The sequence below is a fragment of the Coregonus lavaretus genome, assembly GCF_964263955.1.
Source record: "Coregonus lavaretus genome assembly, chromosome: 16".
Lineage (NCBI taxonomy): Eukaryota > Metazoa > Chordata > Actinopteri > Salmoniformes > Salmonidae > Coregonus > Coregonus lavaretus.
Genome location: NC_140003.1, coordinates 34,677,946 through 34,750,034, shown reverse-complemented (window position 1 = coordinate 34,750,034; position 72,089 = coordinate 34,677,946). Strand labels below are relative to the sequence as shown.

The following is a 72,089-nucleotide window of genomic DNA, read 5'->3' as shown; positions in this document are numbered from 1 at the left end:
AGTCTCCTCTTCCAATGGACTGTTGATGATGGAATCAGCCACACCCTCCTTGTTTCATCTCCTCCAGTCATATTGTCCCTTCATATTGTCTTTGTTTGAGTATTTCAATCTCCACATGTTCTCCCAAATGCTTCTGGAATGAAAAGAAAAGAAACGACCAAACAGTATCTTTTGCAAAACAACCCTTTCAAATTAAACATCAATATCCACTAGGAATATAACAATGATATATAAATGATGCATGAATCACATAAACCTATTCCCCCCTTTGATTCATAAATCATACCAACATCACCCCAATATTGAGATTTTTTTTTTTGAAAAATCATCAAATAATCAAAATGATATTTATCCATCAGTTCCACTTGTCCATCTTTATCCAGATCAGGAACAGTCAACACCGGCATCTGAGTGTTGTCTCCAGGCATCACTCTCCAACCTATCTCAATATCATAACTTTCTCAAAGGTCAGTATCAAATTACAAACATCACACAGTGTTATCAAAGCTGAAACTAAAATCTGACCCATCACTGCCCCTACTGGCCTAATTGATCTTGCAACCAAATCCTCTCAGATCTCCCAAACACATCCCTTATAATGCATCTATAACCCCAGTGATATTATCTGAACTATCTGGACTCAAAGTATAACTAATATTTATCAATATGATCTTCCCAAATGTTACACCATACCATGAATAAAGTCCCCCCTTCTCCCTTAGACTTATCCTTCAATGATAGGCTTGAAGCCTATGACATGTCGCTTTTCATCCTATTTTGAACTCTAGTTTCAAATTGATCTGTGTTCGGTGCTACTCCTCTTTTAATAGTAAAAGCCTCATATGAAAGCTTCAACGTTGACATGTAACCAAATCCCTTCATCCATAATGTAAGAATATATATGCTTTATCACCCCAAACCCTCTAAATATCTCTAAAATTCCCAATAGTTACATTGTCAGTCAAAAGCTAATCGTTCAACCATCAAAGTCCTGCTGTTCCTACTTACTGGTACATAAAAATTACATTATATTTGTCATCTCTAACCTTATGTTCATGCTTATTCAAAGTCATCATATAATCATCACAATCTGATATTCCCATAAACATACCCTTTACCTCATATGTTTTATTAGAACAAAAACAACTTTTAGCCCTCAATGTTTCACCTGAATACTTCAGAGTTCCATTGTTACCTGATTTTCCTTTCCCATTTAACAATTCCCATAGGGTAATTCATTTAACCAAGAACACTTAAACCTAGGCTTAAACCACTGTTCTGACAACGACATTATTTTATCTGTCAATGACTGTTGCCAATACCACAGTCATGACAAAGCATAAGACTGACCCATACCTGATAGAGGCTGCGCGACCGTCTAACATGTTTGGTGCTGGAATTCTCAACAGACATGGACCCTCAAGATTCCTCACTGATCTTACAGAATGAGTTAATCTATCTCTAATTTCCACAACAGAAGAACGAGCGGCACTGATCAGATACCTCTCCCTGTCTGTCATTAAAATCAAAGACCTCATCCTGTATCTCCATGATGAATCTATATTCTCTCTACCACTATCTGTTCTCCTATTTTAACCCTATTCGTACTATCCTTGACAGCACTCTCCATCCGTAACATAACCCATGAGTCCAAAATTCCCCATTTAATTTCAGAAAAGTTGTTGTCGATGTCTCCCTACATTTGCTATTGCCATCGTATCACTAATCCCTTCCAAAGTTACCATTAAAGTAGTTGATTTAGCTGCTGTATCAACCCTAATTACTTCTAGTGCAACAGTTCCCATTATCCTCTGTGTATTATCTACTGTTGGAGTGACTACTGTAATCTACTCTTCCTGAACTCCTTCGGTGACTGCGGAAGCTTCAACCGATTTCAAATCTTCCATTATAGGCATCACTTTACGAATTACATAGCCCTTTAACCCATAATTCTTAACCGGAACAACTTCTAATGCTTGCACTAGATAAGTATACATATATTCTCCCTGACCTTTCTCCGTAACATCACGCAACATAAGTGAACAGTCACTCCTAACCTCTTCCACTTCATATCGTTGTACAAACTATCCCTCCTTTGACTAGGTGCAACAGCTTCTACTCCTGGTCCTGATAACAATACTTATTCTCCATAATTATCTCTCCATATGGGAGGAACGTCCCCATCCTAACCCTAATAAGTATTTTTCCCTAACACTGGTGCTGTATTGGTTCCCTTATAACCAAATGCGATATATTTATGGCTTTAATACCTATCAATGTTGAAAGAGTTAACTTGCTTCTCACTGTTGTTATAATAGACTCACGTGTTGATGTCCTTAGTTACTCCTAATTTTCCCCAGTTTTCCCCTAAGACTTTGAACTCTTTACTTGTACTTCCATCTATCACCACTAGTGTCACTTTTTCCCCAAATCTCAGTCCTTTCTCTAAATCCCTGACTTTCAAACTACAAAATACCCCTATAATTACCTTGATCTCCCTGCTGGGAACTGTAACTATAGATACTCAATCACCCTCAATCTTTTCTTATCATTCAGCAACACATACTTTCTCAATGCATCTGCCCCTAACAGATCTAAACTCCTACCATATCTTCCCACTAAACTTCTAAAAATGTCATTCACCACTTCTCTCTCTGTCTTACTACTAACTTTGAAACTTAGCTTACTGTCTCAGAGTTCCTTCAACCCTAATCCTCCTAACTTATTTTAATCTAATCTTTTCTCCCATAACTTTTAAACCTTTTTCCACTGATATATTTACAAAATCCCTTTACCACCAAATGTTAGAATATGTGATTGGGAAAGTTCCCAACTGCCTTTGACTTTTTACACACAGACTTGGCAAAACGACTAAACACCTTTTAGCCTAGCCTGAAATCCCTTAGTGTAAGAATGTAACCCAGAATAATAGTCACCCCTTTTAACTTTATTTTTCCAGACAGATTGTCTAATAGACAGAACAATAGATTATCATCCTTCCTATGATATTATCTTTTTTAAGCAAATGATTCCCAAAAACCCAGTCGTCTAGTGTACATCTTATTGTACAATTCAATTTAAACAATGCATCTCTTCCCAACACTGCCATAACCGTATCTTCTAATATTAGTACCTTAAGAGTAATTAACTGTTTTACTACCTCAAATCCCTATCCTAATTCGTTATCAATTAGTGAGATATTTAACCTCTTTAGGCTGAACCCAGATAAGTTTTCCCCTATTCACTATCACTTCTAATGGTCGGTTGTTTCAACTGTTAGCTATTTTGTCTTCTTCTCTAATCGATGCTCTCAGCAATGCACCCCCCTTCCGGATCTCCTAGGCACTAACAGGTGATCTTCACTTGCTCCTTTATCTTCCTCTGTTGTTTTCTCCCGACTCATTTTCATCACAGGTAAAGTACCCAATCTGTCCACAATTATAACAGTCTTCTGAAAGTTGCTGAAAGTGTAGCTGAAATCTTCCTCCTCCTTCTATTTTTCTCGTCAATTCTGTGTCTGTCCAGAAACTGGCTTTGGATATGAATCAACTGGTACCCCCTTGGCTGGTACAATTGCATTTGATATTGTTCAGTTGAAGCTGTAACAGTAATTGTTGATTTGGTTCACTCTGATTCTTCATAACCAAAACTTATCTTCTCCACCCGTTGTATGATTGAGTTTTCTCCAAACAATGCATCTCTTCGTCCTGTTCTTTCTTGGTCTCCAATTCTTGGGATCCTTTTCTCAGCAGTTTCTCCTCTTCTGTATCTTCAGCTGTGTTACTTCTAAACTATTTGCTTTATCCAGGCATGATAAGCATCGGTCTATATCTCCTTTCTTCTTTGCTAGTCATTGTAGGATAAAATCCTCTTGAACATAAAACACCTTTAATCTCCAAATCTTCCTCGCTTTCTTCTTCAACTCCATCAGAGATCAAATCTCGTGTATCCTTCCTTTTCCTCTTGCCAACTTCCTTCTGATCACAGAGTCATATCCACCCATGCATAACCTCTTCATCATCACTCATCTTCATCATCACTCATCTTCTTTAACCTCACTCTTCTCTTCCAGACATCTAATTTTCTTCCTTCTGGAGTCTTGGATTCATCTTCATCGTCGTTTCTGCTTGTCCTCTATCTATTATTCGTCTTCATCTCTGATGTAACAATCACCCTCCTGGATGATCACCGAAAGCTTCCTTCTCATAAGGTGGGTGTCTTTTTGCTGAATCCGTATGTGAGAAAGGTGTACTAACATCTGCCATTAGTTTTTCTAACCCTACTTTCTAACCCTACTTTAATTAAAGGATTACTATTTTACCCCTATATCAATCGGTGTAATCACCTTCCTCTAGCCTTGCTGTCCTTTCTCCCCCTTGTAACAACTCTTTTATATTCCTTTATTATGAATTAGCTTATTTTAGACTGTATAGCCTAAGGCTTCCCCCCTTAAATTATTAATATAAAACTAACAAATCCATTAACAATCCTGAATAATTAAACCCAATTTTTATTCCTATGTCACCAATATCAATTAGTGTTGGCTATCTTACCACAACCCATCAAATGCAAGTAAATGAAGTTAGTCAACTTCAAAGCAATCCCCCAAAAACAAAGCCTCTAACCCTATCATTACTCCAATTCCCATAAACCCCTTGCTCTATCAGCTCTAATTATCTTAAATTTACAGAACAATCCTGAATCCATCCTTGATTCCCAACACATCTGTAATCAAACCCCAGTGATACAGAGCTTCCAAAATGCAATTTTTAATGAAATAGTATTTGCCAAGCCTATGTAAAATTGTCATAACATCACATATCTTGTAACAGTCTCAAAACCTTATTTTTTTACTTGATCCTCTGCCGCATCACGTGATCACTTCCTGTATCTCCTCGCTCCCCCTCTCTCCTGTCTCTCATGACAAGGGACAAAGACACAGAAACAGCTTTTAGTAGTTAATGCCATCACTGAGTATTTCCAACCATTCAATATTCATTCGTTCTACATTATTCACTCTAAGACTAAACTCAGAACTAAATAGATCGCTCAAAAACATTTTTATTTAATTTTAATCGTCTTTTAATTATTTAATTCAATTCATTATACTTCACCAACATATATTTAATGTATAAATTCAATAGGTCACAAACCAAGTTTCATCTTTAACCATCGCCGTTTAAACTAGAATACTCGTTAAAATCTCTCTTCTTTGTGTCCATTTCCCTTGCAGGGTAACGCCAAATGGGACCTATGACCTTAACCCACCATTTTGGTTTGTAGGCTCAGCGCGACCTCATGTCGTAGTTTTAGCCCCGTAAAATCAAGCACATGCGCACATCCATTCAAAAATACCTTTCCACCGTGGAAGGGAGATTCTCTACTCTCTCTCCCCAAACAGACAGAATAACACTCCAGCTGTAACTCCCGTTTCCCCCTTATAGTCAAACAACATTTAACAGCGCTCACAAAACATATAACCTGACTTAAACACAGAGACAAATTTAAGAGACTTTAATCCATCGCAATGGAGTCTCTAAGGATACGTTAGCATGTAGCACACAACACAATTAGCATTAGCCACGATGTACCATGTAGCATGAAACACACTCCCATTTAGCCTTAACCTTAGCTTTAGCCTCTAGCTAACTGCGGCCTACCCAGCCCTAAGTAACCTGCACCGTGGCCAAATCATTGTCCATTATTATCAATATCTCCGCCTAACTTTATGCTGCCGTAAGTTCTGGATAATCATAGAGAGGTTACCCCATGCATTATAGTTCGTCAACCATACGATGAGTATATAACATGCATATAACCCGTCCAGCTTATAATTCCCAGAATTAACCTCACCACACCAAACGCGTTGCAAGGATTTTATGGCCCATTCCTAATGAATCGCCTCGCTTCGAGGTCTTTACCAGATTCACGGTGCCCTAAAGAATGCGCATATCGGCCTTCTCTAAATCCTCATTGTCACCCGTTACCAATGAAATCTATCTTAATGCTCTAAATCCTCATTGTCACCCGTTACCAATGAAATCTATCTTAATGCTCTAAATCCTCATTGTCACCCGTTACCAATGAAATAACATTTTAGCAGACTCCAGTCGACCGCAATAACGCCACCGAGGCAAGGTCATATGGAACATCTCTCCAGTGTACACAAGTCATATCCAATCTAACAAACTCCGAAGCGGTAAGAAAACACTCACCATTTTTTTTTTTTTTTTTTGCCCTGCTTCAAAGTGAGTTAGCCTGGCGGTTGACTGAAACAAGGAAGAGACGCAAACCCAGCCCCACGTTGGGCGCCATTTTGTCGTATCGGATGAATGGTGGCCATTATTGCTGTCAACAAAGAGTCCATTTTATGCTGCATCGTGTTAGAGGCTTTTATTAAAATCACGAGGTTACAGCATAAATGACAGGTGACATGACACCCGGAGAACGGCTCCCCCGATTGCCATGGCCGTTCTGACGTCTTCCTCGCCTAACCCCCTTATTTATAAACAATGAAACTCCCTCCTCTGGCCAATCACCAGTCTCCCCTGTCTACAACACACCTCCGGTCTGCTGTACTTGGCGTCACACCCAAAACATTCCCTCTTGATACCAACACAAACAACATTCCATTTCTTCATGAAAAACATTTAACAAAGGCATAATCTTCAGATACTATAACCCCTTACAGGTAAGAATGCAATAATGACATGTTAATAGATACTGTAGTATGTAGCTGCTAAATAGTGATAAAGTTCAATGTATTTCCCTGGTTATGTAGAAAAAAATAGGGGTCAATAAGCACAAGTAAGTATGAGGCCATTTTACCTTTTCTTAGCAGCATCGTGTATACTTATTAAGAATGTACTTGGAACTTTTGGAGAAAGACCTTAACAAAAGTTTGAGAAACAACATACTTGTTCTTTGTGGGCTGACCTTTTGGGTCTTTGCTTGTAGCTAGGTAGTTACCTTGTCGTTTCGGTCTCGTTTACCGGTTTCCTGTTACTTTCCGATCGTCAGTTATTTTAACGCTGTACTTAAGTTATCATATAATTTGCTGGTAATTTCTATATAGTTTCAGTGTACCTACTGGGCCTTGACACTATTCTAAAGCAATGATCTGTTCCTCTGTTACCAAGTAAATTACTATTACTTAATAGTTTCTGTGTACCTTACCGTTACTTTACTTTTTATGTACATCCAATTTAATTTCATGCGCTTTCTCCCCAGACAGGTTTTGGTTCTGCTTGTGTTGTGGCGCATGTAGATTGAATGGACACGGGACACACTGCTGCTGGTTCTGGGCTTTTATTACTGGATGTGAATAAATCCAGTGCAAAGCAATAACATGAAATGACTAGCCTCTATGCTGCACTTTTGCTATTATTCAAAAGTAATCAACAGTAATATTTTCCTATTACATTGAATAAAATAATTCAGAATTAGAAAAAATACATTTATACATTTTATTATGTGGCACACATTCTACATTCCAAAAGACCACTTGCTAATATAAATGCATAAAACAATAGCAAGTAGCCAAAAATACCAATAGTGTCTGGCTCCAGCAGATACCTTTTCATGGCACAGATGCTGTGAGACATACGAGCTGAGACAGGATCTTGAATGTTGCCAGAGAGGATGATGCGTTACTGCCCCCAACAGCACAGGTGGTAAATTACATGATTAGCTAGTTAGTGCGTAGTAGCTAGTTAGCTTGTAGTAGCTAGTTAGCCACTAGCTACATTAGCTAGCTAACTGCTAGCTAGCCCTGGACCAGAGCTAGTGCGGACCAGAGTTAGCTAGTTACTAGCTATGCCCTGGACCAGAGCTGGAACAGAGCTAGTTAGCTACTAGCTATGGCCTGGACCAGAGCTAGTGCAGACCAGAGCTAGCTAGCTACAAGATACGCCCTGGACCAGAGCTAATTAGTGTGGACTAGAGCTAGCTAGCTGCCAGCTATGTCCTAGACCAGAGCTAGTGGCAGATTATAGCTCTGGTAAGGGCGTTAGAGTGCTCCATGCGCAAACACCAACTGAGACATGCAAATAGTCTGGGTAGCCATGATTAGATGTTCAGGAGTCTTATGGCTTGGGGGTAGAAGCTGTTAAGAAGCCTTTTGGACCTAGACTTGGCGGTCCGGTACCGCTTGCCAAGCGGTAGCAGAGAGAACAGTCTATGACTAGGTTGCCTGGTATAGAGGTCCTGGATGGCAGGAAGCTTGGCCCCAGTGATGTACTGGGCCATACGCACTACCCTCTGTAGTGCGTTGCGGTCGGAGGCCGAGCAGTTGCCATACCAGGCGGTAATGCAACCAGTCAGGATGCTCTCGATGGTGCAGCTGTATAACTTTTTGAGGATCTGAGGACCCATGCCAAATCTTTTCAGTCTCCTGAGTGGGAAGAGGCTTTGTCGTGCCCTCTTCACGACTGTCTTGGTGTGTTTGGACCATGATACTTTGTTGGTGATGTGGACACCAAGGAACTTGAAGCTCTCCACCTGTTCCACTACAGCCCTGTCGATGAGAATGGGAGCGTGCTCAGTCCTATTTTTTTCCTGTAGTCCACAATCATCTCCTTTGTCTTGATCACGTTGAGGGAGAGGTTGTTATCCTGACCCCATGAACATTCTATTGAAATGGTTACTTGCATAGTGGAGTATTTTGTTGTTTAGCTAGCTAGCTAGCTAGCTAAACAATGAACCATAATCCCAACTCTTAACGTTACTACCCTGCATGAATCTGCAGGTAGCTAACCAACCAGGTTCAATGTTAGCTAGCTAACATTAGGCTATAACTAGCAATGTGAATTGCTCTGAGATACGAATAATATTACTACACAGATCATACACATAACGTTAGCTAGCGAGCCTGCCAGCTAACGTTAGCTAGCTAGCTAACAGTACACTTTAACTTGAAATCAAAACGACTTCCTGACAAAATTAGAAACTTGTAATATCTGAAAATGCTAGACTAGCTAGCTAGACTATCTTACCCGTATACATGGATGGACGCTTCTCCCTCTATGTCACGGATGCCATGGTTGCCCTTAGTTTGAAGATGTAATCCGGAGACAGGTGTTTTATACAACAGCCTTCTGTGTGTTCTTTTTTCGACTCCGTCTGCATATTTGCAATCAAACGGCAGAATTTTCTTCATCTCCTTAGCTATCATACTGATTTCAAAACTCGGTCCTCCAGAAAGTGGAGAGCAACACTTATGCAGTTCTACTGCGTTATATATTTCAAAAAAGCTGTGTTAGAAAGGATTACCTACACATACTGACCAGCTCATGTTATAGACAGAAGTGCGCTACATGGCAGGCCAATCCGAACTCATCTCTCGGCATTTCCAGCCCATTCATTATCTCAGCCAATCATGGCTAGGTTGCTGTCTTTTTCCGTGGCTAAACCATCTAGGCTCGTAATTTAACAATTGTATTCGTATTTACAGATGGCATACAAGTTTGCAATTAAGCCACATGAAAGTTGACACATTCCAGAAGGCATTTCTGTAAAAAAAAAAAGTTTACGTTCAAATGGCTCTCCTGTGAAGTAGTGACGCGCGACATACGCCTAGTTTCCTGAAACGAGTCACAAATTACTGTCAACCATTGTTGCCATTAATGCTCGTTCGAACCACCAGAGGGTATCTGAGGGCTTCTTTATGAAACATGTTGGTGCTTGCTTACTTTTCCAAATAATCCTACAGAGGACCATGCAGGCCAGATGTTTTGATTGCTATACCCTATCTGAAAGGTTTTTAATTAATCTAGTTTTGCCAAACACAAAACAATTACAAACCATATGCTCATTATCTTTTTTTCTATAAAATGTCTAAATGTATTTTTTACCACTTTGAACATATATTTTGGGATTCCACGAGGAGTCGAGCAAAACCAACATATTCTCCCAGAGGGCAGGATAAATGACAGACTGATTGATTGACTGACAGATTACTAGCTTGATTGCTGATTGACAGGCAGCTGTGTGAGAGGGTGTGTTTGGTCCAGAGAGCATTACAAAAGCAGCAGTCTCAGCCCTAAGTCAGTCTCAGCTAGTTTCCCTCCAAGTCACCTTGACCCTTAGCTGAGCACAAGCAGCAGACCATACCACACAAAATGGGTGAGTGATTTGTAAGAGTCCTAAACACTTTTGTGTCTTCCAGATTAGTTGCTGTTTTCATTTTGCCTTTATGCTAGAAGTTTGTTTCATTGAGTAAGAAAAGCATTATCTTCAATACTTGATGTGGCTTATCTGATCTGGTTGCAGCTGAGAAGGTTCTGATCGTGTACGCCCACCAGAGTACTGGGTCATTTAACGCTGCAGCTAAAGATGCAGCTGTGACAGCTCTGACTGCTCAGGGCTGTAAGGTGGAGGTGTCTGACCTCTACGCCATGAAGTTTAAAGCCTCTGCTACTGTTGATGACATCACTGGTAACAGTCTGAACCATGCGTTACTTCATTACAGTAGTGAATGATAAGTGTATAAGCTTGAGTGCCTATTAAATGCTTAAGGTCACAACAATTTTCTGTTGGCAAGAGCTTTTTCTTTTCTACCTCAACTTGCTTAGTCTCAGTCTGTTATGATTTATCAGGGGAGGTGAAGGATGCTGAGCACTTCCAGTATGGAGAGGAGACCATGCTGGCATGGAAGGAGGGCCGACTCTCTGCTGATATCACTGAGGAACACTGCAAACTCTCTGAAGCGGAGCTTGTCATATTCCAGGTGATCTCCTGCAGTACTGTGAAGTGTCTTAGGCTTACGTTGATGAAGCCAATTTTCCTATCCTCATTTTAAGTGTAGAGCCTTTAGTGCTTTTTGGATGGTGGCTGAAATGCACCCATTCCAGGTGCTTGTTTTTGACTAGTGTCTCATCTCTCAGTTTCCTATGTACTGGTTCACTGTTCCTGCCATCATGAAGGGCTGGATGGACCGGGTGCTCACACTGGGATTTGCCTACACCTCAGAAAAGAGGTACAGCCAGGGCATCTTCAAGGTAGGGGATGCATGTAGGGCCTATGTAGATTACATTTTCAACCAGCAATGATCAAGAAATGACTCAGATTTTGTTCTTACTGTTACATCAGCTGTTGTACAATGACACAGGAGACATTTACTGCAATGGGCCTTTTAATAACACCACAAATAGTTGGTTTACATGCTTCTTCAAGGTTCCTCCCATTCTGTGGTCCATTCATATCAATGTCTCCTCACCTTGTTTCCCTCCAGGACAAGAAAGCCATGCTGTCCTTCACCACTGGATCCCAGGAGTCTATGTTCAGTGCCAATGGTATCAATGGAGACATGAATGTCACCCTGTGGCCACTGCAGGTATGTTAGGTTTGGCTGACACTACCAGCATGTAGACTGCTGTACTGCAACGTGCTTTAGCTTTCTATATGTTATCTCCACTGGATGTCTGCTTTTATTATAAGCATTTGACTTCCAGGTTGGAAAGTGCTAATTTTAATGATTGGAGGACTGCTTCAGTTGGACAAATCAATTCATGTTTTATATACTTTGGCATGGTTATTGAATAAGTTCATTCCCTCTCTTTAGAACGGCATCCTGCACTACTGTGGTTTCCAGGTTCTGGCTCCTCAGATCTTCTGGGCTCCACCCCACATCCCCGCTGAGGCTCGGGACAGCATGCTGGAGGCATGGCGCACACGGCTGCAAGGGCTTCTGGGAGAAGTACCGCTTACTTTCACACCCTCTGACAGCTTTGATGGTGGGAGGGGCTTCCAGCTCAAAGAGGATGTCCAGGAGAAGCACTCAGCCAATGCGTTTGGCCTGTCTGTCGGAATCCACCTGGGCAAGCCCCTCCCACCCAACAGCCAGCTCAAAGCTGGGGTGTGAAGGATACTGGAGGACTGTCATCCCTACACATGCTGCTTATGCTCTAAATAACAAATAAAGATTGGCTTCCTTAAACTGAATGGTGTTCACTTTAATACCACACTTGTTATTCAATGCTTTAACCTAGGTTTCATAGTTGGTCAACTGACTAATTAACTCGTCTGCAGTCTTCCACATTTTCTGATGGCATTCAAGTATTTTGTTTAGTTCGCTAATCTTGTATGGTAGCCACTGGGTTGAGGCTCACTACTTTACAAAAGCAGCTTCGTAACACTCAGTTCCATACTCTCCCCACGCAGACATGCTGTGACCTGTATGCGCTCTCACTTATGGGGTGGCTTGATCCCTCTCCCACATGTCGCTTTGGTTTGGGTCAACCGGCGGGGCCTGTTCCCTGCCACTCAAAGCCCTCAGCTTCCATACAGCGGGAAGAAATTGATCCGTTTAGGAGAAGGCTTACCATAGGCAAGGTCGCAGAGGGCTTTCTTTACATTCAGCGCTAAGTTATTGCATTGTGCTATGAATACACTGCTTGTTTCTCCAGATTAGGATTTCTGCAACTGTTTAGTGAAAATGTACCTCTGGGATCGGTTTGGAGTCAGGGGAGCTCCCTTGTTTTGGTGGGAGGCACTTAATTCCACAGCGGAAGCACACTGGGAACATGGTCCGAGCCCTTGGGTTCATCTGGGACTGCTGTTCCTAGACACAGGAAGCAAAACTAGGGGCGAGCTCAAGCTTTTTGCAGTGTTTGTGCGAGTGTTTGCCATAGGGCCAGGAGTTTTCCCTGAACGGGTAATTGAGGTTTGTGGCATGTAACCTGTGTCAAGGGTGGGTATATTTGAGCATGTATAGGCTCTGAAGCAACCATGCTTGTCAGAAATAGTTGCAGGGTTTGGGCCAGGGTATGTTTGTCTGGAGGGACATCACCAGTCCTGTCCCATCCTGCTCTGCTATGGTTCTCATCTCCCATACGCTGACAGGAAGGCTATTCTCCACAATCAATGGGAGGAAGTGGGTACTCGTGCCAGGATCGGCTGCTCTGGATATCTCAGGGAGGTAAAACAAGCACATCCATTCAGAAAAACCTTTCTGGCACAGTGTTTGAAGCCTAAATGACTGGTGTTAATCACGCAAACCAACAGTTTTTAAAGGCACTGGTTGAAAATATCCAATAGAAGGCAATAGCAACTCAAAGTCGTTATAAGGGGAAAAGTAAGAACACAAACTTAACAGACATTACATTAGACCCCTTACAATGAGACAAAACACTGAATTAAATGGATATGACACTTAAGAGCAGTAACTATATATTTCCAGTTTGAAGGACTTGGAATAATATTACATATAATTTTTACAATCAAATGACTGCCTATTTGTTTTGACGGGGCAGTAAATTAGTTTCTCTGTCTGGGCACGACGTGACCTTAACGAGAAGTCAGTCATAAACAATTATGACCAAAAACAGGATATCAGTTATTCTTTTTTCGTTGCAAGGATGCAGTCTGGCCACGACCAGATTCAAACCGTTTGAGCCCCTTCCAACATATGGCCGGACCAATCAGTGTCCTCTGATAATCTGTGGGGCTGGTTTAGTTGATGACGACAATGAAGAGCACCTGTACTGGGTGAAGAAGTCGAAAATCATAACAATGGCTGCTCTTGAGGTTGGTGTTGATGCTGCTATAGCAGCAGTTATCAGAACTGGAGGTCACAACTTAATTGAAGGAACAGCGAATAACTGCATGAAATGCTTTTCTCTGGGAGAAAACGTTTTCGCTCTTCTCCTGACTGGGTTTAGCCAAGAGCTTGCTTTACCAGCTAGCTCCACCGATAGTCAATAAGGCAGTGTACGGATACTTACAGTAAGACGCCAACCACTAGGTAAGAACGCAGTAATAACCTGTTCATAGATAATACGTAGCTGCTAAATACTGATATAAAGTTCAATGGATTTTCCTGGTTATGTAGAAACAATTATTCGTTACCAGAAGAACTATCAATAATAGAGGTTAGCTAGCTGTTAAAAGGGTGTGTAGCTTAGTGGGTAAGAGCGTTGTGCCAGTAACCGAAAGGTCGCTGGTTCTAATCCCCGAGCTGACTAGGTGAAAAATCTGTCGATGTGCCCTTAAGCAAGGCACTTAACCCTAATTGCTCATGTAAGTCGCTCTGGATAAGAGCGTCTGCTAAAAGAGCGTCTGCTAACTTTCCCCCACGTTAGCTAGGTATTTGTGTAACATAGAGAGGCTCGCCAGTCGTCATTTCATGTAATTGCTTTACATTCACTCAATGCTGCACGTATTTAATCTCATCCAGGTAAATTGGTCCACAAGTGTTGTAATGGCGAAGGTGCATAAAGATGGCAGCCCCCATGTACTTACAGTGGGTCCTCATTTAGTGTTATTGGCCTAAAGGTCTACTTCAATATATATCAATCAATCATTCCTTAATTCGTTCATCTCATTACACAGTATATGTCACGTCTGTCAGTGAGATGCGGTTGAAGAAGTCAGGCGCAGGACACGGACTCTCGGAAACGTACTTTAATCCGATACTGAAAAGATGAACACAGAATAACTCCACGCAGGGAGGCAATAACCCGCTCACAAACGACATACGTGAAGGGATAATTATAGGGCAACAATCAAACATAATGTGGAACAGGTGTAAACAATACAGACAAAACTAGACAGACACCGATAACATCGAACGGCAGCAGCTAGTACTCCGGGGACGACGAACGCCGAAGCCTGCCCGAGCAAGGAGGAGGAGCAGCCTCGGCAGAATCCGTGACAGTATACAAGTCATTCATGCCTTTAAATACAGTCAAGCATTTTAGTTACAAAACAAAATAACATATGGATCCTTAAATAATTTAACAATAAATAAACCACAACATGTCAGCTAAAGCAATTGCATTCACAAATGCATGCAACTGTTTTTAATCTTGGCTGTATTAAACACTTTAATACCTTTTTAGACTATATGGAATTGATTATATTTGTTTGTAAATTGTTATTGTACTTGTGGTGTTGTTTAAACTGTTCCAAACGGTCAGAAAAATATTGTAATCTAACAGAACATGTTTGAGACAAATACTGTAATAAGCGCACAGCATGCACTCCTCCTACCCTCCTTGATATCCTTCTTATGTATTATTACAATTAGTATTATTATAGCTAAAACATTCTTTAATACATTTCAAGTTCATAAAAATTAACTTGGCAAGAGTCTATTGTCCTGCTGATAGCCCATCAAAGGTGGATGGCTTCTTTTTTATAACAATTTATTGAATGAATATTTCCCCGTAGCACTCACCTCTGTCATCATGAAGTGCTTTGAGAGACTAGTCAAGGATTATATCACCTCTACCTTACCTGTCACCCTAGACCCACTTCAATTTGCTTACCGCCCCAATAGATCCACAGACGATGTAATCGCCATCACACTGCACGCTGCCCTATCCCATCTGGACAAGAGGAATACCTATGTAAGAATGCTGTTCATTGACTATAACTCAGCATTCAACACCTTAGTACCCTCCAAGCTCATCATTAAGCTTGAGGCCCTGGGTCTGAACCCCGCCCTGTGCAACTGGGTCCTGGACTTCCTGACGGGCGAGGTGGTGAAGGTAGGAAACAGCATCTCCACTACACTGATCCTCAAAACTGGGGCCCCACAAGGGTGCGTGCTCAGCCCCCTCCTGTACTCCCTGTTCACCCATGACTGCGTGGCCAAGCACGCCTCCAACTCATTCATTAAGTTTGCAGACGACACAACAGTAGTTGGCTTGATTACCAACAATGACGAGACCGCCTACAGGGAGGAGGTGATGGCTCTGGGATTGTGGTGCCAGGAAAATAACCTCTCACCCTCTCAATCGTGGACTTCAGGAAACAGCAGAGGGTGCACCCCCCTATCCACATCGACGGAACCGCAGTGGAGAAGGTGGAAAGCTTCAAGTTCCTTGGCGTACACATCACTGACAAACTGAAATGGTCCACCCACACAGACAGTGTGGTGAAGAAGGCGCAACAGAGCCTCTTTAACCTAAGGAGGCTGAAGAAATGTGTCTTGGCACCTAAAACCCTCACAAACTTTTACAGATTATTTTCCTAAATCCCTGTTTTTGGCACCTGACCACACAACTGGACAGTAGTCCAGGTGCGACAAAACTAGGGCCTGTAGGACTTGCCTTGTTGATAGTGTTGTTAAGAAGGCAGAGCAGCGCTTTATTATGGACAGACTTCTCCCAATCTTAGCTACTGTTGCATAAACATGTTTTGACTATGACAGTTTACAATCTAGGGATACTCCAATAAGTTTAGTCGCCTCAACTTTCTTAATTTCCACATTATTCATTACAAGATTTAGTTGAGGTTTAGGGTGTAGTGAATGATTTGTCCCAATTACAATGCTTTTATTTTTTGAAATATTTAGGACTAACTTATTTCTTGCCACTCATTCTGAAACTGACTGCAGCTCTTTGTTAAGTGTTGCAGTGATTTCACTCGCTGTAGTAGCTGACGTGTATAGTGTTGAGTCATCAAAGCCAGTGGCATGTCATTAGTAAAGATTGAAAAAAGTAAGGGGCCTAGACATCTGCCCTGGGGAATGCCAGACTCTACCTGGATTATGTTGGAGAGGCTTCCATTAAAGGACACTCTCTGTGTTCTGTTAGACAGGTAACTCTTTATCCACAAAATAGCAGGGGGTGTTAAGCCATAACACACACTACAGGTCAAAAGTTTTTGAACACCTACTCATTCAAGGGTTTTTCTTTACTTTTACTATTTTCCACATTGTAGAATAATAGTGAAGTCATTTTTCTTTGCTTATTTGAGCTGTTCTTGCCATAATATGTACTTGTTATTTTACCAAATAGGGCTATCTTCTGTATACCAACCCTACTTTGTCACAACACAAGTGATTGGCTCAAACGCATTAAGAAGGAAGAAATTCAAAAAATTAACTTTTAAGAAGGCACCTGTTAATTGAAATCCATTCCAGGTGACTACCTCATGAAGCTGGTTGAGAGAATGCCAAGAGTGTGCAAAGCTGTCATCAAGGCAAATGGTGGCTATTTGAAGAATCTCAAATATAAAATATATTTTGATTTGTTTAACACTTTTTGGGTTACTGCATGATTCCATATGTGTTATTTCATAGTTTTGATGTCTTCACTATTATTCTACAATGTGGAAAATAGTAAAAATAAAGAAAAACCATGAATGAGTAGGTGTTCTAAAACTTTTGACCAGTAGTGTCCGTTTTTCCAGCAGCAGACTATGATCAATAATGTCAAAAGCAGCACTGAAGTCTAGCAAAAGTCTAGCAAAAATCTTTTTTTATCATCAAAATCGTCAATTTCACTCAGCCAATCATCAGTTATTGTGTAAGTGCCGTGCATGTTGAATTCCCTTCCCTATAAGCGTGCTGAAAGTCTGTTGTCAATTTGTTTACAGTAAAATAGCATTGTATCTGGTCAAACACAATTTTTCCAAAAGTTTAATTCGGGTTAGTAACAGGCCGATTGGTTGGCTATTTGAGCCAGTAAAGGGGGCTTTGCTATTCTTGGGTAGTGGAATGACTTTTGCTTCCAGGCCTCCAGGCCTGAGTGCACACACTTTCTTGTAAGATTGAACATATGACAAATAGGAGTGGCAATATCATCTGCTATTATCATCTGTCATTTTCCACCCAAGTTGTCAAACCCAGGTGGCTTGTCATTGCTGATAGACAACCATTTTTTCACCTCTTCCACACTCACTTCACAGAATTCAAAATTACATTGCTTGTCTTTCATAATTTGGTCCACAGTGACGTGAGAGACTGATCAACAACTACAGGAAGCATTTGGTTGGAGTCATTGCAGCTAAAGGTGGCACAACCAGTTATTGAGTGTAAGGGGGCAATTACTTTTTCACACAGGGGAATTGGGTGTTGCATAACTTTGTTTATTAAATAAATGAAATAAATATGTAATTGTTGTGTTATTTGTTCACTTATGTTCCCTTTATCTAATATAAAGTTTTGGTTGAAGATCTGATAACATTCAGTATCACAAATATGCAAAAGTAGAGAAAATTAGAAAGGGGGCAAATACTTTTTCATAGCACTGTATATATATATATATGTGGGTATTACTGAGGGTGGCTCCTGATAGTGGATAATATTTAACATGATACAAATTGTAAAATAAAATGGAGAAAAGCTTGGGCATATAATCACCGTACCTTCACCGCTATGCAATCTGGTTTCCGAGCGGGTCATGGGTGCACTTCAGCCACGCTCAAGGTCCTAAACGATATAATAACTGCAAATCGATAAAAGACTGTACTGTGCAGCCGTCTTCATCGACCTGGCCAAGGCTTTTGACTCTGTCAATCACTGCATTCTTATTGGCAGACTAAATAGCCTTGGTTTCTCAAATGACTGCTTCGCCTGGTTCACCAACTACTTCTCAGATGGAGTTCAATGTGTCAAATCGGAGGGCCTGTTGTCTGGACCTCTGGCAGTCTCTATGGGGGTGCCACAGGGTTCAATTCTCTGGCCGACTCTATTCTGTGTATATCAATGATGTCGCTCTTGCTGCTGGTGACTCTCAGATCCACCTCTACGCAGACGACACCATTTTGTATACATCTGGCCCTTCATTGGACACTGTTAACAAACCTCCAAATGAGCTTCAATGCCATACAAGACTCCTTCCGTGGCCTCCAACTGCTCTTAAACGCTAGTAAAACTAAATGCATGCTCTTCAATCGAACGCTGCTTGCACCCGCCCGCCCAACTAGAATCACTACTCTCGGCGGGTCTGACTTAGAATATGTGGACAACTACAAATACCTAGGTGTCTGGTTAGACCAGGGGTGTCAAACGTCCGGCCCGCGGGCCGGATCAGGCCCGCAGACGGGTTTAATCCGGCCCGCGAGATGATTAAAAAATAAATAAATTGTAAAGTATAAAAATGCGCTGCAATTTTTCAATAAAATAAACTGCTGTTCCAATTGCGTCCACTGGATGGCGCAATAGCAATTGTGTTAAGCAAGCAAACTGTTTATACCGGGGCAGAGCAAGTAGGTCAAGCACGTGCAGCCAATGAGCTACTTTGTTTTGCCCACGATATTTATTACGGCTTCTACTTTTAACATTATGTGCTTTGGCACCCTCATTGCCCCAATATGTCTCTGTCAAAAAAGAGAAAAGTGGATGCAGAGTGCAGAGTGTTCCAAGAAAAATGGTCATCCTATTTATTCACGGAATTGAATGGGAAAGCTGTATTTTTGGTGTGTTCAGAGCATGTTGCAGTGCTGAACGAATATAACCTTCGTCGCCACTATGTGAGTCTTCATGCCGACAAATATGACAACTTTCAAGGACAGCGGAGATGAGAGAAGGTGAATGAACTGTTGGCGGGTCTGAAGAAACAGCAGTCTGTGTTTACTCACAGCCGAGACATCAGTGACGCTGCAGTGAAAGCTAGCTACCTCATTGCTAATGAAATCGCAGTGGCTTCAAAACCATTTACTGAGGGTGAATTTGTAAAAACATGCATGATGAAGGCAGCGGAGATTGTGTGCCCTGAAAAGCGGCAGGCTTTTGCAAATATCAGCCTGACAAGAAACACAGTTGCAGACAGGATTTCCGATCTTTCAGTGGATTTGGACAGCCAGTTGAAGCAAAAAGTAAAGTCATTTATTGCGTTTTCGGTTGCAATTGATGAAAGCACGGACATTACAGATGTTGCACAACTGGCCATTTTCATCCGCGGAGTTGATGACACATTGACCGTCACCGAGGAGTTCGTGTAGTTGGTGCCAATGACAGATACAACGACAGCAGCTGATATTTTTACCGCACTCTTCGGCGCGCTGGACAGGGTCAGAGTGGACTGGTCCCGCGCTGTCAGCCTGGCTACAGATGGTGCGCCCTCAATGATCGGGAAAAAAGCAGGCGTTGTGACAAAGTTCAGAGAGAAAGTACAATCTGCAAATGGAGGACGTGATTTTTTGACTTTTCACTGTATTTTGCACCAGGAGGCTTTGTGTTGCAAGTCATTAAAGATGGATAACGTCATGAAGGTGGTCATCCAAACTGTTAATTTCATCCGATCCAGAAGCCGGAATCACCGTCGTTTGACAGCCTTCTCAGAGAGAAAGACCACATCTATGGCCTGCCATACCACACTGAGTTAAGATGGTTAAGCCGAGGTGCTGTGCTGAGGCGTTTCTTTGATTTACGAGAAGAAATTGAACAGTTCATGGAAGAAAAGGGCAAACCAGTGTTAGAATTTCATTCCGCAGAATGGATGCAGGATCTTGCATTTATGGTGGATGTTACAGAGCACCTGAATAACTTGAACAAACAGCTGCAAGGGCGCAACAAAGTTGTCACGCAGTATTATGTTAGCATACGTTCTTTCAGGTTGAAGCTGTCATTGTGGGAGATGCAACTTGCCGGTGGTGATGCAGCTCACTTCCCCTGTCTGAAAAATGTGTGCGCGACCCAACATGTGGCAGACATGAAGCGGTTCAAAGATAAAATAACGGGACTGTTACGGGAGTTTGAGCAACGCTTTCAGATTTATGTTTATATGTTTTTATGTTGATGTGCTATTGTTTTTAATTGATTTTATTTTATTTGTATATTTAACCTATTCTTGACTCTGTGGTTCTTGCACTTGTTTGGGGAACAGGATTTCATTATTTTTATCTACATTTCTGCCTGAGAAATGACACCCTGATATAGTTCTGTGATCTGTGATATACTTCTGTGAATCACTGAGGCATTGTGTGTTTGTGTGTTCTTTGTCCTCAGAACTTTCAAATAACTTGAGGTGTTTTATGATTAATAGTGATGTTGTGCTTTTGGACACTGTCCTCAGGCTCCAGCTTTATGTTTATATGTTTTTATGTTGATGTGCTATTGTTTTTAATTGATTTTATTTTATTTGTATATTTAACCTATTCTTGACTCTGTGGTTCTTGCACTTGTTTGGGGAACAGGATTTCATAATTTTTATCTACATTTCTGCCTGAGAAATGACACCCTGATATAGTTCTGTGATCTGTGAAAGTTCTGTTAATCACTGAGGCATTGTGTGTTTGTGTTTTCTTTGTCCTCAGAACTTTCAAATAACTTGAGGTGTTTTATGATTAATAGTGATGTTGTGCTTTTGGACACTGTCCTCAGGCTCCAGCTTTATGTTTATATGTTTTTATGTTGATGTGCTATTGTTTTTAATTGATTTTATTTTATTTGTATATTTAACCTATTCTTGACTCTGTGGTTCTTGCACTTGTTTGGGGAACAGGATTTCATTATTTTTATCTACATTTCTGCCTGAGAAATGACACCCTGATATAGTTCTGTGATCTGTGAAACAGTTCTGTTAATCACTGAGGCATTGTGTGTTTGTGTGTTCTTTTTCATTAGAATTTTCAAATAAACTTGACGTGTTTTATGATTAATAGTGATGTTGTGCTTGTACTATTTTGGACACACTGTCCTCAGGCTCCAGCTTTTTGTTGTATGTTGATCGTATTAAAACAAAGAAAACAATCTGAAGTTGTTGTTTTTAAGTTATATATACCATGATTTTTCCGGTCCGGCCCACTTGGGAATAGATTTTCCTTCATGTGGCCCCTGAGCTAAAATGAGTTTGACACCCCTGGGTTAGACCATAAACTCTCCTTCCAGACTCACATTAACCAACTCCTATCCAAAGTTAAATCTAGAAATCGGCTTCCTATTTCGCAACAAAGCCTCCTTCACTCATGCTGCTAACATTTACATTTACATTTTAGTCATTTAGCAGACGCTCTTATCCAGAGCGACTTACAGGAGCAATTAGGGTTAAGTGCCTTGCTCAAGGGCACATTAACGTCATTTAGCAGACGCTCTTAGCCAGAGCGACTCACAAATTGGTGCGTTTACCCTATAGCCAGTGGGATAACCACTTTACAATTTGGGGGGGGGGGGGGGGGGGGGTTAGAAGGATTACTTTATCCTATCCCAGGTATTCCTTAAAGAGGTGGGGTTTCAAATGTCTCCGGAAGGTGGTGAGTGACTCCGCTGTCCTGGCGTCGTGAGGGAGCTTGTTCCACCATTGGGGTGCCAGAGCAGCGAACAGTTTTGCCTGGGCTGAGCGGGAACTATGCTTCCGAAGAGGAAGGGGAGCCAGCAGGCCAGAGGTGGATGAACGCAATGCCCTCGTTTGGGACTGATCAGAGCCTGAAGGTACAGAGGTGCCGTTCCCCTCACTGCTCCATAGGCAAGCACCATGGTCTTGTAGCGGATGCGAGCTTCAACTGGAAGCCAGTGGAGTGTGCGGAGGAGGGGGGTGACGTGAGAGAACTTGGGAAGATTGAACACCAGACGGGCTGCGGCATTCTGGATGAGTTGTAGGGGTTTAATGGCACAGGCAGGGAGGCCAGCCAACAGCGAGTTGCAATAGTCCAGACGGGAGATGACAAGTGCCTGGATTAGGACCTGTGCCGCTTCCTGTGTAAGGCAGGGTCGTACTCTCCGAATGTTGTAGAGCATGAACCTGCAGGATCGGGTCACCGCCTTGATGTTGGCGGAGAACGACAGGGTGTTGTCCAGGGTCACGCCTAGGCTCTTCGCACTCTGGGAGGAGGACACAGCGGAGTTGTCAACCGTGATAGCGAGATCATGGAACGGGCAGTCCTTCCCCGGGAGGAAGAGCAGCTCCGTCTTGCCAGGGTTCAGCTTGAGGTGGTGATCCGTCATCCATACTGATATGTCTGCCAGACATGCAGAGATGCGATTCGCCACCTGGTTATCAGAAGGGGGAAAGGAGAAGATTAGTTGTGTATCGTCAGCGTAGCAATGATATGAAAGGCCATGTGAGGATATGACAGAGCCAAGTGACTTGGTGTATAGGGAGAAAAGGAGAGGGCCTAGAACTGAGCCCTGGGGGACACCAGTGGTGAGAGCACGTGGTGCGGAGACAGCTTCTCGCCACGCCACTTGGTAGGAGCGACCGGTCAGGTAGGACGCAATCCAGGAGTGAGCCGCGCCGGAAATGCCCAGCTCGGAGAGGGTGGAGAGGAGGATCTGATGGTTCACAGTATCAAAGGCAGCAGACAGGTCTAGAAGGACAAGAGCAGAGGAGAGAGAGTTAGCTTTAGCAGTGCGGAGAGTCTCCGTGACACAGAGAAGAGCAGTCTCAGTTGAATGACCAGTCCTGAAACCTGATTGGTTTGGATCAAGAAGGTCATTCTGAGAGAGATAGCAAGAGAGTTGGCTAAAGACGGCACGCTCAATAGTTTTGGAAAGAAAAGAAAGAAGGGATACTGGTCTGTAGTTGTTGACATCAGTGGGGTCGAGTGTTGGTTTTTTGAGAAGGGGAGCAACTCTCGCTCTCTTGAAGACGGAAGGGACATGGCCAGCGGTCAAGGATGAGTTGATCAGCGAGGTGAGGTAGGGGAGAAGGTCACCGGAGATGGTCTGGAGAAGGGAGGAGGGGATGGGGTCAAGCGGGCAGGTTGTTGGGCGGCCTGCAGTCACAAGTCGCAGGATTTTATCTGGAGAGAGAGGGGAGAAAGAAGTCAAAGCATAGGGTAGGGCAGTGTGAGCAGGACCAGCAGTGTCATTAGACTTAACAAACGAGGATCGGATGTCGTCAACCTTCTTTTCAAAGTGGTTGACGAAGTCATCCACAGAGAGAGAGGAGGGGGGGGGGAGGGGGGGGGAGGATTCAGGAGGGAGGAAAATGTGGCAAAGAGCTTCCTAGGGTTAGAGGCAGATGCTTGGAATTTAGAGTGGTAGAAGGTGGCTTTAGCAGCAGAAACAGATGAAGAAAATGTAGAGAGGAGGGAGTGAAAAGATGCCAGGTCGGCAGGGAGTTTAGTTTTCTTCCATTTCCGCTCCGCTGCCCGGAGCTCTGTTCTGTGAGCTCGCAATGAGTCATCAAGCCACGGAGCTGGAGGGGAGGACCGAGCCGGCCGGGAGGATAGGGGACACAGAGAGTCAAAGGATGCAGAAAGGGAGGAGAGGAGGGTTGAGGAGGCAGAATCAGGAGATTGGAGGGAGAAGGATTGAGCAGAGGGAAGAGATGATAGGATGGAAGAGGAGAGAGTAGTGGGAGAGAGAGAGCGAAGGTTGCGGCGGCGCATTACCATCTGTGTAGGGGCAGAGTGAGTAGTGTGGGAGGAGAGCGAGAGAGAAAAGGAAACAAAGTAGTGGTCGGAGACATGGAGGGGAGTTGCAGTGAGATTAGTAGAGGAGCAGCATCTAGTGAAGATGAGGTCAAGCGTATTGCCTGCCTTGTGAGTAGGGGGGGACGGTGAGAGGGTGAGGTCAAAAGAGGAGAGGAGTGGAAAGAAGGAGGCAGAGAGAAATGAGTCAAATGTGGACATAGGGAGGTTGAAATCCCCCAAAACTGTGAGGGGTGAGCCATCCTCAGGGAAGGAACTTATCAAGGCGTCGAGCTCATTGATGAACTCTCCAAGGGAACCTGGAGGGCGATAGATGACAAGGATATTAAGCTTAAATGGGCTAGTGACTGTGACAGCATGGAATTCAAATGAGGAGATAGACAGATGGGTTAGGGGAAAAATTGAGAATGTCCACTTGGGAGAAATGAGGATTCCTGTACCACCACCCCTCTGACCAGATGCTCTCGGGTATGCGAGAACACATGGTCAGACGAGGAGAGAACAGTAGGAGTAGCAGTGTTTTCAGTGGTGATCCATGTTTCCGTCAGCGCCAGGAAGTCGAGGGACTGGAGGTTGGCATAGGCTGGGATGAAGTCAGCTTTGTTGGCAGCAGAACGGCAGTTCCAGAGGCTGCCTGCGACCTGGAACTCCACGTGGGTGGTGCGTGCAGGGACCACCAGGTTAGAGAGGCAGCAGCCACGCGGTGTGGTGCGTTTGTGTAGCCTGTGCAGAGAGGAGAGAACAGGGATAGGCAGAGGCATAGTTGACAGGCTGTAGCAAATGGCTACAAAAATGCAGAGGAGATCGGAATTAAATGAGCTAAGCATCTGGGAGCGGAGAGAGCAGGGCCTCCCTCACCAAAAACTTCTACCTCAGAAACTAAAATTGTTTCACTGAACCACCCGAACAAAAACTCTCCCAACTTCCACCTTTAGAAATCAGAATTGTTGTGAACCACAGCGGTTCAATGTTTAAAGGAATAGACTCAACCCACTTTATTCAACTATGACACCATAGCTAACTAGCAAGCTAGCATCCAATAACAATAACACACCGTATAGCACCAACCCTTGGTCACAACAAACCACCAATAGTGTGATAACACACTAAACAGATCATTCGTGTCTGTGTCAAGTTCCTTTCATGACGCAGCAATGATTAGACGTTGGCTAGCTAGGACAAGTATATTGTATTTAGCTACTACCGTACAGTTAGCTGGTCGTGTTTGGTAGCTAGCAATGGCCACTGTGTTGACTTTGTTTGAAGAACGGCTAGCTAGCTAGCTTCGTGCTACACCCGGCACACAATGGCTATTGTGTTGACTCTGACTCTGTTCGAAAAAACGGCTAGGTAGCTCGCTTCGTGCTACAGCCGGCACTGCCAAGACACAGTAACTACCCACAACAACCCACGATGCCTAGCTATGACGCCGTAGCTAACTTGCAAGCTAGCATCCATTAACACACAATTTAGCATCAATACTTGGTTACAACAAACTGCCAAGAGTGTGTTAGCACACTAAACAGATAATTCAAGTCCGTGTCTAGTTCCTTTCGTAACGCATAACGCAGCAAAAATTAAACGATGGCTAGGACTACATTAACATTGGAAACAGCTCTCCAGCGTTGCTAATCGATACCAGTAGCTACCCGCTAGCTAGCTAGCCTCGTGCTTCGATACTAACCTACAATTACCTACGGAAACCTACAATAACAACAATACTAACCTATAATAAATACAATACCTAACTACAGCTAACTACCTACCTACGATCTAATACATGGTTAAGCTTTACTCAACACCATATGAGAAGCTTACCTCCTGCTTACCTCCAGCTAGAGAAAAACGCGACCTCTCCCGACCACTGTCTCTCGCCTATGCTAAACATGCCCTCGTAAAACTGACTATCCTACAGATCCTTGACTTCGGCGATGTCATTTACAAAATAGCTTCCAACACTCTACTCAGCAAATTGGATGTAGTCTATCACAGTGCCATCCGTTTTGTCACCAAAGCCCCATATACTACCCACCATTGTGACCTGTACGCTCTCGTTGGATGGCTCTCACTACATATTCGTCGCCAAACCCACTGGCTCCAGGTCATGTATAAATCACTTCTAGGCAAATCCCCGCCTTATCTTAGATCATTGGTCACCATACCAACACCCACCCGTAGGATGCGCTCCAGCAGGTATATCTCACTGGTCATTTCCCAAAGCCAACACCTCCTTTGGCCGCCATTCCTTCCAGTTATCTGCTGCAAATGACTGGAACGAACTGCAAAAATCTCTGAAGCTGGAGACACTTATCTCCCTCACTAACTTTAAGCATCAGTTGTCAGAGCAGCTTACCGATCACTGCACCTGTACACAGCCCATCTGTAATTAGCCCACCCAACTACCTCATCCCCATATTGTTATTTACATTGTTATTTATTTTGCTCATTTGCACCCCAGTATCTCTATTTGCACATCATCTTCTGCACATCTATCACTCGTGTAAATACTAAATTGTAATTATTTTGCACTATGGCCTATTTATTGCCTTACCTCCATAACTTACTACATATAAACACACTGTATATAGATTTTCTATTGTGTTATTGACTGTACATTTTGTTTTTGTTTATTCCATATGGAACTGTGTTGTTGTTTTTATCGCACTGCTTTCCTTTTCTTGGCCAGGTCGCAGTTGTTAATGAGAACTTGTTCTCGACTGGCTTACCTGGTTAAATAAAGGTTAAATAAAAAAAATAAAAAATACTTTCTAAAGCGCATACATCAACTTGGCATGTTCAGCCCTACAGAAGACTATAGTTCAGGTCTCCAAATTTCATCCATGCAAATTAGGAGGGCACACAATTAAATTTCTGAATAACGGCACAGCTATTTATATACACTACATGACCAAAAGTCTGGACACCTGCTTGTCAAACATTTCTTTCCAAAATCATGGGCATTGATATGGAGTTGGTTCCCCCCTTTGCTGCTATAACAGCCTCCACTCTTCTGGGAAGGCTTTCCACTAGAGTGACCTACCACTTCCCGGCTGAGCCGTTGTTGCTCCTAGACGTTTCCTCTTCACACCTAGACGTTTCCACTTCACAATAACAGCACTTACAGTTGACCGGGGCAGCTCTAGCAGGGTAGAAATTTGACAAACTGACTTGTTGGAACGGTGGCATCCTATGACGGTGCCACGACAGCAGGGGTTCAAACTGTAGAAGCAGGGGTTCAAACTGTAGAACCCAGTTCCTACGATTTTATACACCTGTCAGCAACGTGTGTGGCTGAAATAGCCGAAACCACTCATTTGAAGGGGTGTCCACATACATTATACAGTGGGGGAAAAAAAGTATTTAGTCAGCCACCAATTGTGCAAGTTCTCCCACTTAAAAAGATGAGAGAGGCCTGTAATTTTCATCATAGGTACACGTCAACTATGACAGACAAAATGAGAAGAAAAAAATCCAGAAAATCACATTGTAGGATTTTTAATGAATTTATTTGCAAATTATGGTGGAAAATAAGTATTTGGTCAATAACAAAAGTTTCTCAATAGTTTGTTATATACCCTTTGTTGGCAATGACACAGGTCAAACGTTTTCTGTAAGTCTTCACAAGGTTTTCACACACTATTGCTGGTATTTTGGCCCATTCCTCCATGCAGATCTCCTCTAGAGCAGTGATGTTTTGGGGCTGTCGCTGGGCAACACAGACTTTCAACTTCCTCCAAAATATTTTCTATGGGGTTGAGATCTGGAGACTGGCTAGGCCATTCCAGGACCTTGAAATGCTTCTTACGAAGCCACTCCTTCGTTGCCCGGGCGGTGTGTTTGGGATCATTGTCATACTGAAAGACCCATCCACGTTTCATCTTCAATGCCCTTGCTGATGGAAGGAGGTTTTCACTCAAAATCTCACGATACATGGCCCCATTCATTCTTTCCTTTACACGGATCAGTCGTCCTGGTCCCTTTGCCGAAAAACAGCCCCAAAGCATGATGTTTCCACCCCCATGCTTCACAGTAGGTATGGTGTTCTTTGGATGCAACTCAGCATTCCTTGTCCTCCAAACACGACGAGTTGAGTTTTTACCAAAAAGTTCTATTTTGGTTTCATCTGACCATATGACATTCTCCAAATCCTCTTCTGGATCATCCAAATGCACTCTAGCAAACTTCAAACGGGCCTGGACATGTACTGGCTTAAGAAGGGGGACACGTCTGGCACTGCAGGATTTGAGTCCCTGGCGGCGTAGTGTGTTACTGATGGTAGGCTTTGTTACTTTGGTCCCAGCTCTCTGCAGGTCATTCACTAGGTCCCCCCGTGTGGTTCTGGGATTTTTGCTCACCGTTCTTGTGATCATTTTGACCCCACGGGGTGAGATCTTGCGTGGAGCCCCAGATCGAGGGAGATTATCAGTGGTCTTGTATGTCTTCCATTTCCTAATAATTGCGCCCACAGTTGATTTCTTCAAACCAAGCTGCTTACCTATTGCAGATTCAATCTTCCCAGCCTGGTGCAGGTCTACAATTTTGTTTATAGTGTCCTTTGACAGCTCTTTGGTCTTGGCCATAGTGGAGTTTGGAGTGTGACTGTTTGAGGTTGTGGACAGGTGTCTTTTATACTGATAACAAGTTCAAACAGGTGCCATTAATACAGGTAACGAGTGGAGGACAGAGGAGCCTCTTAAAGAAGAAGTTACAGGTCTGTGAGAGCCAGAAATCTTGCTTGTTTGTAGGTGACCAAATACTTATTTTCCACCATAATTTGAAAAAAATGAAAAGTAGCACATTGAACCATGTCACGTGGCGTATTTTTTAAAAGTATTTGGATAGTGCTCAAACAAAGACGTCATATCTGGATTCCTCCATCTTTATGCACCATTGTTTTGTTTGGTCTTTTTCCTGTATTTTTTAGAAGCATCCAGCTGCAGACAGTGAGCGCTGAGGGCGCCCGGTCTGTGAACTTCTCAGATGGTGTTTTTGCTTCTCAGTTGGTATGTGCGCATGCAGTGTTCTAACGCCATGGACCAAGGCTATATACAGGTCAGATCAGACTGGCAAACACAGGTCCAATCAGACTGGCCAACCAGGAATAGGGCCATTCCGCCCCTGGCTGAAACCCTCAAATTAAACACCAGTGGTATTCACTAAGTTGCTAGGTTATATTTAGGATAATCTTTTACAGCTTTGTCATTATATTTTCTATTCTAAAATCATCGTATTGTATTATTTTATATATTTTACATGTGATAAGGCCACACAGAGGGCCAGAGATAATTACAGACAACTGTGATAATTTGGGTGGAAAAATGCCACTAGATGTCATGTTATAAATTACATAAAATCCTTGAAAGTTACCAAACGTCAACTTTGTACGTTACCAGAAATATACCCTCCCTTTGCAACCCTATCTGCACCTATAGCGAACACACCCACAACACATGTAAACACACTGATCTATAATCAGCTCAATTTCTTTTCAACACTCAACACATATAGTTTGGGAGTCCACGAGGACCTGAGGAGTCGAACAAAATCAATTGAGATTCTCCTGGGGAGAAAGAGATATGACAGACTTCTTGATTGATTGACTGACAGACGATTAGCGTGATTGCTGATTGACAGGCAGCTGTGTGAGAGGGTGTGTTTGGTCCAGAGAGTATTACAAGAGCAGCAGTCTCAGCCCTAAGTCAGTCTCAGCTAGTTTCCCTCCAAGTCACCTTGACCCTTAGCTCATCACAAGCAGAAGACCATGCCACACAAAATGGGTGAGTCATTTGTAAGAGTCCTAAACGCTTTTGTGTGTTCCAGATTAGATGCTATTTTCACTTTGTCTTTATGCTAGAAGAAATGAGTTTATTTCATTGAGTAAGAAAAGCATTATCTTCAATACTTTGATGTGGCTTATCTGATCTGGTTGCAGCTGAGAAGGTTCTGATCGTGTACGCCCACCAGAGTACTGGGTCATTTAACGCTGCAGCTAAAGATGCAGCTGTGACAGCTCTGACTGCTCAGGGCTGTAAGGTGGAGGTGTCTGACCTCTACGCCATGAAGTTTAAAGCCTCTGCTACTGTTGATGACATCACTGGTAACAGTCTGAACCATGCGTTACTTAATTACAGTAGTGAATGATAAGTGTATAAGCTTGAGTGCCTATTAAATGCTTAAGGTCACAACAATTTTCTGTTGGCAAGAGCTTTTTCTTTTCTACCTCAACTTGCTTAGTCTCAGTCTGTTATGATTTATCAGGGGAGGTGAAGGATGCTGAGCACTTCCAGTATGGAGAGGAGACCATGCTGGCATGGAAGGAGGGCCGACTCTCTGCTGATATCACTGAGGAACACCGCAAACTCTCTGAAGCGGAGCTTGTCATATTCCAGGTGATCTCCTGCAGTACTGTTAAGTGTCTTAGGCTTACGTGGATGAAGCCAATTTTCCTAACCTCATTTTAAGTGTAGAGCCTTTAGTGCTTTTTGGATGGTGGCTGAAATGCACCCATTCCAGGTACTGGTTTTTGACTAGTGTCTCATCTCTCAGTTTCCTATGTACTGGTTCACTGTTCCTGCCATCATGAAGGGCTGGATGGACCGGGTGCTCACACTGGGATTTGCCTACACCTCAGAAAAGAGGTACAGCCAGGGCATCTTCAAGGTAGGGGATGCATGTAGGGCCTATGTAGATTACATTTTCAACCAGCAATGATCAAGAAATGACTCAGATTTTGCTCTTACTGTTACATCAGCTGTTGTACAATGACACAGGAGACATTTACTGCAATGGGCCTTTTAATAGCACCACAAATGGTTGGTTTACATGCTCCTTCAGTGTTCCTCTTTTGTGGTCCATTCATATCAATGTCTCCTCACCTTGTTTCCCTCCAGGACAAGAAAGCCATGCTGTCCTTCACCACTGGATCCCAGGAGTCTATGTTCAGTGCCAATGGTATCAATGGAGACATGAATGTCACCCTGTGGCCACTGCAGGTATGTTAGGCTTGGCTGACACTACCAGCATGTAGACTGCTGTACTGCAACGTGCTTTTGCTTTCTATATGTTATCTCCACTGGATGTCTGCTTTTATTATAAGCATTTGACTTCCAGGTTGGAAAGTGCTAATTTTAACGATTGGAGGACTGCTTCAGTTGGACAAATCAATTCATGTTTTATATACTTTAGCATGGTTATTGAATAAGTTAATTCCCTCTCTTTAGAACGGCATCCTGCACTACTGTGGTTTCCAGGTTCTGGCTCCTCAGATCTTCTGGGCTCCACCCCACATCCCCGCTGAGGCTCGGGACAGCATGCTGGAGGCATGGCGCACACGGCTGCAAGGGCTTCTGGGAGAAGTACCGCTTACTTTCACACCCTCTGACAGCTTTGATGGTGGGAGGGGCTTCCAGCTCAAAGAGGATGTCCAGGAGAAGCACTCAGCCAATGCGTTTGGCCTGTCTGTCGGAATCCACCTGGGCAAGCCCCTCCCACCCAACAGCCAGCTCAAAGCTGGGGTGTAAGGATACTGGAGGACTGTCATCCCTACACATGCTGCTTATGCTCTAAATAACAAATAAAGATTGGCTTCCTTAAACTGAATGGTGTTCACTTTAATACCACACTTGTTATTCAATGCTTTAACCTAGGTTTCATAGTTGGTCAACTGACTAATTAACTTGTCTTCCACATTTTCTGATGGCATTCAAGTATTTTGTTTAGTTCACTAATCTTGTATGGTAGCCACTGGGTTGAGGCTCACTACTTTACAAAAGCAGCTTCATAACACTCAGTTCCATACTCTCCCCACGCAGACATGCTGTGACCTGTATGCTCTCTCACTGACGGGGTGGCTTGACCCCTCTCCCACATGCCGCTTTGGTTTGGGTCAACCGGCGGGGCCTGTACCCTGCCACTCAAAGCCCTCAGCTTCCATACAGCGGGAAGAAATTGATCCGTTTAGGAGAAGGCTTACCATAGGCAAGGTCGCAGAGGGCTTTCTTTAGATTCAGCGCTAAGTTATTGCATTGTGCTATGAATACACTGCTTGTTACTCCGGATTAGGATTTCTGCAACTGTTTAGTGAAAATGTACCTCTAGGATCGGTTTGGAGTCAGGGGAGCTCCCTTGTTTTGGTGGGAAGCACTTAACTCCACAGCAGAAGCACACTGGGAACATGGTCCGAGCCCTTGGGTTCATCTGGGACTGCTGTTCCAAGACGCAAGAAGCACAACGAAGGGTGAGCTCAAGCTTTATGCAGTGTTTGTGCGCGTGTTTGCCATAGGGCCAGGAGTTTTCCCTTAACGGGTAATTGAGGTTTGTGGCATGTAACCTGTGTCAAGGGTGGGTATATTTGAGCATGTATAGGCTCTGAAGCAGCCATGCTTGTCAGCAATAGTTGCAGGGTTTGGGCCAGGGTATGTTTGTCTGGAGGGAGATCACCAGTCCTGTCCCATCCTGCTCTGCTATGGTTCTCATCTCCCATACGCTGACAGGAAGGCTATTCTCCACAATCAATTTTGAGGAAGTGGGTACTCGTGCCAGGATCGGCTGCTCTGGATATCTCAGAGAGGTAAAACAAGCACATCCATTCAGAAAAACCTTTCTGGCACAGCGTTTGAAGCCTAAATGACTGGTGTTAATCACGCAAACCAACAGTTTTTAAAGGCACTGGTTGAAAATATCCAATAGAAGGCAATAGCAACTCAAAGTCGTTAATAAGGGGAAAAGTAAGAACACAAACTTAACAGACATTACATTAGACCACTTACAATGAGACAAAACACTGAATTAAATGGATATGACACTTAAGAGCAGTAACTATATATTTCCAGTTTGAAGGACTTGGAATGATATTACATAGAAATTTTACAATCAAAAGACTGCATATTTGTTTTGAAGGGGCAGTAAATTAGTTTCTCTGTCTGGGCACGACGTGACCTTAACGAGAGGTCAGTCACTGCGCCACTCGGGAGTTAAATATTCTTAAATTCCATTCCTTGTATGTATTGGGTATATGTTGTGAAATTGTTAGATATTACTTGTTAGATACTACTGCACTGTCGGAGATGGAAGCACAAGCATTTCGATACACCCTTAATAACATTTACATTTTAGTCATTTAGCAGAACATCTGCTAAACACGTATGTGATTTGATTTTAATAGTGTCGTATCTGATGAATGGTGGTCATTATTGCTGTCAACAAAGAATCCGTAATGCTGTATCGTGTTAGAGGCTTTTATTAAAATCACGAGTTTACAGCATAGGTACAGACCTGCGATGTCCGGAGAACGGCCCCTCAGATTGCCATGGCCGTTCTGACGTCTTCCTCGCCTAACCCCCTTATTTATAAACAATGAAACTCCCTCCTCTGGCCAATCACCAGTCTCCCCTTTATATAGCCTTCCAAGAGTTGAATGGCTCCCTCTACTGTCCAATTCCCGTATCTTACAACCCACTTCCTGTCTGTCATATGTGACGTCACGCTAAAACCTTCCCTCTTGATACCAAAAATCAACATTCTTTCAGTTCCATTTAAAAACATTTAACACCATCATATTGTCAATACACTACAATAGGTAAGGCTGCCAGACGATTTACACTTGGCCCACAGCTTTGTAACGTATTTACAATGCACTTTCACTGACTCTGTGGTTTAGAAGAGGGTACCAAGCTTTCTGCAGGTCAACATTTTATTCATCAACAATTACGTTGAGTGAAGGGCATTCATGTCGGCCATTCACAGTGAGCACATAGGCCTATACTCCGCCCAACCATGATTGTGACCATAATCTCCTCTCTCACCCTCTACAACAAGCCTTCTCCGCCTGACTCTCTACCATTGCCACTAGATTATTCTTTCTATTGTTGTTATCTATTCAGTAACATTCCAGTCCCACAACAACTGAAATAAATCATTTCATGTAATCATATACATATAATCCGTAAGAAGCGCCTTCTTTTGTCATTTTTTCCCACTTGGTTACAGGGTTAATTGTGTGTGATTACAGGGTTAAAACAGAAACAACTCAAAAGGTTAATGGTTTATGCATTAATTCCAAGTGGTTAAGGTTAGGTCACTGGTTTAAGGAAGTGACCTAACCAAATAATAAAAAATGACATGCTATTACCATCTGGTATAATCAGTATTCTCCCAACTTGCTAGTGCATTGTGAACTGCGGTAGCACAAATAAAAATCTATTCCTATTTATCAGTCTGTTCTCCTACCATGGCTTAGATGACTGACCGCAGCTTTCCCACCTAGCCGAGCTATTAGACTATCCTTTTGTAAATTAATTGAGGTGTAAATGTTTCTGTCCAAGAGTCTCTTTCCTCTCACACAATTTGCATCGGGCAAAAACTAAAAAAAATTAGCCTAGTCCCGGAGTTGAGCGAGAACATGGGTTAATAAAATGCTGCATTTACACTTGATTTTCGAAAAATAGGATACTTGTGCCTTACAATCCTACATAAGCAATCTGAGTGATGAATTTACTGTTTTCAAAGTTGTTTTAGCGTTATTTGTTGGCTAATTCAGGATTTCGTTCAAGTGATGAACAGAATATTTTTGCTAATTAAATTGGTTATTTCTTTGCCAAAAATTGTTTAAGTAACTTTACTTGTCTAATTCAGGCTTTTGTTCATAGACCATACACAGGCCATATAGACCTACAGTTAAAACGCGTGCAGCTGGAAAATAAAATATAATTTAAAAACAGAAGGAAAAAAGTAAAGACGATCAGAAAGGATGTCGGTGCTTATTTATTTTGAACCAAAGCCATGAATGAGTGAGTCAGAATAGCCTACTAAATAGACCAAGCCTAAACTAATCAATTAAATTGCCTAAATAAACTAGTACATTTAATAAATCAAATAAATCAATTAAATATCTCAGGTCTTGAAAATATGGGCAACCTTTTTCCCCTCCGTATACAACATGGGCACGATCCCGACTTAGACATTTATGCCTTTCCTATGCACACCTTTCCTACGCACTTCTCAGTGTTTGGTATTCAGACGTAAAATTTTTAGGCCCGTGATGGGCTGTGCAGGTGCAGCTAACTTGCGCGCTAAAAATACATTTCATTCAAACGCTGTAAACCCTCCCACTTGCTGGCCAACAGATTTTCTTGTGGAGTTTTTATTCAATGGGATTTTCAGTACATTTATCTTAAGTCATCCCTTTTGTCAAGAGACTCAATAGAATACATAGAGAGAACGGGTCAGAATATAAGAATCAATGAAAGAAAGCAATTTATGCATATTCGTCTCCATTTCAGCACCAACTGGTATTGTATTCTGTATTCATTAAGGATCCCCTTACTCGTCCTGCAGTCCAACAATATTAAGGCAGTTATATACAATTAAAGATATTACATGACTTTACATTTCATAACACTTTTCACAAAACATTAAGTGTGTGCCCTCAGGCCACCGCTCTACTACCACATATCTATAATAGAAAATTAATGTGTACATGTGTGTAGAGTGCATGTGTATGTGTATGCGTGTCTCTTCACAGTCCCCGCTGTTCCATAAGGTGTATTTTTATCTGTTTAAAAAAAATCTGATTCTACTGCTTGCGTCAGTTACCTGATCTGTAATAGAGTTCCATGTAGCCATGGCTCTGTGTAGTACTGTGCACCTCCCATAGTCTGTTATGGACTTGTAGATTGTGAAAAGACCTCTGGTGGCATGTCTTGTGGGGTATGTCAACACTGTAGCTCAGCTGGTAGAGCACGGTGCTTGTAATGCCATGGTAGTGGGTTCGATCCCCGGGACCACCCATACACACAAAAAAAATGTATGCACGCATGACTGTAAGTCGCTTTGGATAAAAGCGTCTGCTAAATGGCATATTATTATTATTATTCTTACAAAAACAAGTAGTGATGAAGTCAATCCCTTCTCTACTTTGAGCCATAAGAGACTGAAATGCATATTATTAATGTTACCTCTCTGTGTACTTTAATGGACAGCCGTGCTGCCCTGTTCTTAGTAAATTGTAATTTTCCTAAGTCCCTGTTTTTGGCACCTGACCACACAACTGGACAGTAGTCCAGGTGCGACAAAACTAGGGCCTGTAGGACTTGCCTTGTTGATAGTGTTGTTAAGAAGGCAGAGCAGCGCTTTATTATGGACAGACTTCTCCCAATCTTAGCTACTGTTGCATAAACATGTTTTGACTATGACAGTTTACAATCTAGGGATACTCCAAGCAGTTTAGTCGCCTCAACTTTCTTAATTTCCACATTATTCATTACAATATTTAGTTGAGGTTTAGGGTTTAGTGAATGATTTGTCCCAATTACAATGCTTTTATTTTTTGAAATATTTAGGACTAACTTATTTCTTGCCACTCATTCCGAAACTGACTGCAGCTCTTTGTTAAGTGTTGCAGTGATTTCACTCGCTGTAGTAGCTGACGTATATCGTTTTGAGTCATCAAAGCCAGTGGCATGTCATTAGTAAAGATTGAAAAAAGTAAGGGGCCTAGACATGTGCCCTAGGGAATGCCAGACTCTACCTGGATTATGTTGGAGAGGCTTCCATTAAAGAACACTCTCTGTGTTCTGTTAGACTGGTAACTCTTTATCCATAAAATAGCAGGGGTTATTAAGCCATAACACACACTACCGGTCAAAAGTTTTTGAACACCTACGTTTTTGAACACCTACTCATTCAAGGGTTTTTATTTACTTTTACTATTTTCCACATTGTAGAATAATAGTGAAGTCATTTTTCTTTGCTTATTTGAGCTGTTCATGCCTTAATATGGACTTGGTCTTTTACCAAATAGGGCTATCTTCTGTATACCAACCCTACTTTGTCACAACACAACTGATTGGCTCAAACGCATTAAGAAGGAAGAAATTCCAAAAATTAACTTTTAAAAAGGCACACCTGTTAATTGAAATCCATTCCAGGTGACTACCTCATGAAGCTTGTTGAGAGAATGCCAAGAGTGTGCAAAGCTGTCATCAAGGCAAATGGTGGCTATTTGAAGAATCTCAAATATAAAATATATTTTGATTTGTTTAACACTTTTTGGGTTACTGCATGATTCCATATGTGTTATTTAATAGTTTTAATGTCTTCACTATTATTCTACAATGTGGAAAATAGTAAAAATAAAGAAAAACCTTGAATGAGTAGGTGTTCTAAACCTTTTGACCAGTAGTGTACGTTTTTCCAGCAGCAGACTATGATCAATAATGTCAAAAGCAGCTCTGAAGTCTAGCAAAACAGCTCCAACAATCTTTTTTATCATCAAAATCATCAATTTCACTCAGCCAATCATCAGTCATTTGTGTAAGTGCCGTGCATGTTGAGAATTCCCTTCCCTATAAGTGTGCTGAAAGTCTGTTATCAATTTGTTTACAGTAAAATAGCATTGTATCTGGTCAAACACAATTTTTCCAAAAGTTTAATTTGGGTTAGTAACAGGCCGATTGGTTGGCTATTTGAGCCAGTAAAGGGGGCTTTGCTATTCTTGGGTAGTGGAATGACTTTTGCTTCCAGGCCTCCAGGCCTGAGTGCACACACTTTCTTGTAAGATTGAACATATGACAAATAGGAGTGGCAATATCATCCGCTATTATCATCTGTAATTTTCCAACCAAGTTGTCAAACCCAGGTGGCTTGTCATTGCTGATAGACAACCATTTTTTCACCTCTTCCACACTCACTTCACAGAATTCTAAATTACATTGCTTGTCTTTCATAATTTGGTCAGTTATACTTGGATCTGTAGGGTAGACGTTTGTTGCTGGCATGTCATGCCTAAATTTGCTAATCTTGCCAATGAAAAAGTCATTAAAGTAGATATAAAAAATAATCTGATCTTGTAGATTATTAATTCACATTTTAGGGTTAGGAAAGTATGTATGAATAAATAAAACAGTTTGGAGAACCTTTACTCACTAAATATATTGATGAATAAAAAAATACAGTGGTTTGATTCCTCCTGAAATTTTCATATTCAAGTTCAATCCATAAAATATTGGAAGTTGGAAAAAAAGTGTACAATAAGTTGAACAATGATCTTACCTTAATTCTCACTAATCATGGAACTGTATGACAACGGTCCAGTCGTCGTGAATCGCGCACCAGGCTCAAGGTTTAACCTGCTACATGTGGTCTGAGTTCCATAATGATTCAAATAGGCTACATGTCACAAATTATTGCACAATGTTAGCCTAATATTACCCACTAATGCTAGCGACCCTCAGGAACAACTTACAAGGACTTGACAGAGGAAAGAAAGGTAAAAGGAATTGAATGATGAATATATATATATATATATATATATATATATATATATATATATATATATACAGTGCTATGCAAAAGTATTTTCCCCCTTTCTAATTTTCTCTACTTTTGCATATTTGTGATACTGAATGTTATCAGATCTTCAACCAAAACCTAATATTAGATAAAGGGAACATAAGTGGACAAATACCACAACAATTACATATTTATTTCATAAACAAAGTTATGCAATACCCAATTCCCCTGTGTGAAAAAGTAATTGCCCCCTTACACTCAATAACTGGTTGTGCCACCTTTAGCTGCATTGACTCCAACCAAATGCTTCCTGTAGTTGTTGATCAGTCTCTCATGTTGCTGTGGAGGAATTTTGGCCCACTCTTCCATGCAGAACTGCTTTAACTCAGTGACGTGTGGGTTTTCAAGCATGAACTGCTCGTTTCAAGTCCTGCCACTACATCTCAATTGGGATTAGGTCTGGACTTTGACTAGGCCATTCCAAAACGTCCAATTTGTTGCTTTTTAGCAATTTTCATGTAGACTTGATTGTGTGTTTTGGATCATTGTCTTGCTGCATGACCCAGCTGCGCAAATTGGATCACAGTGCCATACGTTTTGTTACCAAAGCCCCATATATTACCCACCAATTTGACCTGTACGCTCTCGTTGGCTGGCCCTCACTACATATTCGTCGCCAAACCCACTGGCTCTAGGTCATCTATAAATCACTTCGAGGCAAATCCCCGCCTTATCTTAGATCATTGGTCACCAGAGCAACACCCACCCGTAGTATGCGCTCCAGCAGGTATATCTCACTGGTCATCCCCAAAGCCAACACCTCCTTTGGCCGCCATTCCTTCCAGTTATCTGCTGCAAATGACTGGAACGAACTGCAAAAATTTCTGAAGCTGCAGACACTTATCTCCCTCACTAACTTTAAGCATCAGTTGTCAGAGCAGCTTACCGATCACTGCACCTGTACACAGCACATCTGTAATTAGCCCACCCAACTACCTCATCCCCATATTGTTATTGACATTGTGATTTATTTTGCTCATTTGCACCCCAGTATCTCTATTTGCACATCATCTTCAGCACATCTATCACTCCAGTGTTAATACTAAATTGTAATTATTTTGCACTATGGCCTATTTATTGCCTTACCTCCATAACTTACTACATTTAAACACACTGTATATAGATTTTCTGTTGTTTTATTGACTGTACGTTTTGTTTTTGTTTATTCCATATGTATCTCTGTGTTGTTGTTTTTAATCGCACTGCTTTGCTTTATCTTGGCCAGGTCGCAGTTGTGAATGAGAACTTGTTCTCAACTGGCTTACCTGGTTAAATACAGGTGAAATAATAAAATTTAAAAAACATTCTAAAGCGCATACATCAACTTGGCATGTTCAGCCCTACAGAAGCCTATAGTTCAGGTCTCCAAATTTCATCCATGCAAATTGGGAGGGCACACAATTAAAATTCTGAATAACGGCACAGCTGTTTATATACACTACATGACCAAAAGTCTGTGGACACCTGCTTATCAAACATTTCTTTCCAAAATCATGGGCATTGATATGGAGTTGGTTCCCCCCTTTGCTGCTATAACAGCCTCCACTCTTCTGGGAAGGCTTTCCACTAGAGTGACCTACCACTTCCCGGCTGAGCCGTTGTTGCTCCTAGACGTTTCCTCTTCACACCTAGACGTTTCCACTTCACAATAACAGCACTTACAGTTGACCGGGGCAGCTCTAGCAGGGTAGAAATTTGACAAACTGACTTGTTGGAACGGTGGCATCCTATGACGGTGCCACGTTGAAAGTAACTGAGCTCTTCAGTGACTTTCAACGTGGCACCGTCATAGGGCGGGGTGGGTGTGGAGCCAGAGATAGCAGGGGTTCAAATTGTAGAAGCAGGGGTTCAAACTGTAGAACCCAGTTCCTACGATTGTATACACCTGTCAGCAACGTATGTGGCTGAAATAGCCGAATCCACTAATTTGAAGGGGTTATATACATTATATATACAGAATAATCTTATTTCACTGTGGAAAAGTGTCTGCAATACATGTCATGTTGGTATGATTTTCAGTTTGCTTCCATTTGGCTGGTTTGACATTCGTCTCCAAGGATCATAAGGAAAAATCATCTGTGTCTTTACAATCTCCTTCTCTAAACGGATTACTAATTTACCGATCTATTATCAATTTATAAATTACAGTTCATGGAGAATACTGATATTTCTATCAGGAAAAAGAAAGTAGATGGTTTTTCCACTTGTAACCGGCAGGTTCCCGCGACCTTATTCATGGTTTCCTTACGCATAAACATGGTGGCATTAAGTCAAGTCCAAAATACGGTGTTTCTGTAGACACACCTCCAAAACACCTTCATTTTTTTGAGCTCCACCTAAAACGAAAAGTGTATGACTAGCATTCTATTCTCATGCTTAAGTTCAAGGTCAGAATATGTATAGAGAGAAAAGCGCATGAAAAGGGAATTGTGTTCAATTTATGCAAGCTTAACCTCTTAACGATCAGACCCTTTTTTTCAATTTTCGCCTAAAATGACATACCCAAATTTAACTGCCTGTAGCTCAGGACCTGAAGCAAGGATATGCATATTCTTGATACCATTTGAAAGGAAACACTTTGAAGTTGAAATGCAAGAGAAAGGCCACATTATAATATTGCAGTTTAGGCTCAAATTAGATTTTGGCCACTAGATGGAAGCAGTGTGTGTGAAAAGTTTCAGATTGATCCAGTGAAGCATTTTAATACTGGACTATTTTGTATCAAGTCTGGTCAATTGATACATTTTCAAGTACATAACTATAGAGAACATACAAAAATGATATGGTAATACACACTCCCAGGAATGTCATACATGATGGATCATTAGCTTATACAGTAACTTTCTAGATGGCCGGGCGGGGTCGGTGTGGAGCCAGAGACAGCAGGGGTTCAAACTGTAGAACCCAGTTCCTACATTTGAATATAAAAATTGATTTCATCAAACAAAACTATGCTACATTTTATCTCTGGGACCCTTAGGATGACAAATCAGAGCAAGATATGTAAGTACATTATTTACCTTCAGAGGTGAATATATCAAACCAGTTGCATGACAATTTTTGTTGTTGTTTTGCACTTTCCTCAAACAATAGCATGGTATTCTTGCACTGCAATAGCTACTGTAAATTGAACAGTGCAGTTAGATTAACAAGAATTTAAGCATTCTGGTCACATAATACATGTCTATGTCCTGGAAAGTTTGCTGTTACTTACAACAGTCATGCTAATCACATTAGCGCATGGTAGCTCAACCGTCCCGTATACGGGACACCGATCCCGTAGAGGTTAAGTCAGGTCTGAATTGGGCCCATGTGCATACAGATTACTTGCCTGTCATTTTTTCCTCGCTGTACTCTCTTTCATTCAGTTTCTTTCTTCTTTCTTCAGCAAAGAACGACTCTGCATTGTCTGCTTCACATGAGGCTTTCGTTTAGGATGGTGGACCATTCTTGATTAACACGGGAAACTGTGGAGCGAGAAAAACCCAGCATGTTGCAGTTCTTGACACACTCAAAGCAGTGCACCTGGCATCTTCTACCATACCCCGTTCAACGAGACATGCATATTTTATCTTCACATTCACATTCTGAATGTTACACATACACAATCCATGCCTCAATTGCCTGAAGACAATTGTCTTAAAACAAAATAAATTTTCTTTAATCGGTCTCCTCCCCTTCATGTACACTGATTGAAGTGCATTTAACAGGTGACAGCATCAAGGGGTCATAGCTTTCATCTGGATTCACCTGTTCAGTCTGTCATGGAAAGAGCAGGTGTTCCTAATATTTTGTACACTCAGTGCAGATGATCCCAATTTTAGCTCAAAGTCAGCTGCAATTTGAAAAAAAAGAAAAGTAGCACATTGAACCATGTCACGTGGCGTATTTTTAAAAGTATTTGGATAGTGCTCAAACAAAGACGTCATATCTGAATTCCTCCATCTTTATGCACCATTGTTTTGTTTGGTCTTTTTCCTGTATTTTTTAGAAGCATCCAGCTGCAGACAGTGAGCGCTGAGGGCGCCCGGTCTGTGAACGTCTCAGATGGTGTTTTTGCTTCTCAGTTGGTATGTGCGCATGCAGTGTTCTAATGTCACGGACCAAGGCTATATACAGGTCTGATCAGACTGGCCAACCAGGAATAGGGCCATTCCGCCCCTGGCTGAAACCCTCATATTAAACACCAATGGTATTCACTAAGTTGATAGGTTATATTTCTATTTTAAAATCATCGTATTGTATTATTTTATATATTTTACATGTGATAAGGCCACACAGAGGGCCAGAGATAATTAAAGACACCTGTGATAATCTGGGTGGAAAAATGCCACTAGATGTCATGTTATAAATTACATAAAATCCTTGAAAGTTAACAAACTTCAACTTTGGATGTTACCAAAAATGTACCCTCCCTTTGCAACCCTATCTGCACCTATAGCGAACACACCCACAACACATGTAAACACACTGATCTATAATCAGCTCAATTTTTTTTCAACACTCAACACATATAGTTTGGGAGTCCACGAGGACCTGAGGAGTCGAACAAAATCAATTGAGATTCTCCTGGGGAGAAAGAGAAATGACAGACTTCTTGATTGATTGACTGACAGACGATTAGCGTGATTGCTGATTGACAGGCAGCTGTGTGAGAGGGTGTGTTTGGTCCAGAGAGCATTACAAGAGCAGCAGTCTCAGCCCTGTCAGTCTCAGCTAGTTTCCCTCCAAGTCACCTTGACCCTTAGCTCATCACAAGCAGAAGACCATGCCACACAAAATGGGTGAGTCATTTGTAAGAGTCCTAAACGCTTTTGTGTGTTCCAGATTAGATGCCATTTTCACTTTGTCTTTATGCTAGAAGAAATGAGTTTATTTCATTGAGTAAGAAAAGCATCATCTTCAATACTTTGATGTGGCTTATCTGATCTGGTTGCAGCCGAGAAGGTTCTGATCGTGTACGCCCACCAGAGTACTGGGTCATTTAACGCTGCAGCTAAAGATGCAACTGTGACAGCTCTGACTGCTCAGGGCTGTAAGGTGGAGGTGTCTGACCTCTACGCCATGAAGTTTAAAGCCTCTGCTACTGTTGATGACATCACTGGTAACAGTCTGAACCATGCGTTACTTAATTACAGTAGTGAATGATAAGTGTATAAGCTTGAGTGCCTATTAAATGCTTAAGGTCACAACAATTTTCTGTTGGCAAGAGCTTTTTCTTTTCTACCTGAACTTGCTTAGTCTCAGTCTGTTATGATTTATCAGGGGAGGTGAAGGATGCTGAGCACTTCCAGTATGGAGAGGAGACCATGCTGGCATGGAAGGAGGGCCGACTCTCTGCTGATATCACTGAGGAACACCGCAAACTCTCTGAAGCGGAGCTTGTCATATTCCAGGTGATCTCCTGCAGTACTGTGAAGTGTCTTAGGCTTACGTGGATGAAGCCAATTTTCCTAACCTCATTTTAAGTGTAGAGCCTTTAGTGCTTTTTGGATGGTGGCTGAAATGCACCCATTCCAGGTACTGGTTTTTGACTAGTGTCTCATCTCTCAGTTTCCTATGTACTGGTTCACTGTTCCTGCCATCATGAAGGGCTGGCTGGACCGGGTGCTCACACTGGGATTTGCCTACACCTCAGAAAAGAGGTACAGCCAGGGCATCTTCAAGGTAGGGGATGCATGTAGGGCCTATGTAGATTACATTTTCAACCAGCAATGATCAAGAAATGACTCAGATTTTGCTCTTACTGTTACATCAGCTGTTGTACAATGACACAGGAGACATTTACTGCAATGGGCCTTTTAATAACACAAATGGTTGGTTTACATGCTCCTTCAAGGTTCTTCCCATTCTTTGGTCCATTCATATCAATGTCTCCTCACCTTGTTTCCCTCCAGGACAAGAAAGCCATGCTGTCCTTCACCACTGGATCCCAGGAGTCTATGTTCAGTGCCAATGGTATCAATGGAGACATGAATGTCACCCTGTGGCCACTGCAGGTATGTTAGGCTTGGCTGACACTACCAGCATGTAGACTGCTGTACTGCAACGTGCTTTTGCTTTCTATATGTTATCTCCACTGGATGTCTGCTTTTATTATAAGCATTTGACTTCCAGGTTGGAAAGTGCTAATTTTAACGATTGGAGGACTGCTTCAGTTGGACAAATCAATTCATGTTTTATATACTTTAGCATGGTTATTGAATAAGTTCATTCCCTCTCTTTAGAACGGCATCCTGCACTACTGTGGTTTCCAGGTTCTGGCTCCTCAGATCTTCTGGGCTCCACCCCACATCCCCGCTGAGGCTCGGGACAGCATGCTGGAGGCATGGCGCACACGGCTGCAAGGGCTTCTGGGAGAAGTACCGCTTACTTTCACACCCTCTGACAGCTTTGATGGTGGGAGGGGCTTCCAGCTCAAAGAGGATGTCCAGGAGAAGCACTCAGCCAATGCGTTTGGCCTGTCTGTCGGAATCCACCTGGGCAAGCCCCTCCCACCCAACAGCCAGCTCAAAGCTGGGGTGTGAAGGATACTGGAGGACTGTCATCCCTACACATGCTGCTTATGCTCTAAATAACAAATAAAGATTGGCTTCCTTAAACTGAATGGTGTTCACTTTAATACCACACTTGTTATTCAATGCTTTAACCTAGGTTTCATACTTGGTCAACTGATTAATTCAAACTCCTCTGCAGCTTCTGACAAATTCAGGTGTTAGTGTAGTTCACTACTCTTGTATGGTAATTACAGTTTTGTGGCTCAATACATTACAAAAGCAGCCTGATTAAACATGCTGTGACCTGTATGCGATCTCCCACTGAAGGGCTGGCTTGAGGTCTCAAACCCCTCTCCCAGAGGTGGCTTTGGTTTGGGTCAACAGAAAAAGGGGCCCATATCCTGCCACGCCAAGCCCTCAGCTTTGAGATGGAGGACATAGACAATGTCTGTGTAGGCGACGGCTTCTCACAGGCAAGGTCGCTAGTCATTTGTTTAAATGTTCAGCACTAAGTTAATGCATTGTGCTATTAATATGCTGCTTCTGTTATTCAAGTTTAGGATGTTTGTGACTGTTCAGTGATCCCAAATACACCTGGCATCTGTGGCTGCTTGGTGTGTAAGAGGCCTCTGTTCTGACTCCTTTGTGGGAGCACCCTTGTTTTGGCTGAACGCACTCCTTCCAACACGGCAGAGGCGCACTTGGAACATGTTCTGAGCGCTTGGGGTTCATCTGGGACTGCGGTTCTAGAACACAGGAAGGCGAGCTTATGCGTTTGTAGGGCCAGGAGTTTTCCCTGAACGTGTAATTGAAGTTTGTGGCATGTAACATTTTCGAAGGGTAGTTATATTTGAGCATGTACAGGCTCTGAGGTAGCCATGCTTGTCAACTGGTTGAAGGGTTTGGGCCAGGGTATGTTTGTCAAGGGAGATCTCCAGTCCTGGACCCATCCTGCTCTTATTCTCCCACACTGACTGTGTGGAGAATAGCCTTCCTACCAATCAATTGGAGGACTTGGGTACTCTTGCCAGGGTGAGCAGATCTGGATCTCTCGGAGCTGAAACACGCATCCATTCAGAAAAACCTTCCTGGTGCTGTTTGAAGCCTAAAGGACAGGTGTGAATCACACAAACTAACAGTTTTTAAAGGCGCTGGTTGAAAATATCCAGTCAAGGAAATAGCAATTCAAATTTGCTGAATGTAAGGGGAAAGTAAGAACAGTAGAACCTTACATTAGACCCCTTACAGGTAAGAATGCAATAATGACATGTTAATAGATACTGTAGTATGTAGCTGCTAAATAGTGATAAAGTTCAATGTATTTCCCTGGTTATGTAGAAAAAAATAGGGGTCAATAAGCACAAGTATGAGGCCATTTTACCTTCTCTTAGCAGCATCATGTATACTTATTAAGAATGTACTTGGAACTTTTGGAGAAAGACCTTAACAAAAGTTTGAGAAACAACATACTTGTTCTTTGTGGGCTGACCTTTTGGGTCTTTGCTTGTAGCTAGGTAGTTACCTTGTCGTTTCCGTCTCGTTTACCTGTTTCCTGTTACTTTCCGATCGTCAGTTATTTTAACGCTGTACTTAAGTTATCATATAATTTGCTGGTAATTTCTATATAGTTTCAGTGTACGTACTGGGCCTTGACACTATTCTAAAGCAATGATCTGTTCCTCTGTTACCAAGTAAATTACTATTACTTAATAGTTTCTGTGTACCTTACCGTTACTTTACTTTTTATGTACATCCAATTTCATTTCATGCGCTTTCTCCCCAGACAGGTTTTGGTTCTGCTTGTGTTGTGGCGCATGTAGATTGAATGGACACGGGACACACTGCTGCTGGTTCTGGGCTTTTATTACTGGATGTGAATAAATCCAGTGCAAAGCAATAACATGAAATGACTAGCCTCTATGCTGCACTTTTGCTATTATTCAAAAGTAATCAACAGTAATATTTTCCTATTACATTGAATAAAATAATTCAGAATTAGAAAAAATACATTTATACATTTTATTATGTGGCACACATTCTACATTCCAAAAGACCACTTGCTAATATAAATGCATAAAACAATAGCAAGTAGCCAAAAATACCAATAGTGTCTGGCTCCAGCAGATACCTTTTCATGGCACAGATGCTGTGAGACATACGAGCTGAGACAGGATCTTGAATGTTGCCAGAGAGGATGATGCGTTACTGCCCCCAACAGCACAGGTGGTAAATTACATGATTAGCTAGTTAGTGCGTAGTAGCTAGTTAGCCACTAGCTACATTAGCTAGCTAACTGCTAGCTAGCCCTGGACCAGAGCTAGTGCGGACCAGAGTTAGCTAGTTACTAGCTATGCCCTGGACCAGAGCTGGAACAGAGCTAGTTAGCTACTAGCTATGGCCTGGACCAGAGCTAGTGCAGACCAGAGCTAGCTAGCTACAAGATACGCCCTGGACCAGAGCTAATTAGTGTGGACTAGAGCTAGCTAGCTACCAGCTATGTCCTAGACCAGAACTAGTGGCAGATTATAGCTCTGGTAAGGGCGTTAGAGTGCTCCATGCGCAAACACCAACTGAGACATGCAAATAGTCTGGGTAGCCATGATTAGAGGTTCAGGAGTCTTATGGCTTGGGGGTAGAAGCTGTTAAGAAGCCTTTTGGACCTAGACTTGGCGGTCCGGTACCGCTTGCCAAGCGGTAGCAGAGAGAACAGTCTATGACTAGGTTGCCTGGTATAGAGGTCCTGGATGGCAGGAAGCATGGCCCCAGTGATGTACTGGGCCATACGCACTACCCTCTGTAGTGCGTTGCGGTCGGAGGCCGAGCAGTTGCCATACCAGGCGGTAATGCAACCAGTCAGGATGCTCTCGATGGTGCAGCTGTATAACTTTTTGAGGATCTGAGGACCCATGCCAAATCTTTTCAGTCTCCTGAGTGGGAAGAGGCTTTGTCGTGCCCTCTTCACGACTGTCTTGGTGTGTTTGGACCATGATACTTTGTTGGTGATGTGGACACCAAGGAACTTGAAGCTCTCCACCTGTTCCACTACAGCCCTGTCGATGAGAATGGGAGCGTGCTCAGTCCTATTTTTTTCCTGTAGTCCACAATCATCTCCTTTGTCTTGATCACGTTGAGGGAGAGGTTGTTATCCTGACCCCATGAACATTCTATTGAAATGGTTACTTGCATAGTGGAGTCTTTTGTTGTTTAGCTAGCTAGCTAAACAATGAACCATAATCCCAACTCTTAACGTTACTACCCTGCATGAATCTGCAGGTAGCTAACCAACCAGGTTCAATGTTAGCTAGCTAACATTAGGCTATAACTAGCAATGTGAATTGCTCTGAGATACGAATAATATTACTACACAGATCATACACGTAACGTTAGCTAGCGAGCCTGCCAGCTAACGTTAGCTAGCTAGCTAACAGTACACTTTAACTTGAAATCAAAACGACTTCCTGACAAAATTAGAAACGTGTAATATCTGAAAATGCTAGACTAGCTAGCTAGACTATCTTACCCGTATACATGGATGGACGCTTCTCCCTCTATGTCACGGATGCCATGGTTGCCCTTAGTTTGAAGATGTAATCCGGAGACAGGTGTTTTATACAACAGCCTTCTGTGTGTTCTTTTTTCGACTCCGTCTGCATATTTGCAATCAAACGGCAGAATTTTCTTCATCTCCTTAGCTATCATACTGATTTCAAAACTCGGTCCTCCAGAAAGTGGAGAGCAACACTTATGCAGTTCTACTGCGTTATATATTTCAAAAAAGCTGTGTTAGAAAGGATTACCTACACATACTGACCAGCTCATGTTATAGACAGAAGCGCGCTACATGGCAGGCCAATCCGAACTCATCTCTCGGCATTTCCAGCCCATTCATTATCTCAGCCAATCATGGCTAGGTTGCTGTCTTTTTCCGTGGCTAAACCATCTAGGCTCGTAATTTAACAATTGTATTCGTATTTACAGATGGCATACAAGTTTGCAATTAAGCCACATGAAAGTTGACACATTCCAGAAGGCATTTCTGTAAAAAAAAAAGTTTACGTTCAAATGGCTCTCCTGTGAAGTAGTGACGCGCGACATACGCCTAGTTTCCTGAAACGAGTCACAAATTACTGTCAACCATTGTTGCCATTAATGCTCGTTCGAACCACCAGAGGGTATCTGAGGGCTTCTTTATGAAACATGTTGGTGCTTGCTTACTTTTCCAAATAATCCTACAGAGGACCATGCAGGCCAGATGTTTTGATTGCTATACCCTATCTGAAAGGTTTTTAATTAATCTAGTTTTGCCAAACACAAAACAATTACAAACCATATGCTCATTATCTTTTTTTCTATAAAATGTCTAAATGTATTTTTTACCACTTTGAACATATATTTTGGGATTCCACGAGGAGTCGAGCAAAACCAACATATTCTCCCAGAGGGCAGGATAAATGACAGACTGATTGATTGACTGACAGATTACTAGCTTGATTGCTGATTGACAGGCAGCTGTGTGAGAGGGTGTGTTTGGTCCAGAGAGCATTACAAAAGCAGCAGTCTCAGCCCTAAGTCAGTCTCAGCTAGTTTCCCTCCAAGTCACCTTGACCCTTAGCTGAGCACAAGCAGCAGACCATACCACACAAAATGGGTGAGTGATTTGTAAGAGTCCTAAACACTTTTGTGTCTTCCAGATTAGTTGCTGTTTTCATTTTGCCTTTATGCTAGAAGTTTGTTTCATTGAGTAAGAAAAGCATTATCTTCAATACTTGATGTGGCTTATCTGATCTGGTTGCAGCTGAGAAGGTTCTGATCGTGTACGCCCACCAGAGTACTGGGTCATTTAACGCTGCAGCTAAAGATGCAGCTGTGACAGCTCTGACTGCTCAGGGCTGTAAGGTGGAGGTGTCTGACCTCTACGCCATGAAGTTTAAAGCCTCTGCTACTGTTGATGACATCACTGGTAACAGTCTGAACCATGCGTTACTTCATTACAGTAGTGAATGATAAGTGTATAAGCTTGAGTGCCTATTAAATGCTTAAGGTCACAACAATTTTCTGTTGGCAAGAGCTTTTTCTTTTCTACCTCAACTTGCTTAGTCTCAGTCTGTTATGATTTATCAGGGGAGGTGAAGGATGCTGAGCACTTCCAGTATGGAGAGGAGACCATGCTGGCATGGAAGGAGGGCCGACTCTCTGCTGATATCACTGAGGAACACTGCAAACTCTCTGAAGCGGAGCTTGTCATATTCCAGGTGATCTCCTGCAGTACTGTGAAGTGTCTTAGGCTTACGTTGATGAAGCCAATTTTCCTATCCTCATTTTAAGTGTAGAGCCTTTAGTGCTTTTTGGATGGTGGCTGAAATGCACCCATTCCAGGTGCTGGTTTTTGACTAGTGTCTCATCTCTCAGTTTCCTATGTACTGGTTCACTGTTCCTGCCATCATGAAGGGCTGGATGGACCGGGTGCTCACACTGGGATTTGCCTACACCTCAGAAAAGAGGTACAGCCAGGGCATCTTCAAGGTAGGGGATGCATGTAGGGCCTATGTAGATTACATTTTCAACCAGCAATGATCAAGAAATGACTCAGATTTTGTTCTTACTGTTACATCAGCTGTTGTACAATGACACAGGAGACCTTTACTGCAATGGGCCTTTTAATAACACCACAAATAGTTGGTTTACATGCTTCTTCAAGGTTCCTCCCATTCTGTGGTCCATTCATATCAATGTCTCCTCACCTTGTTTCCCTCCAGGACAAGAAAGCCATGCTGTCCTTCACCACTGGATCCCAGGAGTCTATGTTCAGTGCCAATGGTATCAATGGAGACATGAATGTCACCCTGTGGCCACTGCAGGTATATTAGGCTTGGCTGACACTACCAGCATGTAGACTGCTGTACTGCAACGTGCTTTAGCTTTCTATATGTTATCTCCACTGGATGTCTGCTTTTATTATAAGCATTTGACTTCCAGGTTGGAAAGTGCTAATTTTAATGATTGGAGGACTGCTTCAGTTGGACAAATCAATTCATGTTTTATATACTTTGGCATGGTTATTGAATAAGTTCATTCCCTCTCTTTAGAACGGCATCCTGCACTACTGTGGTTTCCAGGTTCTGGCTCCTCAGATCTTCTGGGCTCCACCCCACATCCCCGCTGAGGCTCGGGACAGCATGCTGGAGGCATGGCGCACACGGCTGCAAGGGCTTCTGGGAGAAGTACCGCTTACTTTCACACCCTCTGACAGCTTTGATGGTGGGAGGGGCTTCCAGCTCAAAGAGGATGTCCAGGAGAAGCACTCAGCCAATGCGTTTGGCCTGTCTGTCGGAATCCACCTGGGCAAGCCCCTCCCACCCAACAGCCAGCTCAAAGCTGGGGTGTGAAGGATACTGGAGGACTGTCATCCCTACACATGCTGCTTATGCTCTAAATAACAAATAAAGATTGGCTTCCTTAAACTGAATGGTGTTCACTTTAATACCACACTTGTTATTCAATGCTTTAACCTAGGTTTCATAGTTGGTCAACTGACTAATTAACTCGTCTGCAGTCTTCCACATTTTCTGATGGCATTCAAGTATTTTGTTTAGTTCGCTAAACTTGTATGGTAGCCACTGGGTTGAGGCTCACTACTTTACAAAAGCAGCTTCGTAACACTCAGTTCCATACTCTCCCCACGCAGACATGCTGTGACCTGTATGCGCTCTCACTTATGGGGTGGCTTGATCCCTCTCCCACATGTCGCTTTGGTTTGGGTCAACCGGCGGGGCCTGTTCCCTGCCACTCAAAGCCCTCAGCTTCCATACAGCGGGAAGAAATTGATCCGTTTAGGAGAAGGCTTACCATAGGCAAGGTCGCAGAGGGCTTTCTTTACATTCAGCGCTAAGTTATTGCATTGTGCTATGAATACACTGCTTGTTTCTCCAGATTAGGATTTCTGCAACTGTTTAGTGAAAATGTACCTCTGGGATCGGTTTGGAGTCAGGGGAGCTCCCTTGTTTTGGTGGGAGGCACTTAATTCCACAGCGGAAGCACACTGGGAACATGGTCCGAGCCCTTGGGTTCATCTGGGACTGCTGTTCCTAGACACAGGAAGCAAAACTAGGGGCGAGCTCAAGCTTTTTGCAGTGTTTGTGCGAGTGTTTGCCATAGGGCCAGGAGTTTTCCCTGAACGGGTAATTGAGGTTTGTGGCATGTAACCTGTGTCAAGGGTGGGTATATTTGAGCATGTATAGGCTCTGAAGCAACCATGCTTGTCAGAAATAGTTGCAGGGTTTGGGCCAGGGTATGTTTGTCTGGAGGGACATCACCAGTCCTGTCCCATCCTGCTCTGCTATGGTTCTCATCTCCCATACGCTGACAGGAAGGCTATTCTCCACAATCAATGGGAGGAAGTGGGTACTCGTGCCAGGATCGGCTGCTCTGGATATCTCAGGGAGGTAAAACAAGCACATCCATTCAGAAAAACCTTTCTGGCACAGTGTTTGAAGCCTAAATGACTGGTGTTAATCACGCAAACCAACAGTTTTTAAAGGCACTGGTTGAAAATATCCAATAGAAGGCAATAGCAACTCAAAGTCGTTATAAGGGGAAAAGTAAGAACACAAACTTAACAGACATTACATTAGACCCCTTACAATGAGACAAAACACTGAATTAAATGGATATGACACTTAAGAGCAGTAACTATATATTTCCAGTTTGAAGGACTTGGAATAATATTACATATAATTTTTACAATCAAATGACTGCCTATTTGTTTTGACGGGGCAGTAAATTAGTTTCTCTGTCTGGGCACGACGTGACCTTAACGAGAAGTCAGTCATAAACAATTATGACCAAAAACAGGATATCAGTTATTCTTTTTTCGTTGCAAGGATGCAGTCTGGCCACGACCAGATTCAAACCGTTTGAGCCCCTTCCAACATATGGCCGGACCAATCAGTGTCCTCTGATAATCTGTGGGGCTGGTTTAGTTGATGACGACAATGAAGAGCACCTGTACTGGGTGAAGAAGTCGAAAATCATAACAATGGCTGCTCTTGAGGTTGGTGTTGATGCTGCTATAGCAGCAGTTATCAGAACTGGAGGTCACAACTTAATTGAAGGAACAGCGAATAACTGCATGAAATGCTTTTCTCTGGGAGAAAACGTTTTCGCTCTTCTCCTGACTGGGTTTAGCCAAGAGCTTGCTTTACCAGCTAGCTCCACCGATAGTCAATAAGGCAGTGTACGGATACTTACAGTAAGACGCCAACCACTAGGTAAGAACGCAGTAATAACCTGTTCATAGATAATACGTAGCTGCTAAATACTGATATAAAGTTCAATGGATTTTCCTGGTTATGTAGAAACAATTATTCGTTACCAGAAGAACTATCAATAATAGAGGTTAGCTAGCTGTTAAAAGGGTGTGTAGCTTAGTGGGTAAGAGCGTTGTGCCAGTAACCGAAAGGTCGCTGGTTCTAATCCCCGAGCTGACTAGGTGAAAAATCTGTCGATGTGCCCTTAAGCAAGGCACTTAACCCTAATTGCTCATGTAAGTCGCTCTGGATAAGAGCGTCTGCTAAATGACTAAAATGTAAAATGTGTGTGTGTCGGTAGCTTCCCTCTCGCATGCGCTTGCTAACTTCACTTTCCCCCACGTTAGCTAGGTATTTGTGTAACATAGAGAGGCTCGCCAGTCGTCATTTCATGTAATTGCTTTACATTCACTCAATGCTGCACGTATTTAATCTCATCCAGGTAAATTGGTCCACAAGTGTTGTAATGGCGAAGGTGCATAAAGATGGCAGCCCCCATGTACTTACAGTGGGTCCTCATTTAGTGTTATTGGCCTAAAGGTCTACTTCAATATATATCAATCAATCATTCCTTAATTCGTTCATCTCATTACACAGTATATGTCACGTCTGTCAGTGAGATGCGGTTGAAGAAGTCAGGCGCAGGACACGGACTCTCGGAAACGTACTTTAATCCGATACTGAAAAGATGAACACAGAATAACTCCACGCAGGGAGGCAATAACCCGCTCACAAACGACATACGTGAAGGGATAATTATAGGGCAACAATCAAACATAATGTGGAACAGGTGTAAACAATACAGACAAAACTAGACAGACACCGATAACATCGAACGGCAGCAGCTAGTACTCCGGGGACGACGAACGCCGAAGCCTGCCCGAGCAAGGAGGAGGAGCAGCCTCGGCAGAATCCGTGACAGTATACAAGTCATTCATGCCTTTAAATACAGTCAAGCATTTTAGTTACAAAACAAAATAACATATGGATCCTTAAATAATTTAACAATAAATAAACCACAACATGTCAGCTAAAGCAATTGCATTCACAAATGCATGCAACTGTTTTTAATCTTGGCTGTATTAAACACTTTAATACCTTTTTAGACTATATGGAATTGATTATATTTGTTTGTAAATTATTATTGTACTTGTGGTGTTGTTTAAACTGTTCCAAACGGTCAGAAAAATATTGTAATCTAACAGAACATGTTTGAGACAAATACTGTAATAAGCGCACAGCATGCACTCCTCCTACCCTCCTTGATATCCTTCTTATGTATTATTACAATTAGTATTATTATAGCTAAAACATTCTTTAATACATTTCAAGTTCATAAAAATTAACTTGGCAAGAGTCTATTGTCCTGCTGATAGCCCATCAAAGGTGGATGGCTTCTTTTTTATAACAATTTATTGAATGAATATTTCCCCGTAGCACTCACCTCTGTCATCATGAAGTGCTTTGAGAGACTAGTCAAGGATTATATCACCTCTACCTTACCTGTCACCCTAGACCCACTTCAATTTGCTTACCGCCCCAATAGATCCACAGACGATGTAATCGCCATCACACTGCACGCTGCCCTATCCCATCTGGACAAGAGGAATACCTATGTAAGAATGCTGTTCATTGACTATAGCTCAGCATTCAACACCTTAGTACCCTCCAAGCTCATCATTAAGCTCGAGGCCCTGGGTCTGAACCCCGCCCTGTGCAACTGGGTCCTGGACTTCCTGACGGGCGAGGTGGTGAAGGTAGGAAACAGCATCTCCACTACACTGATCCTCAAAACTGGGGCCCCACAAGGGTGCGTGCTCAGCCCCCTCCTGTACTCCCTGTTCACCCATGACTGCGTGGCCAAGCACGCCTCCAACTCATTCATCAAGTTTGCAGACGACACAACAGTAGTTGGCTTGATTACCAACAATGACGAGACCGCCTACAGGGAGGAGGTGATGGCTCTGGGATTGTGGTGCCAGGAAAATAACCTCTCACCCTCTCAATCGTGGACTTCAGGAAACAGCAGAGGGTGCACCCCCCTATCCACATCGACGGAACCGCAGTGGAGAAGGTGGAAAGCTTCAAGTTCCTTGGCGTACACATCACTGACAAACTGAAATGGTCCACCCACACAGACAGTGTGGTGAAGAAGGCGCAACAGAGCCTCTTTAACCTAAGGAGGCTGAAGAAATGTGTCTTGGCACCTAAAACCCTCACAAACTTTTACAGATTATTTTCCTAAATCCCTGTTTTTGGCACCTGACCACACAACTGGACAGTAGTCCAGGTGCGACAAAACTAGGGCCTGTAGGACTTGCCTTGTTGATAGTGTTGTTAAGAAGGCAGAGCAGCGCTTTATTATGGACAGACTTCTCCCAATCTTAGCTACTGTTGCATAAACATGTTTTGACTATGACAGTTTACAATCTAGGGATACTCCAATAAGTTTAGTCGCCTCAACTTTCTTAATTTCCACATTATTCATTACAAGATTTAGTTGAGGTTTAGGGTTTAGTGAATGATTTGTCCCAATTTTGGGCATTTTTATTGTTCAGAAATGTGGTGGGTACTCTCTTCGTTCACTGGACTTTATCCTGCTAACTGTTCCAAATGTCCGAACTGAATTTGGTAAAAGGTCTTTTATGTACTCTGCGCCATCGTCTTGGAACACCTTACAAAATAATTTTAAACTGGAAGAACTTGTCCCGATTGGTGTTTTTAAATCTCTGATGAAGGATTTTGAGGCTGATTCCCTGACCTGTCAATGTCTTTAATTTGCTGTTTTTGATATTGTTATACTCTTGTGAATTCATGAATGGTTTTTACTAGATTACTTGTAGTTTTTCATGTTGTCTGTCTGTAATTTTTTGTAATGACTTGGTGCTGCCTATCTTGGCCAGGACGCTCTTGAAAAATAGATTTTAAATCTCAATGAGCCCTTCCTGGTTAAATAAAGGTTAAATAAATAAAAAAAAAATAAAAAAATTACAATGCTTTTATTTTTTGAAATATTTAGGACTAACTTATTTCTTGCCACTCATTCTGAAACTGACTGCAGCTCTTTGTTAAGTGTTGCAGTGATTTCACTCGCTGTAGTAGCTGACGTGTATAGTGTTGAGTCATCAAAGCCAGTGGCATGTCATTAGTAAAGATTGAAAAAAGTAAGGGGCCTAGACATCTGCCCTGGGGAATGCCAGACTCTACCTGGATTATGTTGGAGAGGCTTCCATTAAAGGACACTCTCTGTGTTCTGTTAGACAGGTAACTCTTTATCCACAAAATAGCAGGGGGTGTTAAGCCATAACACACACTACCGGTCAAAAGTTTTTGAACACCTACTCATTCAAGGGTTTTTCTTTACTTTTACTATTTTCCACATTGTAGAATAATAGTGAAGTCATTTTTCTTTGCTTATTTGAGCTGTTCTTGCCATAATATGTACTTGTTATTTTACCAAATAGGGCTATATTCTGTATACCAACCCTACTTTGTCACAACACAAGTGATTGGCTCAAACGCATTAAGAAGGAAGAAATTCAAAAAATTAACTTTTAAGAAGGCACCTGTTAATTGAAATCCATTCCAGGTGACTACCTCATGAAGCTGGTTGAGAAAATGCCAAGAGTGTGCAAAGCTGTCATCAAGGCAAATGGTGGCTATTTGAAGAATCTCAAATATAAAATATATTTTGATTTGTTTAACACTTTTTGGGTTACTGCATGATTCCATATGTGTTATTTCATAGTTTTGATGTCTTCACTATTATTCTACAATGTGGAAAATAGTAAAAATAAAGAAAAACCTTGAATGAGTAGGTGTTCTAAAACTTTTGACCAGTAGTGTCCGTTTTTCCAGCAGCAGACTATGATCAATAATGTCAAAAGCAGCACTGAAGTCTAGCAAATGTCTAGCAAAAATCTTTTTTTATCATCAAAATCATCAATTTCACTCAGCCAATCATCAGTTATTTGTGTAAGTGCCGTGCATGTTGAATTCCCTTCCCTATAAGCGTGCTGAAAGTCTGTTGTCAATTTGTTTACAGTAAAATAGCATTGTATCTGGTCAAACACAATTTTTCCAAAAGTTTAATTCGGGTTAGTAACAGGCCGATTGGTTGGCTATTTGAGCCAGTAAAGGGGGCTTTGCTATTCTTGGGTAGTGGAATGACTTTTGCTTCCAGGCCTCCAGGCCTGAGTGCACACACTTTCTTGTAAGATTGAACATATGACAAATAGGAGTGGCAATATCATCTGCTATTATCATCTGTAATTTTCCACCCAAGTTGTCAAACCCAGGTGGCTTGTCATTGCTGATAGACAACCATTTTTTCACCTCTTCCACACTCACTTCACAGAATTCAGAATTACATTGCTTGTCTTCATAATTTGGTCCACAGTGACGTGAGAGACTGATCAACAACTACAGGAAGCATTTGGTTGGAGTCATTGCAGCTAAAGGTGGCACAACCAGTTATTGAGTGTAAGGGGGCAATTACTTTTTCACACAGGGGAATTGGGTGTTGCATAACTTTGTTTATTAAATAAATGAAATAAATATGTAATTGTTGTGTTATTTGTTCACTTATGTTCCCTTTATCTAATATTACGTTTTGGTTGAAGATCTGATAACATTCAGTATCACAAATATGCAAAAGTAGAGAAAATTAGAAAGGGGGCAAATACTTTTTCATAGCACTGTATATATATATATGTGGGTATTACTGAGGGTGGCTCCTGATAGTGGATAATATTTAACATGATATGAATTGTAAAATAAAATGGAGAAAAGCTTGGGCATATAATCACCGTACCTTCACCGCTATGCAATCTGGTTTCCGAGCGGGTCATGGGTGCACTTCAGCCACGCTCAAGGTCCTAAACGATATAATAACTGCAAATCGATAAAAGACTGTACTGTGCTGTCAGCAGGGAACCGATGTGGATGTGGTGGAGGAGTCAGGCGCAGGAGACAGAGGTTAAGTCCAACAGACTTTAATAATCCAAAGTAGACTGTCCTAAAGTAACACGACCTCGACAAAACAAGAGGCGAGGGAGAATTACGCAAACACGCGTAAACACTAAACATAAAACAAAACAGAGTGCAAACACGTAGCTCCAAACAGCATGACAGTGAAAACAACACACTATAATACTAACACAAAACAAGGAACTTATAGGGCACGCAATCAACACACAATTGGCCACAGGTGATACAGACAGACAAAAGCAATCGACTGCAGAAACATAGAGCGGTGGCAGCTAGTACTCCGGGGACGGCGCTCGCCGAAGCCTGCCCGAACCAGGAGGAGGAGCAGTCTCAGCCGAAACCGTGACAGTACCCCCCCCTTGACGCGCGGCCCCAGCCGTGCGCCGACCCCGGCCTCGGGGACGGCCAGGAGGACGCGGACCTGGGCGCGTGGGATGCCCATGGTGAAACTCAGTCAGGAGGGATGGATCGAGTATGTCCCTCCTGGGTACCCAGCACCGTTCCTCCGGACCGTACCCCTCCCACTCCACGAGATACTGGAGACCACTCCTCCGGCGCCTCGAGTCCAAGATGGTCCGGACCCGGTACGCCGGGACCCCCTCGATGTCCAAAGGGGGCGGAGGGGTCTCTCCTATCCTATCTTCTTGGAGTGGGCCAGCTACCACCGGCCTGAGAAGAGACACATGGAACGAGGGGTTAATATTTTTGTACTCTATAGGCAGTTGTAACCTGTAACACACCTCGTTCAATCTTCTCAGGACTTTGAAGGGCCCCACAAACCGCCGACCCAGCTTCCGGCAGGGCAGGCGGAGGGGCAGGTTTCGAGTCGAGAGCCAGACTCGATCTCCCGGTGTGTACACCGGTCCCTCACTCCGGTGGCGGTCGGCGCTCGCCTTTTGTTGACGGATGGCACGCTGCAGATGGACATGGGCAGCGTCCCACGTCTCCTCCGAGCGCCGAATCCACTCGTCCACCGCAGGAGCCTCGATCTGGCTCTCGTGCCAAGGTGCCAGGACCGGCTGATAGCCTAAAACACACTGGAAAGGTGTTAAATTGGTGGAGGAGTGGCGGAGAGAGTTCTGGGCCATCTTTGCCCAGGGGATGAACCTAGACCACTCCTCCGGCCGGTCCCGGCAATAGGACCTCAAAAACCTACCCACATCCTGGTTGACACGTTCCACCTGCCCATTGCTCTCTGGGTGGTACCCCGAGGTAAGGCTTACCGAGACCCCCAACCGTTCCATGAACGCCCCCCAAACTCTGGAGGTGAACTGGGGACCTCGGTCAGACACTATATCCTCGGGGACCCCATAGTGCCGGAACACATGGGTAAATAGGGCCTCAGCGGTTTGTAGGGCAGTAGGGAGACCCGGCATGGAAAGGAGACGACAGGCCTTAGAAAACCGATCCACAACGACCAAAATGGTGGTATTCCCCTGGGAGGGGGGGAGATCGGTTACGAAGTCCACCGATAGGTGGGACCATGGTCGTTGTGGAACGGGCAGGGGGTGTAGCTTACCCCTGGGCAAATGTCTAGGCGCCTTACACTGGGCACACACCGAGCAGGAGGAGACATAAACCCTCACATCCCTGGCTAACGTTGGCCACCAGTATTTCATGCTAAGACAGTGCACGGTCCGGCCAATACCTGGATGTCCAGAGGAGGGTGATGTATGAGCCCAATAAATCAGTCGATCACGAATCTCGAGCGGAACGTACGTCCGCCCCACAGGACACTCGGGGGGAGTAGGGTCGGTACGCAGTGCCCGCTCGATTTCCGCATCGACCTCCCATACCACCGGAGCCACCAAACAAGACTCCGGCAATATGGAAGTAGGCTCGTTGGACCTCTCCTCTGTGTCATACCGCCGGGACAGGGCGTCTGCCTTACCATACTGGGACTCAGGGATGTATGTGATCTTAAAAACGAACCGGGTTAGGAACATGTTCCACATAGCCTGACGAGGGTTCAATCTCCTAGCTGCCCGGATGTACTCCAGGTTACGGTGATCAGTCAGAATGAGGAAAGGGTGTTGAGCCCCCTCAAGCCAATGCCTCCACACCTTTAGGGCCTGGACTACGGCTAACAGCTCCCTGTCCCCAACATCATAATTACGCTCCGCCGAGCTGAGCTTCTTAGAGTAGAACGCACAGGGGCGGAGTTTAGGTGGCGTGCCGGACCGTTGTGACAGAACTGCCCCAATACCGGTCTCGGATGCGTCTACCTCTACTTGGAAGGGTAAAGAGGGATCCGGATGCGCCAGCACAGGGGCCGAGGTGAACAGGTTCTTTAGTTTGACAAATGCCCTGTCCGCCTCAGCCGACCACTGCAAACGAACCGGACCCCCCTTTAGCAGGGACGTAATGGGAGCTGCAACCTGTCCAAAACCCTGAATAAACCTCCGGTAGTAATTAGCAAAACCCAAGAACTGCTGCACCTTTTTTACAGTGGTTGGAGTTTGCCAATTACGCACGGCCGATACCCGGTCTACATCCGCGGAGTTGATGACACTGTCACGATCGTCATGGAGAGACCAAGGCGCAGCGTTGCGGGTGAACATATTATATATTTATTAAATGATCACACGATCAAAACAACCAACGAAAAATGTGACGTCTATGGTTAAACACACACCAACACGAACAAGAAACCACAAACACAACGTGAAAGACAGACAGTTAAATATGGCTCCCAATCAGAGACACCCAGCTGACACTCGTTGCCTCTGATTGGGAGTCACTCAGACCAACATAGAAAAATCAAACATAGAATTACACACCCTGGCTCAACATAACATTGTCCCCAGAGCCAGGGTGTGACAGTGCCCCCCTTAAAGGCGCGGACTCCGACCGCGCCAACTAAATCCCACAGGGGAGGGACCGGGTGGGCACTCCGCCTAGGCGGCGGATCCGGCTCCGGACATGACCCAGGCACGGGTTGTGCTGGACTGACGACGCTTACCCCTGGCTTTGTGCGTGGAGGAGGAACGGGCCTTACCAGGCTGACGACGCACACCGTAGGCTTGGTGCGTGGAGCAGGGACAGGCCGGACTGGGCTGACGAAGCACACCACTGACTTGGTGCGGGGAGCAGGAACGGGCTGAGCCGGGCTGACGAAGCGCACCACTGCCTTGGTGCGGGGAGCAGGAATGGGCCGGACCGGGCTGACGACGCGCACCACTGACTTGGTGCGGGGAGCAGGAATGGGCCGGACCGGGCTGACGACGCGCACCCCTGACTTGGTGCGGGGAGCAGGAATGGGCCGGACCGGGCTGACGACGCGCACCACTGACTTGGGGCGGGGAGCAGGAACGGGCCGCGCCGGGCTGACAAAACGCACCACTGACTTGGTGGGAGTGGCAAGAACAGGCCGGACCGTACTGGGAACACACACCACTGGCCCTACTTGGGGATCAGGAACAGGCTGGACCGGACTGGCAACACACGCCAGTACCTCTCGCCGTGCCTCTACAACCTCCTTCCCCCTGGTGACCAGTGACTCCCGTAACCTGGCGGCCTCCTCTGCCAACCCGCTGGACCGCTCTATCGCGGCCTCCTGCTGCCCCGACGTCGTGAGCCCCCCCCTAAAAATGTTCTGGGGGTCTCTCCTCCCCGTGGGCCAGGCCTCCATCGTTCTCGCCCAACTCTCGCTCCTCTGTCTCCAACTCTCGCCATTCAGCTCCTCAATGGGCTTGACACAGTCGAAGCTCCTCCTCAACTGGTCCCAAGTCCACCCTCTCTGCTCCTCACTAGGCTTGACCCAGTCGAGGCTGCCACGGAGATCTGCCAGCGATGGCTCCTGGACACGCTGCTTGGTCTGGTTTAGGTGGTTTCTTCTGTCACGATCGTCATGGAGAGACCAAGGCGCAGCGTTGCGGGTGAACATATTATATATTTATTAAATGATCACACGATCAAAACAACCAACGAAAAACGTGACGTCTATGGTTAAACACACACCAACACGAACAAGAAACCACAAACACAACGTGAAAGACAGACAGTTAAATATGGCTCCCAATCAGAGACACCCAGCTGACACTCGTTGCCTCTGATTGGGAGTCACTCAGACCAACATGGAAAAATCAAACATAGAATTACACACCCTGGCTCAACATAACATTGTCCCCAGAGCCAGGGCGTGACAGACACATTGACCGTCACCGAGGAGTTCGTGGAGTTGGTGCCAATGACAGATACAACGACAGCAGCTGATATTTTTACCGCACTCGTCGGCGCACTGGACAGGGTCAGAGTGGACTGGTCCCGCGCTGTCAGCCTGGCTACAGATGGTGCGCCCTCAATGATCGGGAAAAAAGCAGGCGTTGTGACAAAGTTCAGAGAGAAAGTGCAATCTGCAAATGGAGGACGTGATCTTTTGACTTTTCAATGTATTTTGCACCAGGAGGCTTTGTGTTGCAAGTTATTAAAGATGGATAACGTCATGAAGGTGGTCATCCAAACTGTTAATTTCATCCGATCCAGAAGCCGGAATCACCGTCAGTTTGACAGCCTTCTCAGAGAGAAAGACCACATCTATGGCCTGACATACCACACTGAGGTAAGATGGTTAAGCCGAGGTGCTGTGCTGAGGCGTTTCTTTGATTTACGAGAAGAAATTGAACAGTTCATGGAAGAAAAGGGCAAACCAGTGTTAGAATTTCATTCCGCAGAATGGATGCAGGACCTTGCATTTATGGTGGATGTAACAGAGCACCTGAATAACTTGAACAAACAGCTGCAAGGGCGCAACAAAGTTGTCACGCAGTATTATGACAGCATACGTTCTTTCAGGTTGAAGCTGTCATTGTGGGAGACGCAACTTGCCGGTGGTGATGCAGCTCACTTCCCCTGTCTGAAAAATGTGTGCGCGACCCAACATGTGGCAGACATGAAGCGGTTCAAAGATAAAATAACGGGACTGTTACGGGAGTTTGAGCAACGCTTTCAGATTTATGTTTATATGTTTTTATGTTGATGTGCTATTGTTTTTAATAGATTTTATTTTATTTGTATATTTAACATATTCTTGACTCTGTGGTTCTTGCACTTGTTTGGGGAACAGGATTTCATTATTTTTATCTACATTTCTGCCTGAGAAATGACACCCTGATATAGTTCTGTGATCTGTGATATACTTCTGTGAATCACTGAGGCATTGTGTGTTTGTGTGTTCTTTGTCCTCAGAACTTTCAAATAACTTGAGGTGTTTTATGATTAATAGTGATGTTGTGCTTTTGGACACTGTCCTCAGGCTCCAGCTTTATGTTTATATGTTTTTATGTTGATGTGCTATTGTTTTTAATTGATTTTATTTTATTTGTATATTTAACCTATTCTTGACTCTGTGGTTCTTGCACTTGTTTGGGGAACAGAATTTCATAATTTTTATCTACATTTCTGCCTGAGAAATGACACCCTGATATAGTTCTGTGATCTGTGAAACAGTTCTGTTAATCACTGAGGCATTGTGTGTTTGTGTGTTCTTTGTCCTCAGAACTTTCAAATAACTTGAGGTGTTTTATGATTAATAGTGATGTTGTGCTTTTGGACACTGTCCTCAGGCTCCAGCTTTATGTTTATATGTTTTTATGTTGATGTGCTATTGTTTTTAATTGATTTTATTTTATTTGTATATTTAACCTATTATTGACTCTGTGGTTCTTGCACTTGTTTGGGGAACAGGATTTCATTATTTTTTATCTACATTTCTGCCTGAGAAATGACACCCTGATATAGTTCTGTGATCTGTGAAACAGTTCTGTTAATCACTGAGGCATTGTGTGTTTGTGTGTTCTTTTTCATTAGAATTTTCAAATAAACTTGACGTGTTTTATGATTAATAGTGATGTTGTGCTTGTACTATTTTGGACACACTGTCCTCAGGCTCCAGCTTTATGTTGTATGTTGATCATATTAAAACAAAGAAAACAATCTGAAGTTGTTGTTTTTAAGTTATATATACCATGATTTTTCCGGTCCGGCCCACTTGGGAATACATTTTCCTCCATGTGGCCCCTGAGCTAAAATGAGTTTGACACCCCTGGGTTAGACCGTAAACTCTCCTTCCAGACTCACATTAAGCATCTCCTATCCAAAGTTAAATCTAGAATCGGCTTCCTATTTCGCAACAAAGCCTCCTTCACTCATGCTGCTAAACATGCCCTCGTAAAACTGACTATCCTACAGATCCTTGACTTCGGCGATGTCATTTACAAAATAGCTTCCAACACTCTACTCAGCAAATTGGATGTAGTCTATCACAGTGCCATCCGTTTTGTCACCAAAGCCCCATATACTACCCACCATTGTGACCTGTACGCTCTCGTTGGATGGCTCTCACTACATATTCGTCGCCAAACCCACTGGCTCCAGGTCATGTATAAATCACTTCTAGTTAAATCCCCGCCTTATCTTAGATCATTGGTCACCATAGCAACACCCACCCTTAGGATGCGCTCCAGCAGGTATATCTCACTGGTCATTTCCCAAAGCCAACACCTCCTTTGGCCGCCATTCCTTCCAGTTATCTGCTGCAAATGACTGGAACGAACTGCAAAAATCTCTGAAGCTGGAGACACTTATCTCCCTCACTAACTTTAAGCATCAGTTGTCAGAGCAGCTTACCGATCACTGCACCTGTACACAGCCCATCTGTAATTAGCCCACCCAACTACCTCATCCCCATATTTTTATTTACATTGTTATTTATTTTGCTCATTTGCACCCCAGTATCTCTATTTGCACATCATCTTCTGCACATCTATCACTCGTGTTAATACTAAATTGTAATTATTTTGCACTATGGCCTATTTATTGCCTTACCTCCATAACTTACTACATATAAACACACTGTATATAGATTTTCTATTGTGTTATTGACTGTACATTTTGTTTTTGTTTATTCCATATGGAACTGTGTTGTTGTTGTTTTTATCGCACTGCTTTCCTTTTCTTGGCCAGGTCGCAGTTGTTAATGAGAACTTGTTCTCGACTGGCTTACCTGGTTAAATAAAGGTTAAATAAAAAAAATAAAAAATACTTTCTAAAGCGCATACATCAACTTGGCATGTTCAGCCCTACAGAAGACTATAGTTCAGGTCTCCAAATTTCATCCATGCAAATTAGGAGGGCACACAATTAAAGTTCTGAATAACGGCACAGCTATTTATATACACTACATGACCAAAAGTCTGGACACCTGCTTGTCAAACATTTCTTTCCAAAATCATGGGCATTGATATGGAGTTGGTTCCCCCCTTTGCTGCTATAACAGCCTCCACTCTTCTGGGAAGGCTTTCCACTAGAGTGAACTACCACTTCCCGGCTGAGCCGTTGTTGCTCCTAGACGTTTCCTCTTCACACCTAGACGTTTCCACTTCACAATAACAGCACTTACAGTTGACCGGGGCAGCTCTAGCAGGGTAGAAATTTGACAAACTGACTTGTTGGAACGGTGGCATCCTATGACGGTGCCACGACAGCAGGGGTTCAAACTGTAGAAGCAGGGGTTCAAACTGTAGAACCCAGTTCCTACGATTTTATACACCTGTCAGCAACGTGTGTGGCTGAAATAGCCGAAACCACTCATTTGAAGGGGTGTCCACATACATTATACAGTGGGGGAAAAAAGTATTTAGTCAGCCACCAATTGTGCAAGTTCTCCCACTTAAAAAGATGAGAGAGGCCTGTAATGTTCATCATAGGTACACGTCAACTATGACAGACAAAATGAGAAGAAAAAAATCCAGAAAATCACATTGTAGGATTTTTAATGAATTTATTTGCAAATTATGGTGGAAAATAAGTATTTGGTCAATAACAAAAGTTTCTCAATAGTTTGTTATATACCCTTTGTTGGCAATGACACAGGTCAAACGTTTTCTGTAAGTCTTCACAAGGTTTTCACACACTATTGCTGGTATTTTGGCCCATTCCTCCATGCAGATCTCCTCTAGAGCAGTGATGTTTTGGGGCTGTCGCTGGGCAACACAGACTTTCAACTTCCTCCAAAATATTTTCTATGGGGTTGAGATCTGGAGACTGGCTAGGCCATTCCAGGACCTTGAAATGCTTCTTACGAAGCCACTCCTTCGTTGCCCGGGCGGTGTGTTTGGGATCATTGTCATACTGAAAGACCCATCCACGTTTCATCTTCAATGCCCTTGCTGATGGAAGGAGGTTTTCACTCAAAATCTCACGATACATGGCCCCATTCATTCTTTCCTTTACACGGATCAGTCGTCCTGGTCCCTTTGCCGAAAAACAGCCCCAAAGCATGATGTTTCCACCCCCATGCTTCACAGTAGGTATGGTGTTCTTTGGATGCAACTCAGCATTCCTTGTCCTCCAAACACGACGAGTTGAGTTTTTACCAAAAAGTTCTATTTTGGTTTCATCTGACCATATGACATTCTCCAAATCCTCTTCTGGATCATCCAAATGCACTCTAGCAAACTTCAAACGGGCCTGGACATGTACTGGCTTAAGAAGGGGGACACGTCTGGCACTGCAGGATTTGAGTCCCTGGCGGCGTAGTGTGTTACTGATGGTAGGCTTTATTACTTTGGTCCCAGCTCTCTGCAGGTCATTCACTAGGTCCCCCCGTGTGGTTCTGGGATTTTTGCTCACCGTTCTTGTGATCATTTTGACCCCACGGGGTGAGTAGCACATTGAACCATGTCACGTGGCGTATTTTTTAAAAGTATTTGGATAGTGCTCAAACAAAGACGTCATATCTGGATTCCTCCATCTTTATGCACCATTGTTTTGTTTGGTCTTTTTCCTGTATTTTTTAGAAGCATCCAGCTGCAGACAGTGAGCGCTGAGGGCGCCCGGTCTGTGAACTTCTCAGATGGTGTTTTTGCTTCTCAGTTGGTATGTGCGCATGCAGTGTTCTAACGCCATGGACCAAGGCTATATACAGGTCAGATCAGACTGGCAAACACAGGTCCAATCAGACTGGCCAACCAGGAATAGGGCCATTCCGCCCCTGGCTGAAACCCTCAAATTAAACACCAGTGGTATTCACTAAGTTGATAGGTTATATTTAGGATAATCTTTTACAGCTTTGTCATTATATTTTCTATTCTAAAATCATCGTATTGTATTATTTTATATATTTTACATGTGATAAGGCCACACAGAGGGCCAGAGATAATTACAGACAACTGTGATAATCTGGGTGGATAAATGCCACTAGATGTCATGTTATAAATTACATAAAATCCTTGAAAGTTACCAAACGTCAACTTTGTACGTTACCAGAAATGTACCCTCCCTTTGCAACCCTATCTGCACCTATAGCGAACACACCCACAACACATGTAAACACACTGATCTATAATCAGCTCAATTTCTTTTCAACACTCAACACATATAGTTTGGGAGTCCACGAGGACCTGAGGAGTCGAACAAAATCAATTGAGATTCTCCTGGGGAGAAAGAGATATGACAGACTTCTTGATTGATTGACTGACAGACGATTAGCGTGATTGCTGATTGACAGGCAGCTGTGTGAGAGGGTGTGTTTGGTCCAGAGAGTATTACAAGAGCAGCAGTCTCAGCCCTGTCAGTCTCAGCTAGTTTCCCTCCAAGTCACCTTGACCCTTAGCTCATCACAAGCAGAAGACCATGCCACACAAAATGGGTGAGTCATTTGTAAGAGTCCTAAACGCTTTTGTGTGTTCCAGATTAGATGCTATTTTCACTTTGTCTTTATGCTAGAAGAAATGAGTTTATTTCATTGAGTAAGAAAAGCATTATCTTCAATACTTTGATGTGGCTTATCTGATCTGGTTGCAGCTGAGAAGGTTCTGATCGTGTACGCCCACCAGAGTACTGGGTCATTTAACGCTGCAGCTAAAGATGCAGCTGTGACAGCTCTGACTGCTCAGGGCTGTAAGGTGGAGGTGTCTGACCTCTACGCCATAAAGTTTAAAGCCTCTGCTACTGTTGATGACATCACTGGTAACAGTCTGAACCATGCGTTACTTAATTACAGTAGTGAATGATAAGTGTATAAGCTTGAGTGCCTATTAAATGCTTAAGGTCACAACAATTTTCTGTTGGCAAGAGCTTTTTCTTTTCTACCTCAACTTGCTTAGTCTCAGTCTGTTATGATTTATCAGGGGAGGTGAAGGATGCTGAGCACTTCCAGTATGGAGAGGAGACCATGCTGGCATGGAAGGAGGGCCGACTCTCTGCTGATATCACTGAGGAACACCGCAAACTCTCTGAAGCGGAGCTTGTCATATTCCAGGTGATCTCCTGCAGTACTGTTAAGTGTCTTAGGCTTACGTTGATGAAGCCAATTTTCCTAACCTCATTTTAAGTGTAGAGCCTTTAGTGCTTTTTGGATGGTGGCTGAAATGCACCCATTCCAGGTACTGGTTTTTGACTAGTGTCTCATCTCTCAGTTTCCTATGTACTGGTTCACTGTTCCTGCCATCATGAAGGGCTGGATGGACCGGGTGCTCACACTGGGATTTGCCTACACCTCAGAAAAGAGGTACAGCCAGGGCATCTTCAAGGTAGGGGATGCATGTAGGGCCTATGTAGATTACATTTTCAACCAGCAATGATCAAGAAATGACTCAGATTTTGCTCTTACTGTTACATCAGCTGTTGTACAATGACACAGGAGACATTTACTGCAATGGGCCTTTTAATAGCACCACAAATGGTTGGTTTACATGCTCCTTCAGTGTTCCTCTTTTGTGGTCCATTCATATCAATGTCTCCTCACCTTGTTTCCCTCCAGGACAAGAAAGCCATGCTGTCCTTCACCACTGGATCCCAGGAGTCTATGTTCAGTGCCAATGGTATCAATGGAGACATGAATGTCACCCTGTGGCCACTGCAGGTATGTTAGGCTTGGCTGACACTACCAGCATGTAGACTGCTGTACTGCAACGTGCTTTTGCTTTCTATATGTTATCTCCACTGGATGTCTGCTTTTATTATAAGCATTTGACTTCCAGGTTGGAAAGTGCTAATTTTAACGATTGGAGGACTGCTTCAGTTGGACAAATCAATTCATGTTTTATATACTTTAGCATGGTTATTGAATAAGTTAATTCCCTCTTTAGAACGGCATCCTGCACTACTGTGGTTTCCAGGTTCTGGCTCCTCAGATCTTCTGGGCTCCACCCCACATCCCCGCTGAGGCTCGGGACAGCATGCTGGAGGCATGGCGCACACGGCTGCAAGGGCTTCTGGGAGAAGTACCGCTTACTTTCACACCCTCTGACAGCTTTGATGGTGGGAGGGGCTTCCAGCTCAAAGAGGATGTCCAGGAGAAGCACTCAGCCAATGCGTTTGGCCTGTCTGTCGGAATCCACCTGGGCAAGCCCCTCCCACCCAACAGCCAGCTCAAAGCTGGGGTGTAAGGATACTGGAGGACTGTCATCCCTACACATGCTGCTTATGCTCTAAATAACAAATAAAGATTGACTTCCTTAAACTGAATGGTGTTCACTTTAATACCACACTTGTTATTCAATGCTTTAACCTAGGTTTCATAGTTGGTCAACTGACTAATTAACTCGTCTGCAGTCTTCCACATTTTCTGATGGCATTCAAGTATTTTGTTTAGTTCACTAATCTTGTATGGTAGCCACTGGGTTGAGGCTCACTACTTTACAAAAGCAGCTTCATAACACTCAGTTCCATACTCTCCCCACGCAGACATGCTGTGACCTGTATGCTCTCTCACTGACGGGGTGGCTTGACCCCTCTCCCACATGCCGCTTTGGTTTGGGTCAACCGGCGGGGCCTGTACCCTGCCACTCAAAGCCCTCAGCTTCCATACAGCGGGAAGAAATTGATCCGTTTAGGAGAAGGCTTACCATAGGCAAGGTCGCAGAGGGCTTTCTTTAGATTCAGCGCTAAGTTATTGCATTGTGCTACGAATACACTGCTTGTTACTCCGGATTAGGATTTCTGCAACTGTTTAGTGAAAATGTACCTCTAGGATCGGTTTGGAGTCAGGGGAGCTCCCTTGTTTTGGTGGGAAGCACTTAACTCCACAGCAGAAGCACACTGGGAACATGGTCCGAGCCCTTGGGTTCATCTGGGACTGCTGTTCCAAGACGCAAGAAGCACAACGAAGGGTGAGCTCAAGCTTTATGCAGTGTTTGTGCGCGTGTTTGCCATAGGGCCAGGAGTTTTCCCTTAACGGGTAATTGAGGTTTGTGGCATGTAACCTGTGTCAAGGGTGGGTATATTTGAGCATGTATAGGCTCTGAAGCAGCCATGCTTGTCAGAAATAGTTGCAGGGTTTGGGCCAGGGTATGTTTGTCTGGAGGGAGATCACCAGTCCTGTCCCATCCTGCTCTGCTATGGTTCTCATCTCCCATACGCTGACAGGAAGGCTATTCTCCACAATCAATTTTGAGGAAGTGGGTACTCGTGCCAGGATCGGCTGCTCTGGATATCTCAGGGAGGTAAAACAAGCACATCCATTCAGAAAAACCTTTCTGGCACAGCGTTTGAAGCCTAAATGACTGGTGTTAATCACGCAAACCAACAGTTTTTAAAGGCACTGGTTGAAAATATCCAATAGAAGGCAATAGCAACTCAAAGTCGTTAATAAGGGGAAAAGTAAGAACACAAACTTAACAGACATTACATTAGACCCCTTACAATGAGACAAAACACTGAATTAAATGGATATGACACTTAAGAGCAGTAACTATATATTTCCAGTTTGAAGGACTTGGAATGATATTACATAGAAATTTTACAATCAAAAGACTGCATATTTGTTTTGACGGGGCAGTAAATTAGTTTCTCTGTCTGGGCACGACGTGACCTTAACGAGAGGTCAGTCACTGCGCCACTCGGGAGTTAAATATTCTTAAATTCCATTCCTTGTATGTATTGGGTATATGTTGTGAAATTGTTAGATATTACTTGTTAGATACTACTGCACTGTCGGAGATAGAAGCACAAGCATTTCGATACACCCTTAATAACATTTACATTTTAGTCATTTAGCAGAACATCTGCTAAACACGTATGTGATTTGATTTTAATAGGTAAGGCTGCCAGATGATTTACACTTGGCCCACAGCTTTGTAACGTATTTACAATGCACTTTCACTGACTCTGTGGTTAATAGAAGAGGGTACCAAGCTTTCTGCAGGTCAACATTTTATTTATCAACAATAACGTTGAGTTAAGGGCATTCATGTCGGCCATTCACAGTGAGCACATAGGCCTATACTCCGCCCAACCATGATTGTGACCATAATCTCCTCTCTCACCCTCTACAACAAGCCTTCTCCGCCTGACTCTCTACCATTGCCACTAGATTCTTCTTTCTATTGTTATCTATTCAGTAACATTCCAGTCCCACAACAACTGAAATAAATCATTTCATGTAATCATATACATATAATCCGTAAGAAGCGCCTTCTTTTGTCATTTTTTCCCACTTGGTTACAGGGTTAATTGTGTGTGATTACAGGGTTAAAACAGAAACAACTCAAAAGGTTAATGGTTTATGCATTAATTCCAAGTGGTTAAGGTTAGGTCACTGGTTTAAGGAAGTGACCTAACCAAATAATTAAAAATGACACGCTATTACCATCTGGTATAATCAGTATTCTCCCAACTTGCTAGTGCATTGTGAACTGCGGTAGCACAAATAAAAATATATTCCTATTTATCAGTCTGTTCTCCTACCATGGCTTAGATGACTGACCGCAGCTTTCCCACCTAGCCGAGCTATTAGACTATCCTTTTGTAAATTAATTGAGGTGTAAATGTTTCTGTCCAAGAGTCTCTTTCCTCTCACACAATTTGCATCGGGCAAAAACTAAAAAAAATTAGCCTAGTCCCGGAGTTGAGCGAGAACATGGGTTAATAAAATGCTGCATTTACACTTGATTTTCGAAAAATA

The 72,089-nt window shown here is 43.1% G+C and overlaps 5 protein-coding genes across 5 annotated transcripts; all 5 read left to right on the top strand.

The window, feature by feature from the left end:
- Positions 1-10,118: 10,118 nt before the first annotated feature.
- LOC311143815 (NAD(P)H dehydrogenase [quinone] 1-like) lies at positions 10,119-11,860 on the top strand (the record flags this gene model as incomplete). Its single annotated transcript, XM_084179693.1, has 6 exons — positions 10,119-10,122; positions 10,270-10,434; positions 10,596-10,726; positions 10,884-10,997; positions 11,231-11,332; positions 11,561-11,860. 6 exons carry the CDS (start codon positions 10,119-10,121, stop codon positions 11,858-11,860), a joined length of 816 nt encoding a protein of 271 aa, XP_084035819.1.
- Positions 11,861-29,815: 17,955 nt separating this feature from the next.
- LOC311143814 (NAD(P)H dehydrogenase [quinone] 1-like) lies at positions 29,816-31,562 on the top strand (the record flags this gene model as incomplete). The annotated part of the gene is made up of 6 exons (XM_084179692.1): positions 29,816-29,819; positions 29,975-30,139; positions 30,301-30,431; positions 30,589-30,702; positions 30,933-31,034; positions 31,263-31,562. The coding sequence occupies 6 exons, from the start codon at positions 29,816-29,818 to the stop codon at positions 31,560-31,562; spliced, it is 816 nt and encodes a 271-aa protein (XP_084035818.1).
- Positions 31,563-43,171: 11,609 nt separating this feature from the next.
- Positions 43,172-44,918, top strand: LOC311143813 (NAD(P)H dehydrogenase [quinone] 1-like; the record flags this gene model as incomplete). Its single annotated transcript, XM_084179691.1, has 6 exons — positions 43,172-43,175; positions 43,331-43,495; positions 43,657-43,787; positions 43,945-44,058; positions 44,289-44,390; positions 44,619-44,918. The coding sequence occupies 6 exons, from the start codon at positions 43,172-43,174 to the stop codon at positions 44,916-44,918; spliced, it is 816 nt and encodes a 271-aa protein (XP_084035817.1).
- Positions 44,919-49,532: 4,614 nt separating this feature from the next.
- LOC311143812 (NAD(P)H dehydrogenase [quinone] 1-like) lies at positions 49,533-51,274 on the top strand (the record flags this gene model as incomplete). Its single annotated transcript, XM_084179690.1, has 6 exons — positions 49,533-49,536; positions 49,684-49,848; positions 50,010-50,140; positions 50,298-50,411; positions 50,645-50,746; positions 50,975-51,274. 6 exons carry the CDS (start codon positions 49,533-49,535, stop codon positions 51,272-51,274), a joined length of 816 nt encoding a protein of 271 aa, XP_084035816.1.
- Positions 51,275-67,828: 16,554 nt separating this feature from the next.
- Positions 67,829-69,573, top strand: LOC311143811 (NAD(P)H dehydrogenase [quinone] 1-like; the record flags this gene model as incomplete). Its single annotated transcript, XM_084179689.1, has 6 exons — positions 67,829-67,832; positions 67,988-68,152; positions 68,314-68,444; positions 68,602-68,715; positions 68,946-69,047; positions 69,274-69,573. 6 exons carry the CDS (start codon positions 67,829-67,831, stop codon positions 69,571-69,573), a joined length of 816 nt encoding a protein of 271 aa, XP_084035815.1.
- Positions 69,574-72,089: the final 2,516 nt, after the last annotated feature.